At 38.8% G+C, this 67,243-nt stretch overlaps 1 protein-coding gene across 2 annotated transcripts; it reads left to right on the top strand.

Moving 5' to 3' along the window:
- Positions 1–7,755: 7,755 nt before the first annotated feature.
- On the top strand, positions 7,756–59,068 carry mthfd1b (methylenetetrahydrofolate dehydrogenase (NADP+ dependent) 1b). Of its 2 annotated transcripts, none has more exons than XM_061968625.2 (28): positions 7,756–7,903; positions 12,719–12,803; positions 13,042–13,101; positions 13,185–13,238; positions 13,850–13,986; positions 20,798–20,898; positions 20,983–21,119; positions 21,350–21,461; positions 21,561–21,688; positions 26,371–26,468; positions 26,549–26,722; positions 30,566–30,702; positions 30,787–30,833; positions 32,682–32,789; positions 36,507–36,581; positions 36,654–36,756; positions 36,831–36,907; positions 46,417–46,557; positions 46,667–46,735; positions 46,891–47,002; positions 47,134–47,273; positions 47,396–47,437; positions 55,177–55,277; positions 56,507–56,684; positions 56,756–56,863; positions 57,043–57,195; positions 57,273–57,381; positions 57,465–59,068. In XM_061968625.2, exons 1-27 carry the CDS (start codon positions 7,866–7,868, stop codon positions 57,360–57,362), a joined length of 2,805 nt encoding a protein of 934 aa, XP_061824609.2. In that variant the 5' UTR covers positions 7,756–7,865; the 3' UTR covers positions 57,363–57,381; positions 57,465–59,068. The 2 variants fall into 2 exon arrangements, with proteins under 2 accessions (XP_061824609.2, XP_061824610.2); XM_061968626.2 differs by having other exon boundaries at positions 57,273–57,386.
- Positions 59,069–67,243: the final 8,175 nt, after the last annotated feature.

Below are 67,243 nucleotides of genomic sequence, written 5' to 3'. Positions count from 1 at the left end.
ACCCATGGCCCAGCCAGTTAGCACTTAATGAGACACCTTATTAGACACAAAGACTCTTTCCCCACCCGTTGGATCCTCTTCCTGTCTTACATTCATCCTCCTGGTGCAGAGGATTGCCAAACACCAGCACGATTGGCGTTGGACCTGCTGGATGGATGCATGGATGGATGGATATGATAGGCTAGTTAGCTAGCCATGGGGAATATAGGCCAGGGGGACGTGGCTACAGAGATGAAGAGTTGCACTCTTGTGCCGACAAAAAAGACCTGATGATCATTTGCCGGCCACAAAAGAGACTTCTACTCTGGCTGCTGGAACACAATGAGGACTTGGAGCCATTTCCCAGAAAATTGGGGAAGAAAACTGTCACTTTTATTTAAATATTTATGTTACTCTGAGCAGTTTTTTTTTCTTCCATGTCTTGTAATACTGTTTTCTAATGTTCCTTGCTGCAACAAGGACCACGTGTTCAACTTCTGGAGAACACCATAGTTTGCTTGTGACAATGTGTTTGTAGGCTGTGTAGATGTGTGTATGTCTGTGTGTATGCTCAAAGGGGTATGTGCATGTCGGGTAGAATTGTTTTTTGTTTGGTGTCTGCATGCAGAACGGATGCTCGGTTCTGCAACACAATATGTGCGTCACAAAATGAGGACTTAAAATATTTTCTCGCAAAAAGGGCTGCCTTTTCTCTCTTGTGTACATAGTCTAAATTCAATATATAGATATAAATATATACTTTGTGCATCACCTGTAAATGTTTTACCACACTGGGTCTTATGTACTGTAAATGTGGATGAGGAGGTGACTAATTCTGAAGTTGACCTCTTGTCTGCTTCATTCTCTGTATTTGCCTCTGTTGCATTTTTAAGAGCATGTCTCCTTTTGTTGTACCTGACCCCTTTTGCATTTGGTCTTTCTGCAACGCCAACTGTTGCTATTTTTACAATTCAACTGTGGATCCGTGTTGCCACACACTGGGTCAACCGCTGTCTGCTTCATGACTATCTTAGGTATTAATTTTTTAAAGCACATGCATTCCAATGCTGTCCGCTGTTCACCATATTTGATGTAGGATTTTTTTGTTGTTGTCTTTGCTCGAAACGCCATTCACACAGAATCAATGGCTCGGTTGTAGGTTAATTGCATTATTTGCTTTGTCACAAATCAGTGCCATCTTATTTTTGGTGCAACCCCTGAACCCCTTGCCAAAGAACTGCGAGCATTTTCATGTGTGCCACAAAGTCTGAACATTTTTTTTTAAGTTCTATATTGTGGTATTAAATCTAGCCATGCTGTCTAAGAGCATGCTAACAACATTGCAGCATCGTGCAAGTCTTCAATGTTTTTTATTGGCACTTATCAAATCAATGATACAGATTGCAAGTTGTATGTATTATGTTTTTGTGTAGGCTAACACCATTTAGATCATGCAATAAGGCTTCCTGTTAATGGGTTTATCTTTAAAAAGCCAAGGTGATTTATCCATTTATCCATCCATCCATCCATGGATGGATGGATGGATTTATTGCTGTAGAGTGTGTGTTTAACACTTGTGGTCACTCATGTTGATGTAAGACAACTTTTTGCTTCATCGAGATGTGCACATTTTATTTTGTAAATATGCTGAATTTAGGTTATCTTTAGCTACAGATAGGACTATTGAGCAATTCCAAATAACCACCAGGAAATGGTCACATCCACTTTAACCATCACTTCTCGTGCACTATTAACAACAGTAACATAAAATGTTTCCACAATTCTGACATGTAATATCTAAAAACATGTGAATGAATGATGTATTTATGATTTCATGTCTTTGTTTAATGTTCTGTAAATTTTTCGGATCATGTTTTGTGTTTCTGGCTCCCTCTCTAAATGTGCAGCACAAATCACGCAGGTGTAATTAATTACGTTCTGCTGCCATGATAGATCTGTAAAAAAAAAAAATTCCTTTTTGTGTATGGTAATTGCTTTTGATGAAAATCTGCAAATGTGAATCTGCAAAAAGAAAAAGAATGATAAACCTGATTTTGTACACTTGTTCTCTTGTGGCCCGTCATTGCCACTACTCACCAAAGTGCTTGTTCAAAGAAATCCAGTGGACGACCAGTCGTACGCAGTTTGTCTGGACGGAAAGGAAACCGTTTTTGAAACTTATGTCAATGTTGGGAAAACGACTACAATGCTTCTTCACCCCAATGTACCATTTATGCACCTGGTGTGAAGTGATGATCTTGAACTAAAGTACCTGGTGGATAAGTACTGGATGTGTGATCTAACCCTAAAAACTGTAGCCTTCCACTTTTGATTGAAATCCATTATACATACGCAATATTCAGTCTGTGAGGTGCCGTTGTACCCAGTTTTAAAAATAAATGCCTGCCTTAAACAGGCCCGTCTGATTTTCTTATGTAAACAAAAAAACTATGGAAGACTAAGATATTTTTTGTATGGAATTCAAACGTCCAAACTGTATATGACAAGGATATATTTAGGAAAAAAGTCTATCCAAGACATAAGCTATTTACCAACATTACTTTTTATAACATTTTTATAGCATTAGCATTCCACCAAATGACTATATAAACAAAACAACCCTTTTTTGGCAGGTTTAATCTTTCATGTTGTTTACTATATGCTTATTCATATCCGTCTGGAACTATTGTAGCCAGGGACGTGCACATGATTATAGAGGGGCAGGGGCTCAAAGTCAGAAAAGGGCAGGACATTTTTTTTTGGTCCTTTACACAATATGGAAATTAATGTAAAATTCCCATCCATCCCATCCATTTTCTACCGCTTATTCCCTTTGGGGTCGCGGGGGGCGCTGGAGCCTATCTCAGCTACAATCGGGCGGAAGGCGGGGTACACCCTGGACAAGTCGCTACCTCATCGCAGATTAAATTTGCTAATAGGAAGCTAACTACTTAGCTGTGTGTCCTTTGTAGGTAAAAGTGATTGCCATTTCTTTTGTGTCAACAAATTATTGTCATAATGAGTTAATTCACATTATCATAGGCTTGGAAGACATGAAAATCAACAAAAAACTGGTTTATTATTAGGCTATTTATTGTTAAAGATAAGCACTTTAATATTGAACATTGAACAGTGCAACATGAACTTTGAAAAAAAATACAAAAATAAATACCCAAATGGAAAAAACTTCAATGTGAAAATCTGTCCTTCTTCCCTTAACTTGATGAAAACACCATCAAGTTGTAACTTATGGTCTTTCTCACATAATGCTCAGACTAAACAACTGAAACGCAATACAGGCCCAAAAATATGGACCAGGGGCCAGTAGAGGGCTGTAGAATGGAGGCCACCCATACCCAAATATGCTCCTCAATGTAAATTCAGGGCTTCCATGGTGCTAGACTTGGTTTTAGCCATGCATTAAGAGGTCTGCTACCCTTAGCTGCTTCTCCTTCCTTTTCTCTATTCTTTCTTTTGTTGGCATTGTGCTGCAGGCATAATCAACATGAATCAAGTTTAAATACAGATGGTAATATTCCTAACAGATAACCTACATCTTATATCCCCAGAATTCTGAAATTATTATTATTAATTATAATAATAATAATAATTATTATTATTATAATCATTATTCTTCTTATTATTATTGTTATTATTATTTTGTTAACCCACACAGTAATAGCAAAGTCACAATAAACTTTATATCTAAACCTCTACTGTGAGAGAAATGTAAAAACACAGTGCATTTTATTTTGAAAATTAACCCGGTGTTTTATTTTGTATTTTGTACACTACTTCCTGTCCCGCACGATCCGCTCTGCTCTGTGCTCAATTGATGTGCCGTGCTCCGACGTCCGGCAAAAACAGAAGCTGACACATTGAATAATCGAATAATACAGCGTTTTTCTGAAATATTACCCATATTAAATGCTGAATAAGTGGACGGCGACTAGACCATAACTCACAGGTTCAAGTTGCCCCACTGTCACGTGACGTCTCCTCAGGGGCGCAGTAACTGTCTCTCTCTCCTCTCACTTACTCACTCACTCGCCCTCTCTCTCTCTCTCTCTGGCGGAAGCGGCAGGCTCAAACAACCCGGTATTACAAGAAAACGTGGAGTTTTTGTACCGCTGTTTTTTTTTCATCCCTGACAGGAATTTATTAATGTTACTTAAAGAAAAAGAAAAAAACAAACAAAACAAAAAAACACACACACAGGCAGAGGGCACTTTTTAAGACGAGGCAAAAAAGGCAGGGGCTCAAGCACCCATAGGGTCCTATGTGTGCACGTGCCTGATTGTAGCCCATAGCTGTATGTCATTGAACTGCAAGCGTGCCAAAAAATAATTTTGCTGATGCATCCGAGTAATGTAAAAGTGAAAATCATAATTTTATATGATAGCCAGATAATTCAAAAACGGCTAAGATGCGCTCAATAAAGCATGTTAACAGTTACTCATCTGCATATTCAGGAGCGATAACTATAGTATGTGTGTGTGTGTGTGTGTGTGTATATATATATATATATATATATATATATATATATATATATATATATATATATATATATATATATATATATACAGAGCCGGCCCAAGGCATAAGCGTACTAAGCGCTTGCTTTGGGCCCCGCGGCCACCAGGGGGCCCCCAAAAGCAATTAACAAAAAAATCTTATTTTTAATTTTTTGCATGTACGAGTCTGACTGATGATTTCTAAATGATCAAAGATATATTATTGTACAAAAACACAATTTTAGGTCAACAGAGTGCTGCTGCTGATCTAGGCTTAGTGATTCTTCCTGCCTCTCTTTAAATGTAAAGCTGCCTCTGCTGCACCTATGACGTTTGCCGCCTGCTATGGCGTCACATTAGTGCCAAAAATCCGAGCGCATAAAAACTGTTATCGCGCGCTGATTCTCCACTTCGTGCGCGCGCGCGACACCCTTTTGCGCGCGTGTGGTGCCTTTTTGCGCGCGCGCCGTCTCGGTCTGTGCGCTGGCATGTTTCGTTTTGGCACTTTGGGGGCGGGTATGCTCAGACGGCCCCTTCTTTCTGATTGGTCAGGCGAAATGCTCAGAGCCAATCAGAAGTATAGCAGGGCGGGTCATCGTCAATATGTATCAAGATTGTTATAGGCGCAAAGAATTCACTTCTTCTTGAACATTTGTTTTCTAATTTATGGAATTGCTTTTGATTCAGCCATAAAATTAATGAAATAATCTTTGAATTTTGTTTTTAAAATGTTAAAAATAGCCTTTTAATAATGTATTCTGAAACAGTTTAAAATAATCAGAGAACTGACTATCACTGACCCTACACAACTATGTTGCACAATTAAGTCATATTTTTTTTATAGCGAAAGAGGTAATTTCAACAGGTGCAGCATCCTATGTCATATCTACATGTAATAAGATTTGTAACAAGGCAAACCGTTTGTAAATTGGTCGAAAATCGAGCAAGTTATGGTAATTTAATTGGTACATGTACTAATTAAATTACCATAACTTGCTTTGACATCAATGTAATGATTGAGGCTAGCTGTCCGAGGTAAGATGGCTACAACGTTGCTACGCTGGAGAATGATTGGTCATATGAAAAATGCTCAGAGCCAATCAGAAAGGAGGGGCTGTCTAAGCATACCTGCCCCCAAAGTGCCAAAAAAAAAAATGACAGCGCGAGGAGAGATGCCAGGAGTACACAGAGAGCGCACAGACCGAGACGGCGCGCGCGCAGAAAGGCACCGCGCGCGCGCAAAAAGACACCACGCGCGCGCAAAAAGACACCACGCTCGTGCAAAAGGGTGTCGCGCGCGCACAAAGTGGAGAATCAGCGCGCGATAACAGTTTTTATGCGCTTGGATTTTTGGCACTAATGTGACGCCATATCTTTCCTCTCAGATTCAGACAGGACTGAGCAGGTGATCAGAGGACCACTGTCTATTAAGGAGAACTTTTCATTCCCCAAACGGCATGATGGCCGAAGTTTTCATTATCATTATACCTACAGACAGCTAGTCAATGGGGAAAAAGTCAAGCGTAGCTGGCTGACTTATTCAAGAAGTAAAGATGCAGTCTATTGCTTTTGCTGCAAATTATTTTCCAAAAAGTCCTTAAAACTGGCAGCCGAGGGACAGCGGGATTGGGTCAACATAGGTGCACTGCTGAAACAGCATGAAAACAGTGAAGATCATTGTGGCAACATGGTGAAATGGAAGGAATTTGCCTTGTGTCTTTCAAAGGGGAAAACTATTGATGAATTTAACTTCAGTAGACTGCGCTCTCTTTGTACAAAGTAAACATTAAATATGAACAATTAACTACAAATGTAAACTAGTAATTAAAGACTAATATGTACAAGACTGATGAGACAAGATGACACTTTTACTGTAAATACAAAGCTTTATCACTTGGACTGTTCAACCCCAGGCCACTCTTGTAGCTGAATGTTTTCTACATTTTAAGATTAGGAACCATATGTGGCACTCTGGACATCATTCGTTCATTCATTGGTATTATTTATGTTCTTAACTGGGCCACCCCCATATCTTTATAAATGACATGTCATTTGTAAAGACATGCCAGGCTGACAATAGGATAATGTAAACAACACTGCCAGAGCCGCAATGAGTTTATAGTAGGTGTGTGAATGATCAACAATCAATATTATTGGCAGAAATAGAAGGCCCCAAAATCAAATTTTGCTTAGGGCCCCATGGAGGCTTGGGCCGGCACTGTATATATATATATGTGTGTGTGTATATGCATATATATAATTTATTTTGTAATCAGATTAATCACCCTTTTGAATTTGGATTCATCATGAATAATCGCAGGTTAATACTTGCTTTCATAATTGAAATTATTTTTTTTTTAAATACCCCAATTAATGTTTGGACGCAAATGCAATTTTATTGTCAGGATGTCAGTCAGGGATGTTTTACTTAACTGCACGTCATACGTTTGCACACAATATGGTAACAGTTTTATATAAAGTCCAATCAGGGTGTATTTTACAACAAAATTTGACAGCGAGCGCGTTACATTTTTAATAACACATTATAAACAGAGAGGGCACCTTTGATTGATTGATTGAAACTTTTATTAGTAAATTGCAAATGAAGAAAATACATCATATGTAACAGTACAGTACATATTCCGTATAATTGACCACTCAATGCTAACACCCGAATACGTTTTTCAACTTGTTTAAGTCGGGGTCCACGTTAATCAATTCATGGTACACATATATACTATCAGCATAATACCTGTATATATTTATATGATATCTGAAGTGCACCCAGGTTTACTAGTACTGTATTCGAGAACCAAGCACAATATCCATCCATCCATTTTCTACCGCTTATTCCCTTTGGGGTCGCGGGGGGCGCTGGAGCCTATCTCAGCTACAATCGGGCGGAAGGCGGGGTACACCCTGGACAAATCGCCACCTCATCGCAGGGCCAACACAGATAGACAGACAACATTCACACTCACATCCACACACTAGGGCCAATTTAGTGTTGACAATCAACTTGCATCTAAATTCAAGCTGCATATATGCCATCCACTGACACACTAGCCTGTCATTGAAAGTCCCGCCCACTCAGTGGGCGTTACATTAAACGGAGATTTTATTGGTTTAGAGTATCTGTCGTTTCAAAGCAAACACGTAATTGGTTGGTCAAAGTACGTACAGTACATCCAAATTCTTTAAACCAGTTACGCCTTTTTTTTTTTTTGCTTTACGGCATGATTGGCAAAGTACGCCTTACGTCATTTCCGTCGCTTGTCGCCAAAGTAAAGTTTTAAGAAGAGCTGAAAAGGCGGCGAGTGAGGACGATATCAACTACTGTGCTACACTCAAACGAACTGTCAACCCGCCAAGATGCCAGCTCAAGTCATAAGTGGGAAGGAAGTGTCGGCGTAAGTGTGTTTTTTATTTTTTATTTTTTTTAGGTCTGGTGTTTTCGTTTAGCATGTCAATGTCTGTTTTTTTAGGTCTCGTGCTTTCGTTTAGCATGCCAGTGTGAGTTCAGGCTTTACGAGCCCAGCGAAGCATGGTGCTGGCTAACTTGCCAGCTAGCAACTCAATTAGTTAGAGGCTACTGAGTCAAAATACTGCTTATTCACTATCAGAGTATATTGTATTTATTTTCGTTTTTAAAACCTTTGCACGTGTTACTGTAAGTATTGTGCAATTTGTTCCAATACGTTAGCACTGTCATGTAGCAAGTGATGACCACGTGAATTGATATCTATTTTTAGGCGTTCCTAACCTGCTTGGCATTATTTATCAAACCCTTAGTATGTGTTTTAATGCTAAACACCATAAACTGCATCTAAAATGTCTTATGCAAACCCAGTTACTGCAACACATGCTGCAGTATTGTGTAAGAACTTAGAATCTGACCTTTTGTCCTCTTGGTCTAGTAAAATCAGATGGTTTGTTTGAGGAACCTTTGCCAGTGTTGCTATTGTTAATACATAATATTTGAGATTGTTATTCATTATTTGAGTTGATAAAAGTTTCATGAATTGTATGTGCTGGTCACGAGCCCTTCCACTCACAGTCCTTCACTGCACTAATTATCTGATAATTTAATACAGCACAAAGAAACTATAGACGGAGACTTTACGTTCATCTCCTGTGAAGCATGACAAAACCTGGAATGTTACTACTTTCTGTACTGAATTTGGCCTTTATGCAAGTTTTAGATGGTCATTTACATTTAACAGTGGGATTTGTTACACTGGAGAATTTGAGCACAACCACTATACGACATCTCTGGGTACTCAACTGCCTGGTAAATAATATTAAAGCGTGAACCAAATGCATCTTTCCACAAACATTTAGTTTTGGCATGGATAAGGGCTGCAAAAACATTTAGTTTTTTCTTGCTTATAATTCTGTTATAGACACACATGCACACAAACCATGTTTTTGGACCAGCAAAACATAAGACTTTATTATCATCTTCACTAGCATTCATTTCGACTCTTTCTTTCTAGAAATTAATAAATTACCGAACAATACAGAAAATAATCAAGTCAAAAAGTTGGATATATGTTGCATACAGTCATGCACGTAATAAAGACACGCTAAAAGAAAAGTTGATTAATCTCTCAGCCAGGCCAGCGGGGCCAACTCGCCCTGGCCAACAGGACTCCCTGGAGTGAAGGGGAGTGCTGAAAAGTGTCTGCCGTCATACCAAACATACCGTGCAGGATGATTCCTTAAGTAACATGGCAGTGTTTATTTATGATGCAGGTTGTTAAATAAATTAAACAAACAAAAAAAAAAAATCAGCATAGTTTAGATACAGTATTGTTTAAATCAAAGTTAAATCTCCCCTTGTTTTTGTTAGCCCTAGTATGCACAGAAAGATAAGTTGATGGTGTGTGTTTTGAAATTCCTGACTTTTGTAGTTAATAAATATTGTTTAAACAATTGCATATTTATAAGAGTCTATTAATGATTATCTCATTTAAACTAAACTGGCTCCGACTATCTTTCATCTGGGTATAATCCAGATTGCATAACAATTTAATCATTAAATTATTATTTGCTGTAGAAAATGACAAGATGGACTTTGTTACTTTGGATCCAAAAGTGAGTAACTACTTAAGTAGTATAATTATGTAGGTCGTAGTATTTTACATTGTTGTAAACATGGATGCAAAACAAAAATAATTCAAATCAAAGTTGTCTTCATACCCTATTAAAAAATAAGCAAGTGAAATATATTTTATATTATCTCAGTTCAGTAAAATTATCAGATGAAAAATGTCTTGGAAGTCCCCATTAGTCTGTATCAGCCCTTTTAGAAACTTCTCTTTTGTGAATAAATCGTGTCATGCATGTATAATATGCGTAGATTAATTAACTGCTGTGTGCAACTCGTGCAACCTGACAGTCACTCCAGCCAAGTTAAATTAGGTCATCCTCCAAGAGTCACGCTTTGTCTCTCCTTCTCATCACATGGGGATAAGCTCCACATGTGTAACTTTCGTTTGTGACGAGAACCCAAACAAGTGCAACAAAATAAGCCATTAACTTAGTTCACATATATAGACACATTGATAACGCTTACTATGGCCTTTAGGTTCTCAAAGGTAAAGTCCAGCAAACTTTGCGTCACTCGCTTGAGTGTTTTGTCTTTGATTGGCTCAGTTGACTGATCTGTTCCCTCGATGTCAACATTGGCATTGTTTCTCCTTCTCTACAACATACATTTTTTTAAGATAAAGGGTAACAATTGGAACACTGTTCTGGAGGCCTGATGTTGCATGTGCATACAAAACTTTATTTTTGTTAGAGAACAAGTCAGATACTGTACTCTAAAAGAATAAAAAATATTAATATTTTTTATACATTAACTGCAGTAGTGTTGTACAATTTAGTTGATAAATACATTTTAATTGAAAATAATAAAACATGATGATAAATTATTTATAAATACATGTACAATATATATATAATATATATATAATCACAAAATGATAAAAAAGACAAACTATTAGATACTTCCAAAAATATACAGTAGATTAGTTAGATTTAAATATATTAAAGTATTAAAATATATCTCTGATACTGTACATTAATAGAATACAATAAATAATGTATTAATTACATCATATGCAGTAATTATATTTTTTATAATATTTGTGATGTATGAATTTAATTTATAGTATTTAGGTAGTAATACCCTGTCCCACCGTGGCAGCACGGTGAAACAGGTGTTAGTGCATGTGCCTCACAATACAACTACCTGAGTAGTCCTGTGTTCAATCCCGGGCTAGGGATCTTTCTGTGTGGAGTTTGCATGTTCTCCCCGTGACTGCGTGGGTTCCCTCCGGGTACTCCGGCTTCCTCCCACCGCCAAAAACATGCACCTGGGGACAGGTTGATTGGTAACACTAAAATTGGCCCTAGTGTGTGAATGTGAGTGTGAATGTTGTCTGTCTATTTGTGTTGGCCCTGTGATGAGGTAGCGACTTGTCCAGGGTGTACCCCGCCTTCCACCCGAATGCAGCTGAGATAGGCTCCAGCACCCGCCACGACCCCAAAGAAGGGACAAGCGGTAGAAAATGGATGGATGGATGGATGGATGGATGGATATTTAGGTAGTGTTATACAATTCAGTTAAGAAATAATTAAACTTGAATAGAATAATAAAAAAATATATACATATCAATTTGATATATAAGTATATATAAATATATAATGCATCGTGATGATAAAATAATAAAACTATGACAAAACGATACATTTAAATACTTCCAGAAATATAGATTAATTAGGTGTAAAATTAATCGAGCATTTACAGCAGGGATGGGCCAACTATGGCCCGCGGGCCACATCTTTTTGTCTTTTTGAGTCGGCCTGCCAAAAAAATAAAACAGAATTGAACAAATTGTGTAATAATTAGGACCACATGAATTGTCCTGTAATACAAACTAATTCCACAGAGTGGCGCAATAGGACTGCAGTATGATTGATTGATTGCACAGCCCAGGTACACTTTTTTTTGCTGCTCCTGCTCTGACATCACTTTTTAGGTTTTAGGCACTTTTTTAAACTGCAGAATCCACTAGGAGGCACTGTGCACATCTGTATTGCAGCTTGACCATGTAGTGAAGCCAGTTATAAAGCTCTAACTTTACTCGTGAGAGGGCACTTCACCATCGTCAGTTTATTACATTTCTTGACGAGACCACCAGGACTTGCTTTACCATTCCAATGTCCGCTGGTTAAGTTTGGGTAAAGTATGTCAACGTGTGTGAGAGCTAAAACAGGAGATGATCTCATTTTTGGAGCAACTTGAAAATGCTGACACTTTCCCTGAGCTGAATGACACCGATTGGCTTTGTGATTTAGCGTTTGCTGTGGACATACTGGCACACATGAATGAGCTGAATGTGAAGTTACAAGGCAAAGACCAGTTTGTACATGAAATGTACACAAATGTCAGAGCTTTCAAAACCAAGCTGACTTTATTTTCAAAACAAATGTCAAACGAGTCATTCACTCACATTATTTATTTTCATGTACATTTTTTTATTCAGCGAAAAGGCTGTAAAATTCTATTCTGTTTCTTTAGATCGTCTGTCATATTCATTTTTTAACTTTTTATAGTCTTTTTATAGTCATATTGTGAGTGTATTATGTGCTTAGCTTTTACACTTTTCTACTGCATTTTAGGAATTTATTCCACTAATGTTGAACAACCTACACATGTTTAAAGTGTTCCTTAAAAAAGGGAACCAGGCACACATATAGCAGAATGTGACATTCTTTACAGCAAAAATATTGTGTCCAAAAACACATAGACAAACTCAGTGTCAGGTTAAAAATCAGAAATAAAAGAATAAGACCGGGAAATATTTTCACACATTCATCAGTCAGTCACTCCTCTGTTACACGGAAATATCCTGCAGTTATCATGCCATATATAAAGTATGGTGTGTGTGTGTGTGTGTGTGTGTGTGTGTGTGTGTGTGTGTGTGTGTGTGTGTGTTTATATTTACATATATACAAACATAACACACCGGCCCCCCAGATATATTTTTACCGACCAATGTGGCCCCTGAGTCAAAACAATTGCCTAGGTCTTATTTACAGTATAAGTAACTGGATGGTCAACCATTTGGCTTTAGTACCCTGCAGCCCTAATGCTGTTTGGTATGCTATGCCAATTGTGATATTAACATATTTTTGTGCTATGATATTCTCCCCAGGCAGGTGAGGGATAGCCTAAAGAATGATGTAGAACAAATGAAGCTTCAGAACCCCAACTTTCAACCTGGTCTGGTCATTTTACAGGTTAGTAAGTAGGCCAGTCAAAGGGTAAAACAGATGTTTCCATGTCTTTCCACTCTACTGAAAAACTTAATTTGCAATGTTCTCCCTAATGCAATCTTTACGCCATCTGGAAGTGGCCAGCAAGTGAAAGGGACTGAACTTGGTTTATCTTTTTTGTTGTTGCTGTTTTGTTACTATCTCTCAATGTTCGAAAAGATAATCTCCGTAATTCATAAAGCAACATTGTTTGTCTCTACAGGTTGGGGATCGTGATGACTCCAATCTCTACATTGGCATGAAGCTGAAGGCTGCAGCTGAGGTAAATAATTTCATCTCAACCTCACTTCGGCTGTAAGATGGTTTATAAACATTGAAAATGACAGGTTTCTTAACTTTGAGTAGATTGGAATACATGCCACACACTTGAAACTTCCCAATACTGCAACTGAGGAAGAGGTGAGGATTTTTTTTTTTTAAACTCTGTAGATACCGTATTTTTTGGACTATGAGTCGCAGTTTTTTTCATAGTTTGGCCGGGGGTGCGACTTATACTCAGGAGCGACTTATGTGTGAAATTATTAACACATTACCGTAAAATATCAAATAATATTTTTTAGCTCATTCACGTAAGAGACTAGACTTATAAGATTTCATGGGATTTAGCGATTAGGAGTGACAGATTGTTTGGTAAACGTATAGCATGTTCTATATGTTATAGTTATTTGAATGACTCTTACCATAATATGTTACGTTAACATACCAGGCATGTTCTCAGTTGGTTATTTATGCGTCATATAACGTTCACTTATTCAGCCTGTCGTTCACTATTCTTTATTTATTTTAAATTGCCTTTCAAATGTCTATTCTTGGTGTTGGGTTTTATCAAATAAATTTCCCCCAAAAATGCGACTTATACTCCAGTGCGACTTATATTTATTTTTTTCCTTCTTTATTATGCATTTTCGGCCGGTGCGACTTATACTCCGGAGCGACTTATACTCCGGAAAATACGGTACTGCAATGTAGCATAGCACAATTGATGATGAGTTCAATGTTTTCTGTTTCAGATTCTTCACAGTATCTCAGAGGTGAATGAAAACTCTGCGGTCCACGGCCTCATTGTCCAGCTGCCCTTAGACTCGGTCCACAAGATCAACACAGAGAGGGTGACTAACGCTGTGGCACCCGAAAAGGATGTAGACGGGTAAGTACAGGCTAGCTTAAAATCCAACTTTGATTCACTTAAATGACAAACTCATAGGACAACAAGTCATTACACATTTTAACAGCACTTCATTTTATCTTCATCCTATGCAGTCTGGTTTCAGAGCTTAACACACGACACAGTCAGTTAATTTTATTTTCATAGAAAATATCAAACATTTGCTGGACGAAGGTGATGTGGGTGGTGCTGTGTTTCTCGACTTAAAAGTAAACCTTTCTTCAGATGCAATAAACGGTTAGAAATACACTATATTGCCAAAAGTATTTGGCCACCTGCCTTGACTCACATATGGGCTTGAAGTGCCAGCCCATTCCTAACCCATAGGGTTCAATATGATGTCGGTCCACCTTTTGCAGCTATTACAGCTTCAACTCTTCTGGGAAGGCTGTCCACAAGGTTGTGGAGTGTGTTTATAGGAATTTTCGACCATTCTTCCAAGAGCGCATTGGTGAGATCACACACTGATGTTGGTCGAGAAGGCCTGGCTCTCAGTCTCCGTTCTAATTCATCCCAAAGGTGTTCTATCGGGTTCAGGTCAGGACTCTGTGCAAGCCAGTCAAGTTCATCCACACCAAACTCTGTCAACCATGTCTTTATGGACCTTGCTTGGTGCACTGGTGCACAGTCATGTTGGAAGAGGAAGGGGCCCGCTCCAAACTGTTCCCACAAGGTCGGGAGCATGGAATTGTCCAAAATGTTTTGGTATCCTGGAGCATTCAAAGTTCCTTTCACTGGAACTAAGGGGCCAAGCCCCACTCCTGAAAAACAACCCCACATCATAATTCCATCCATCCATCCATCTTCTTCCGCTTATCCGAGGTCGGGTCGCGGGGGCAGCAGCCTAAGCAGGGAAGCCCAGACTTCCCTCTCCCCAGCCACTTCGTCCAGCTCCTCCCGGGGGATCCCGAGGCCTTCCCAGGCCAGCCGGGAGACATAGTCTTCCCAACGTGTCCTGGGTCTTCCCCGTGGCCTCCTACCGGTCGGGCGTGCCCTAAACACCTCCCGAGGGAGGCGATCGGGTGGCATCCTGACCAGATGCCCGAACCACCTCATCTGGCTCCTCTCGATGTGGAGGAGCAGCGGCTTTACTTTGAGCTCCCCCCGGATGACAGAGCTTCTCACCCTATCTCTAAGGGAGAGCCCTGCCACCCGGCGGAGGAAACTCATTTCGGCCGCTTGTACCCGTGATCTTGTCCTTTCGGTCACAACCCAAAGCTCATGACCATAGGTGAGGATGGGAACGTAGATCGACTGGTAAATTGAGAGCTTTGCCTCCGGCTCAGCTCCTTCTTCACCACAACGGATCGATACAGCGTCCGCATTACTGAAGATGCCGCACCGATCCGCCTGTCGATCTCACGATCCACTCTTCCCTCACTCGTGAACAAGACTCCGAGGTACTTGAACTCCTCCACTTGGGGCAGGGTCTCCTCCCCAACCCGGAGATGGCACTCCACCCTTTTCCGGGCGAGAACCATGGACTCGGACTTGGAGGTGCTGATTCTCATCCCAGTCGCTTCACACTCAGCTGCGAACCGATCCAGTGAGAGCTGAAGATCCTGGCCAGATGAAGCCATCAGGACCACATCATCTGCAAAAAGCAGAGACCTAATCCTGCAGCCACCAAACCAGATCCCCTCAACGCCTTGACTGCGCCTAGAAATTCTGTCCATAAAAGTTATGAACAGAGTCGGTGACAAAGGGCAGCCTTGGCGGAGTCCAACCCTCACTGGAAACGTGTCCGACTTACTGCCGGCAATGCGGACTAAGCTCTGACACTGATCATACAGGGAGCGGACCGCCAAAATCAGACAGTCCGATACCCCATACTCTCTGAGCACTACCCACAGGACTTCCCGAGGGACACGGTCGAATGCCTTCTCCAAGTCCACAAAACACATGTAGACTGGTTGGGCAAACTCCCATGCACCCTCAAGGACCCTGCCGAGAGTATAGAGCTGGTCCACAGTTCCACGACCAGGACGAAAACCACACTGTTCCTCCTGAATCCGAGGTTCGACTATCCGGTGTAGCCTCCTCTCCAGTACACCTGAATAGACCTTACCGGGAAGGCTGAGGAGTGTGATCCCACGATAGTTAGAACACACCCTCCGGTTCCCCTTCTTAAAGAGAGGAACCACCACCCCGGTCTGCCAATCCAGAGGTACCGCCCCCGGTATCCACGCGATGCTGCAGAGTCTTGTCAACCAAGACAGCCCCATAGCATCCAGAGCCTTAAGGAACTCCGGGCGGATCTCATCCACCCCCGGGGCCTTGCCACCGAGGAGCTTTTTAACTACCTCGGCAACCTCAGCCCCAGAAATAGAAGAGCCCACCACAGATTCCCCAGGCACTGCTTCCTCATAGGAAGACGTGTTGGTGGGATTGAGGAGGTCTTCGAAGTATTCCCTCCACCGATCCACAACATCCGCAGTCGAGGTCAGCAGAACACCATCCTCACTATACACGGTGTTGATAGTGCACTGCTTCCCCTTCCTGAGGCGGCGGATGGTGGTCCAGAATCGCTTCGAAGCCGTCCGGAAGTCGTTTTCCATGGCTTCCCAGAACTCCTCCCATGTCCGAGTTTTTGCCTCCGCAACCGCTGAAGCCGCACACCGCTTGGCCTGTCGGTACCTGTCCGCTGCCTCAGGAGTCCTATGAGCCAAAAGAACCCGATAGGACTCCTTCTTCAGCTTGACGGCATCCCATCATTGTTCAAATATTGTAACGTCTGTCGAGACGCTTATCTCCATTCGGTGTCACACGTCCACACCATCAAAATGCCGAGGCAAACATTTCCAGATCAACACCGTATGGAAAAAATTTGTGATTTTTTTAGTTGTGATTTCCTTCTCTGCATGAAAGTTTAAAAGTAGCATATATTAATTCAGTATGAAGAATAATGTTTTAATGTAGACATGCAATCCTTGAAAGAAAATTTTGAAAATCAAGACTACATTTCCTGCAAATGGGTGCATTTCTACCCTATATTTGAACTTTAGATTTATTCTCATATCAAACTCTTTTGGCTGTCTTTTTGACACTTACATTCGGCGCCCCCCTCCACACCCCGGATTATAAATTATGTAAATAATTCAATGTGATTATCTTGTGTGATGACTGTATTATGATGATAGTATATATATCTGATAGTATATATCTATATCATGAATCAATTTAAGTGGACCCCGACTTAAACAAGTTGAAAAACTTATTCGGGTGTTACCATTTAGTGGTCAATTGTACGGAATATGTACTTCACTGTGCAACCTACTAATAAAAGTCTCAATCAATCAATCAAAACACATAGAATCATCATACTGCTGTGATTATATGCATCAAGTGTTCATTAAAGGCTAAGGCAAAATATTGAGATATATATCGTGTATCGCAATATGGCCTTAAAATATCGCAATATTAAAAAAAGGCCATATTGCCCAGCCCTAGTTTCAATGATGCCATTTCTGTTTGTCATGTATAATTTTGTCTATTTTGTGTTTATCCTTGAATAAACAGGTCAGTTTCTTGTTACCAACCATTGTGTATTATTCAAACTCCCCTAATTCAGCTGGCTAGTTGTTATCAAGAGTACTAAAACCCTTTTCAACATGATTCTGACAACTAAGTAGGCTAAATAACTTTAAACTTTAATACATGCTCGGATAGGCCAGTATCGGTCGGTATCGGTATCGGTCAGTATCGGTATCGGATCGGAAATGCAAAAACAATATCGGTATCGGATCGGAAGTGCAAAAACCTGGATCGGGACATCCCTAGTCCACACTAAGAAGGATAAAAACAACTTAAATATACTTGATTGCTAAAACAAAGTAGATGCGGGAAATATCGCTCAAAGGAAGACATGAATCTGCTACAGGAAAATACCAAAAAAAGAGAAAAAGCCACCAAAACAGGAGCTCAAGACAAGAACTAAAACACTACACACAGGAAAACAGCAAAAAACTCAAAATAAGTCACGGCGTGATGTGACAGGTCGTGACAGTACACCTACTTTGAGACAAGAGCTATATTGATGCATGCTTGGTTATGGTTTAAAGTCATATCCAACAATTGCGACAACGACTTTTTACTGTCAACTGAGATACGTTTTTTTAATGATTTCTGCTGGTGGTGTACTTCCGGATTTTTTCAACGCAAAAAATGTGCCTTGGCTCAAAAAAGGTTGAAAATCACTGAACTACAGTCATACCAAAGACTATAAAAATGGGACCCATTACCTCCCTGCTTGGCACTCAGCATCAAGGGTTGGAATTGGGGGTTAAATCACCAAAAATGATTCCCAGGCGCGGCCACCGCTGCTGCTCACTGCTCCCCTCACCTCCCAGCGGGTGATCAAGGGTGATGGGTCAAATGCAGAGAATAAATTCGCCACACCTAGTGTATGTGACAATCATTGGTACTTTAACTTTAGAGAGATATTCATGTGAATGTGGAAAACATCAATTTGTGTACGAATTCATGTATCTTTGGTTTATGAGGGACTTAAAACTAACATATACCTCCCTGATTTAAAAAAAAAGGTCTGTAATTGTGTCAAATATTTCAAATTTCCTTTTCAAAAGATCACATTTCTCCCTACTGGTAGTGAAAATGTTCATGCATGCAAATGGTCCTGACGCAGGTCATCTACTGTCTTACTACCAGCTCAAAGGCAAACAAAACAACTCTAGTCTAAAACCTTTTGAGCAGGGGTGCCAAACTAATTTTAGCTCAGGAGCAACATGGAGGAAAATCTATTCCCAAGTGGGCCAGACTGGTAAAATCATGGCATGGTAACTTAAAAATAAAGACAAAGTGTTTTCTTTGTTTAACTTTGGCCAAAAATAGAACAAGCACTTTCTGAAACTGTACAAATCACAAATAGTCCTCTTGACAAAACATTTCGAGTTAGTTGAAAATTCTGAAAATTGCTGCAGTTTCAAACACTCAATGAAGAACACAATCAACTTAGACTTTGTCTCAGTGTGTCTATAAATCAATTAAACTTTGAGTCACAGCCTATCTAGGATTGAACAAAATACACAATAGATATAAATAATAACATTTATTCTAGGTATCAAATACATCGTGTCATTTTCTTGCTCATCTCGCGGGCCGGGTAAAGCCTGCTTGGCACCCCTACTTTAGAGTCACTAATATCCAAAAAGACAATTAAAAAAACATGAAAGCATGAGCTCTTTAATTAGAGTAAAATAGTTAAGTATTCAAACCATGGTCTGACATACAAACTCATCCATTGTCTGTCATCTCCTCCACTTCTTTAGTTTGTAATTCTAAGGAAATGTTCACAAAGTAAAGTTAAGTTAAAGTGCAAATGATTGTCACACACACTAGGTGTGGTGAAATTTGTCCTCTGCATTTGACCCATCCCCTTGATCACACCTGCCAGTTTGCGCTTACGGCTCCTCCGACCACCACCTATCATTCATCATTCATTCACCAGTGTGAGCGGCACTGGGGGCAAGGGTGAAGTGTCCTGCCCAAGAATACAACGTTAGCGATTTCAATGTCAAGAGGCGGGGAGCGAACCTGCAATCCTCAGGTTTCTCACACAGCCGCTCTACCCATACGCCCGCCGCTCCCTTCTAGCTGCGGGCATTAGACTGCAAGCGTTTATCACTCTTTCTTGTCTCTCCTTCTCACAGAGGGATAAAACAAACCCACCTTGTTACATACGTCACATACTGTCGCGCGTGCAACGTCATACGCCCTCGCTTAGCGGTGCGAGTGGTAATACGAGAGAGAAGGTGCCAATCCGGTAACAAATGAAGGAAGAATAATTAATTCCTAAGAAAAACAGCACGGGGTCCATCGTCTGGTGGTGGTTTGGCTTCAAGCGGGAAGATGTTGAACAGACAACCGTAATATGTCAAGTATGCGGCAAAAGCGTTGCTACAAAACGTAGCGGCACTACTAATTTGTAGCATTATTTGAAAAGTCACCCGCTAGAGAATGAAGGGTGCTTGAAACTCCGCATGTCAACATCTCAGGCCGGTGCCACACCAACAAAATGCACTGACCCAATTGAGCCTGGCGTCTTCCATTTCCACATCAACACCGTATGAAAAAATTAGTCAACAACAGAAGGAGATAACGTCCGCAGTAACCTACCACACAGCGAAGGACATACACTATTTGATTTCCTATTATGCAGCTAATTTTTTATTTGACAGTTATTGAAATATCTTGTGACATCATGCACAAAAGTGCACTTTATTTGTTTTAAAACATTGTAGTGGCGTTCTGTACAAAAAGTGCACTTTAATTTAGTGTTTATTTTAGTGTCATCTTAGTGACATGCACAAAAGTGCACTAATAGCTTGTTTTTAAATGTCTGACAATCTTACACCTTCTGTTTTGGAAATTACATGAATGTTTGTGCCACTGCTTAATAACTGTTTAATAAATACAGTTTTGGTAAATTTACTTACTTGTGAATTCCCTCTCTGCATGAAAGTTTAAAATTAGCATGTATTAATGCAGCATGAACAAGAATGTTTTAATGTAGACACAGAATCATCATACTGGTGTGATTTTATGCATCAAGTGTTAATTCAAGGCTAAGGCAAAATATCGAGATATATATCGTGTATCGTGACATGGCCTAAAAATTATCGAGATATTAATAAAAGGCCATATCGCCCAACCCTAGTTGCGAGCCAATAACAAATAAACAAGCCGGGGGCCACAAATGGCCCCCTGGCCGCACGTTGTACATCCCTGCTTTAAACTATCCTGATATTTGATTGTGCGTGTTGTTTGTTCAAAGGCTTACAAGTATAAACGCAGGAAAGCTTTCGCGTGGAGACCTGAGTGACTGCTTCATTCCCTGCACTCCAAATGGCTGCATGGAATTGATCAGACAGACTGGTAAACAGAGAAGCGTTAACAGAATACCGGCTCTTAACAAGAAACAAATAAAAAACCTTGTGTCTATGTTCTGCTTACTTGGAGGTGTCTCTGTGGTGGGGAAGCGGGCGGTCGTGATTGGTCGCAGCAAAATTGTGGGCGCTCCAATGCATGACCTACTGCTGTGGAACCATGCCACTGTCACCACTTGTCACTCCAAAACAATGGAACTGGCTGAGGAGGTAACAACTCTTATGTGTCGTCTCAAAAATTAAATAGATGCCTTTCTGACAATGTTAAGAGTGCAACATTTCTCTTTTTGGTTGTGTGTCTATGATACTGTTGTTTGTTTTTAATCTGTCTTGGCTGTGGCTAAAGTATGTAACAGTAACTACTTTCGGGGTTATGCATGCATCACTGTATATTATTATCAGTACTGAACATGAAGATATTTTTTTATGTTTCTATCCAGGTTGGCAAAGCAGATATCCTTGTTGTGGGCATCGGAAAAGCAGAGATGGTGAAAGGGGAATGGATCAAGAAAGGAGCAGTGGTCATAGACTGTGGCATTAACCTTATTTCAGGTTCCCTCCTTATATAAGACTCTTTGGTTAAGTTATATTTTTTTTTACTGGGAATAAACATGTTGTATTCATGTTAACGTTTCTATTTATGTGTGGCAGATGAGACCAAACCCAGCGGCAAGCGAGTTGTGGGAGACGTTCATTACAACTCGGCTAAGGAGCATGCAAGCTTCATCACACCGGTGCCTGGCGGGGTGGGGCCCATGACAGTTGCCATGCTGATGGGGGTAAGGTTGCTTCTTAAAGGACCCACAGCGTCCAGATGACCAACATTTGACTAAATACTTCTCTTAATGTATTTTTTGCTCCTGAAAATAAATCTGGCAGTCATTTCCCATAATATCTTTTAGTTTCTGAGTAATTGGTAGATAACTAACTGTACTTGGAATGTCTCCTTTTCCATCACCAGATTCAATATGCCGTCCCTTCTTGGTGTGACGTCTTCTACAGGACTTAAGTCCATTTCTCCGCATAGACAGTGTGGATAAAGGCATACAAAACTATTATGTTGATCACTTAATTGCATGTTTTTGTCGCCGTGGTCCATGATTACTTTTTAAACTGATATGGTTAACATAAGCAAAAAAGAACTACAGTGGCACCTCGATTTACAAACTTAATTTGTTCTTGAATGGAGTTTGTAAACCGATAAGTTTGTATAGTGAAGCAGAATTCCCCATAAGAATCAATGTAAACATGAATAATTGGTTTCAGGCACAACAAAACATCCTATTTCAGTAAAAAACTGCACTTTGAAGACACTATATTAACATAATGTATTGAGTGTCCAATAAGTAATATAGTAATAAGTAATTTCTACAACTCTTATTTTTTTTGTGATAGAGTGATTGGAGCACATACTTGTTTGTCACAAAAAACATTCATGAAGTTTGGTTCTTTTATGAATTTATTATGGGTCAACTGAAAATGTGACCAAATCTGCTGTGTTAAAAGTATACATACAGCAACATACATGATCAATTTTGGGGATGTAGAAAAGTTACAATCAAATCAAATTAACTTCATGGCATGGCCTCTTAACTTCATGGGAGTGATTATGATTGACGACACCTGTTGACTTCTTTGAGCCCATTTAAATAGGGCTCATGTGATGCAGTCATTAGACTCGGTTACAAACGCGACAATGGGAAAGTCAAAGGAACTCAGCACAGATCTGAAAAAAACAAATCATTGACTTGAACAAGTCAGGAAAGTCATTTGGAGCCATTTCAAAGCAGCTTAAGGTCCCAAGAGCAACTGTGCAGACAATTGTTCGTAAGTATAAAGTGCATGGCCCAGTTTTGTCACTGCCACGATCAGGAAGAAAACGCAAGCTATCACCTGCTGATGAGAGAAAATTGGTCAGGATGATCAAGAGTCAACCGAGAACCACCAAAAAGCTGCTGGAACACAGGTGTCAGTGTCCACAGTCAAGCGTGTTTTGCATCGCCATGGACTGAGAGGCTACCATGCCAGAAGCGACACCTCAAGGCTCGTCTAAAGTTTGCTGCTGATCACAAGGAAAAAGATAAGACCTTGTGGAGGAAAGTTATGTGGTCAGATGAAACAAAAATTTAGTTGTTTGACCACAATACCCAGCAATACGTTTGGAGGAGAAAAGGTGAGACCTTCAATCCCAGGAACACCAAACCTACCGTCAAGCATGGTGTTGGTAGTATCATGCTCTGGGCCTGTTTTACTGCTAATGGAACTGGTGCTTTACACAGAGTAAATGGGACAATGGAAAAAGGATAATTACCTACAATTTTTTCAGGACAACCTAAAATCATCAGCCCGGAGGTTGGGTCTTGGGCGCAGTTAGGTGTTCCAACAGGACAATGACCCCAAGCACATGTCAAAAGTGGTAAAGGAATGGCTAAATCAAGCTAGAACTAAGGCTTTAGAATGGCTTTCCCAAAGTCCTGACTTAAACCCCATTGAGAACATGTGGACAATGCTGAAGAATCACGTCCATGTCAGAAAACCAACAAATTGAGCTGAACTGCACCAATTTTGTCAAGAGGAGTGGTCAAAAATTCAACCAGAAGCTTGTGGATGGCTACCAAAAACGCCTTATTGCAGTGAAACTTGCCAAGGGACATGTAACCAAATATTAACATTGCTGTATGTATACTTTTGACCCAGCAGGTTTGGTCACATTTTCAGTAGTCCTATAATAAATTCATAAAAGAACCAAACTTCATGAATGTTTTTTGTGACCAACACGTATGTGCTCCAATCACTCTATCACAAAAAAAATAAGAGTTGTAGAAATTATTGGAAACTCAAGACAGCCATGACATTATGTTCTTTACAAGTGTATGTAAACTTTTGATCGCGACTGTATGTATATCTTAAACCAACATAACAAAGGGGTAATGGCTTAACAGTCTCTTTTGTTATCCAAACAACACAACATGATACAGTGAGCTAAATGTCAACATGCGCACACACACACTAAAGTCTTGTTGGTGCGCCCCAAAATGTTAACAACCATGCTACTACAATAAAAAAACATAAAAAGGAAAATAATTTTATCTTGTGTTTGCGAATGTTTGTGGCATTGTTGAACACTCTGGGACTTTTGTAGCGGTGGCTTTACCTTACAGTCACTGCTAGCATTGGCACAAACTTGCAGTGTGAGGCTATCCTTCATCGGCTTGTGTCCCGGTAGTGGCTTATCCTTCGCTGTTATAAAAGTCTGCATCTTTTTCAGTCTCTACAACTAAAGACTTGGTGCGGAACGAAGACCCCTTTGCCGATAAAATCAATGAAGTCAGTGCTTGATAACGTGCTCCGTGGTAGCTTTGTTGGAGCGAGCAGCTTTGCACGTGCACTTTCTATCCGTCCATGCGAAGATATTTAACCCCTTTGGTAGAGTCGGCAACAAAATAAACTTTCTTTTTTATGGCTGTTGCAAATGTGGACTTGCTTCTTGAAGTGAAGTGAACGGGATGGGATCCAAAGCTTACTGGCCAAGACGCTAAGTCAAAGCAGTTGCCTAGCAACCCGAAGCTATATTGTCAGACCGTTATAGTTTGGACACAATTAAAGCGTTTTTGATCACTAAGACAGGCTGACACAGCTCTGACCAGCACAAGGTACGACAATTGTGGAAATAAACACGTCAGAAGTGCCGCTTGCCATTGAAGCTCTTCGAAATTACTGCGCCTGTGTGTACAGAATGCAAAGAGGATGTGAGGAAGGGGGCCCTGCCTCTTTAAAATGGCTGTACAGGAAGTGTTGTCATCAAAATGGCTGCTTCCGATGGCTTTAAGTGGCATGCAAAATGAATGAATAAATGAAGGGTTTGTATGCAGAGACATGGGTCGCACACGGAGACATATTTAGTGCGATGTAAAGGTTCGTAAACTAAAAAGGTCGCACGTTGACTTAAATTGAGATTAGACTGTAAAAAACATTACCCATTTCTGGACTTCCCTGCTTATCCATCTTTTTTTCCGGTGGTTCTGATTCAGTTTTTCGCCCCTCGATGATGTTCCTGATTTTCGAAATGGCATTTGACAAGTATCTTTAATTAAATTAATTAATTTTGATCCAAACCCTTTTTCTTTAAAGTCAGAATAAATAAAATGTTTGCTGCAAATTACAATCCCCTCGCTTGATCCGTTCCATTTTGCGTGAGTTAATTTGAGTGAATAGGTCCATACTTTCCTCACGTTCCCATTACTTAGAAATGTATGCTGGCTGACCCCTTCTTTACTTGTAGTGCTACAACTTCCAAACATGCATCTGACAGGCAGATTTCCTTCATATTCTGCATTAAAATATCATGTTTTGGGATGAAGATGATACCAAAACACAAACTTTGCAATATGAAATTGTCTCCAATCTTCTGTAGGATATGTTAGCAGGCTAAAAGTGGGCCTTCCAAAGTGTTCTTAAAACTTGTTAGGAAACAAGCCTAATATCATTACAAGTGTCTATTTTGGGGGGAATTTTACCTCCAGACAACATTTTTAAGTCCTGAACTATGACATGTCAGCATTAGAGGGGCTTTTTAATGTGATTTTGGTAAATGTATTCAGTCTGAAATGGAAGAAATAAACTTTTTGCATAAAGTACAAGAAACAAAATATCTTAAGTTTCAATCCCTCAGCCAAAGACACTAGACCAGGGGTCACCAACGCGGTAGCCCGTAAGGACCAGATGAGTAGCCCGCTGGCCTGTTCTAAAAATAGCTCAAATAGCAGCACTTACCAGTGAGTTGCCTCTATTTTTTAAATTTTATTTATTTACTAGCAAGCTGGTCTCGCTTTGCTCGACATTTTTAATTCTAAGAGAGACAAAACTCAAATAGAATGTGAAAATCCAAGAAAATATTTTAAAGAGTTGTTTTTCACTAACTGACAAAGAAACAGATAACGGATTTGGTGTCCAGTTCAAAGTGTGACATGATTTATTTAAAAATTTGAGAGTTGACTTTTGTATTTTACATGAGTTATTATTTGTACAAACATGGTGCAAAGTAATTCATGATTTGTTAAAAAATGTTAGTGGCGAGCTAGTTAATATTTCACAAGACTGTCTTAAAAGTGATCATTTGAAAATGTTCAATTTGAAAAATGTGCACTTAGAGAAAATATAAAAATAAAGTGTTGCATATTGATATTTATCTGTTTCTATATATATTTATTATGAGAAATCATTAAGATGATCAGTGTTTCCACAAAGATAAATATCATTAATTATTAATAATAACATAGAGTTAAAGGTAAATTGAGCAAATTGGCTATTTCTGGCAATTTATTTAAGTGTGTATCAAACTGGTAGCACTTCGCATTAATCAGTACCCAAGAAGTAGCTCTTGGTTTCAAAAAGGTTGGTGACCCCTGCACTAGACTGACTCCTGTTTTTTTTTTTTGTGTTTGTGTGTGTGTGTGTGTAGAATACAGTACTGAGTGCAAAGCGTTTCTTGGAGAGCCATCAACCTGGTCAATGGAGTATTTCCTACACCAAACTCAACCTCCAAAAGCCTGTGCCAAGGTATTTCACCACATCTACTGTTCAATTGTTCACAAGCAGGATGATGGACTAATTGTGTTTTTGTGTCATCTTTGGAACAGCGACATTTTGATTTCTCGCTCCTGTGTACCTAAGCCCATTGACCGCCTGGCAAAGGAAGTAGGCCTGCTTTCAGATGAGCTGGAGCTTTATGGCAAAACCAAGGCCAAAGTTCAACTGAGTATAATCAAGCGGCTGCAGGCACAGCCAGACGGCAAATATGTCGTGGTCACTGGGTATGCATCACTTTTACATCCCCTACGGTGCTCTTTGACTTTACATATTTACCTTTAAAGCCTGTTGGCAAATACTTCCTTGTGGTCTAGATCAGTGGTTCTTAACCTTGTTGGAGGTACGAACCCCACCAGTTTCATATGCGCATTCACCGAACCCTTCTTTTGTGAAAAACAAAATGTTTTTTTTTCAAATTCAAGACAAAGTCATGTTTTTGGTAACACTTTAGTATGGGGAACATATTCTAAGTAACAAAGACTTACCGTAATATAGAGTTATTTGGACACTAGGGGAACATATTCTAAGTAATAAAGACTTAATTTAGTTATTTGGTTAGGGTCAGGGTTAGAGGGTTAGGGTTATAATAAGGCCATGCCAAATAAGGCATTAATAAGTAGTTAATAATGACTAGTTAAGAGCCAATATGTTACTAATTTGCATGTTAATAAGCAACTAATTAATGGTGAATATGTTCCCCATACTAAAGTGTTACCATGTTTTTTTTACTGGTGCATAAAATGAACCGTGCATGAACATCATCTTGTTCAAAGAACAAAACCAACACAGTGCATGAACTCACAACAAATTACACACTTGCAAATCAGTGTGACTTCTGCTGTTGCCGTATCCGTAATACACCGATAAGGAGAAGTTTTTATTTACACGATGAGTCAGGTGTGTTTTGACCTGCGCCGAACCCCTGAGGCCGACTCACCGAACCCCTAGGCTTCGATCGAACCCAGGTTAAGAACCACTGGTCTAGATAATACGTATTGGATATGCTTTGGTATACATTTTTCACTTTTATAACCTGCTTTTTAAGTCTATCTACATCTTCTTAAATTCTATATATATATGTGTGTGTATATATTATAGATGTCCGATAATATCGGTAAATGCTTTAAAATGTAATATCGGAAATTATCGGTATCGTTTTTTTTTGTTTTTTTTTAATTAAATCAACATAAAAAACACAAGATACACTTACAATTAGTGCACCAACCCAAAAAACCTCCCTCCCCCATTTTCACTCATTCACACAAAAGGGTTGTTTCTTTCTGTTATTAATATTCTGGTTCCTACATTATATATCAATATATATCAATACAGTCTGCAAGGGATACAGTCCGTAAGCACACATGGTTGTGCGTGCTGCTGGTCCACTAATAGTACTAACCTTTAACTGTTAATTTTACTCATTTTCATTAATTACTAGTTTCTATGTAACTGTTTTTATATTGTTTTACTTTCTTTTTTATTCAAGAAAATGTTTTTAATTTATTTATCTTATTTTATTTTATTAATATTTAAAAAAATGACCTTATCTTCACCATACCTGGTTGTCCAAATTAGGCATAATAATGTGTTAATTCCACGACTGTATATATCAGTATCGGTTGATATCGGTATCGCTTGATATCGGTATTGGTAATTAAAGAGTTGGACAATATCGGGATATCGGCAAAAAGCCATTATCGGACATCCCTAGTATATATATATATATATATATGTGTATGTATATATGTATATGTATATATATGTGTGTATTAGGGCTGCAACTAACAATTAGTTTGATAATCGATTAATCTGTCGATTATTACTCCGATTAATAATCGGATAAAAGAGACAAACTACATTTCTATCATTTCCAGTATTTTATTGAAAAAAAATAGCATACTGGCGCCATGTTCTTTCAACTTGCCAAATAAAAGAAGGAAAATGTTACAAAAATGCACACTTTTGACACCACTGCTATAGATAATAAAAAATTAAATCTGATAAATCTATCGATAAAAAGCAGAGCCTGACGACGCATGCGCGTTTATCACAACTCTCTCGCTCTCTCTGTCTCTCCCCGTCCCTTACGAATGCTGCTGCTCACACCTCACAATTTGTTTTGTTTGTAACCTTGTTAACCCTGAACGTACATTGAAAATACACGCAACCCTAACTCAAAATGCCGGACATTTGAGGCGTTTGGGGGGCACCGCGCGGGCGGCCCCGCGGGGGAGGACGTATCCGGTGAAAAGAGTACGTATGGTCAGGACCTAGTTTCACCGGACATGTCCTCTTTTGCTAGCATGCTAGCAGCTAACGGGCTAGGATAGACTGACCATACGTCCTCTTTTCGCCGGACGTGTCCTCTTTTGCGGAGCTGTCAGGGCGGAGTTTCTTGGGTGCCTCAAATGTCCGGCATTTTGAGTATTGTTTACACAACGTGCAGTACGCTACTTAATATGTCCGTGTGGAAACTCGTTCGGTACACATCCGCACCGAACCAAAACGGTTCGATACAAATACACGTACCGCTACACCCCTATTATTTTGATTATTGTTTCTAAGCTGTTTGTAAATGTTGCAGTTTATAAATAAAGGTAAACAAACAAAAAACAAAAACGTAGCCTCAGCGCATGCGCATAGCAAAGATCCAACGAATCGATGACTAAATTAATCGCCAACTATTTTTATAATCGATTTAATTGATTAGTTGTTGCAGCCCTAGTGTGTATGTGTATATATATATATATATATATATATATATATATATATATATATATATGTATGTGTATGTGTATATATATATATATATATATATATATATATATACATACATATATAGTCACAAAATTAGGTACACCTGTACACGCCGATTTTGATTAACCAGAATTCTGCTTTACCAGAATTGATGTCACTGCATGTCAGTGTTATTATGCACATGCCAACATAAGATGAAAGTAAGACTTTATCCTACCTTTTTTGTAATAATAATAATAATGGATTAGATTTATATAGCGCTTTTCTAGACACTCAAAGTGCTTCACAGAGAAGTGAGAACCCATCATTCATCCACACCTGGTGGTGGTAAGCTACTTTCATAGCCACAGCTGCCCTGGGGTAGACTGACGGAAGCGCTTACGGCCCCTCCGACCACCACCTATCATTCGTTCACCAGTGTGAGCGGCACTGGGGGCAAGGGTGAAGTGTCCTGCCCAAGAACACAACGGCAGCGATTAGGATGTCAAGAGGCGGGGAGCGAACCTACAACCCTCAGGTTTCTCGCACGGCCGCTCTACCCACTACGCCATGTGTTTCCTCAAAGCCTGAAGCCGAAGGGGTGGAGCTCCTTACTCTCTGAGAGCTACTGGAAACTTCATGTCTAATTTAGTGCTTCCAACTTGCATTGACGTCATGATGTACAGTAGATGCAGAGGCACCCCAAACTGTGCAAGCTCACGTTAAAATGCATTAACCTTTTGTATGATTGGCATTGTTTAAACGAGTATCCAACATTTTAAGAGCAAAGACAAAATTCATCATAGGTCCTCTTTAAGATTTTAATATTTTATTTTGATGCCCAGTCATAACACACTGGTTAAACTGAGCAATTAAATTCTTACTTTTCTTGTTTCTTTGACACAGACTAACTTAGAATGGTTGAAAAATACACGTACAAAAAGAAGAAAAGCGACAATTGTATATGGTTTAAGACACCACCAGGTGTACCACCAATCACAACCACAGTAATAAACGTATTGGTTGATGTCAATATCAATTACTTTGTGACCGACAATCATTACTGACCACAGGCAATCAATTCCGATCATGTATGGGTTTGCAATCGATGACGCCGGTAAACATTTGCACTGTAAATTATTTAAACCCATTTTAATTTAGAATGACAAAGCATTCAATATATGGCAATCATTTATAACATTATGGTTGCTGCACTATTAAAATACAAGTTTATATAAACTTTGGAGAAAAATATAATTTACAATGGTGGTTGAATCGTTTTAAGTGAAACTGCACCTTATGTTGTAGCTGATATAATATTCTGTGAGCAGTATTACACCAACTCCACTGGGGGAGGGAAAGAGCACCACAACCATCGGCCTGGTCCAAGCAATGGGGGCCCACATGAAGCTCAATGTTTTCGCTAACGTCCGCCAGCCTTCACAGGGACCCACGTTTGGCATTAAAGGTGATCTTTTAGCAATAATTTGAAGCTACTGAAATGTGAACCTTAAGTGCTACAAGTACCAAAAGGTTTGCTTTACGTTCACAGGTGGTGCTGCAGGAGGTGGATATTCTCAAGTCATACCGATGGAAGAGGTACCTACTGGCTTCTTCAAGATAGAAGCTTGCTGCTAGTCCAAACATAAACTGTATTAATATATATATACTGTAGATCAGAGGTGTGGACTCGAGTCACATGACTTGGACTCGAGTCAGACTCGAGTCATGAATTTGATGACTTTAGACTCGACTTGACAAAATGTAAAAAGACTTGCAACTCGACTTAGACTTTAACATCAATGACTTGTGACTTCACTTGGACTTGAGCCTTTTGAATTGACATGACTTGACATGACTTGCTACTTTCCCCAAAACCCAAAGATGAAAAAGTTATTCGGGAGCGCTCCGTATTTTTCATTGTGTACCGGTACTTGTCTATCAGCGTTGCGTGTGTCAGCTGGTGTGGTCTCAGTACAACAGCCAATCAAATTAGATCTACTTTGTTTTCATCACACAGCATTCATCCAATCAAATTGCAGGACAACCAACGAAGAAGACATGTCCAAACCACACGCCAGTGAACAAAAAATGATACCTAAAATAATTTTGTTTGGGTATAAAAATTACAAGGTGGTCAACACAAAACGGTTTGCAGTATGCAACACATGCGGTTCGAAAATTACTAATGGAGAGGCAACAACTTCCAACTTCGTCCGACATTTGAAGTTGCACAAAGAACGGTAAGTTTTGAATGTAAGATAACGTTTATTGGCTAAGTAACGTGACTTTTATTTGCTGTGTAGTTAAATCAGTGAGGCTGTAAACTCACTGCTAACGTTATAACGTTATTGCAAACACGGGAATCTGTTGCAGTTCACTACCTTATTCGTACTTTTTGTTCAGTGATTTTTTTTAAGCAGGGTTACGTTAGTCAATATATCACACGAAACGTTAGACGGCGGTCAGCAGCACCGCGTATTTTAGCCACCTAAAAAAAGACAAAAATAGTAAAATAAAGGTCAGTTAAAATGTATACTATATTAGCTAGCTTTCTGACATACTGTTGGTTGTTTACCTCAGTGGTCCCCAACCACCGGGCCGCGGCCCGGTACTGGTCCGTGGATCGATTGGTATCGGGCCGCACAAGAATTTGTTTTTATTTTTTTAATTTTTTTTATTAAATCAACATAAAAAACACAAGATACACTTACAAGTAGTGCACCAACCCAAAACAACTCTCTCCCCCCTTTTGTTCTGGGCATTGAACATGAAGACTCTTCCTTCACTGTTCCGAGTGGCCATGAGAGTCTTGGCAGTGCCTGCCTCCAGTGGAGCGAGTTTTCAGCCATGGTGGCATCATACTATGCCCCCATCGTGCACAAATGACTGACAGACCCTTGGCTAATTTGGTCTTTTGCAAATGCAATGCAGCATAGGGCCCTGACATATAAAAAGTACAACTTTTTTGTTATGTTCACGTATATGTCATGTTTTTTCAATGTTAACACTATTGTACAAATAAGTACATTTGCACTTTATTTTTCAATGTGTTTGTTCTGTAAAGGAATGAGTTAATGTTTAAAATGACTGGTTAATAGTGCTATTATAAAGTGCAATGTCAGCACAATTTTCTTTCCTGCAATTTAAAATGCACTTGTTTTAATAAATAAATACAGCGTTTGAAAAGCATACACAATCTGTGTTAATATATTAGTCTGTGGTTAAAAGGACTTGAAAGGACTCGAAACTCAAAATGCAGGACTTAGGACTTGACTTGAGACTTTCCAGTCTTGACTTTGGACTTGACTCGGGGCTTGCCTGTCTTGACTCGGGACTTGACTCGGACTTGAGGGCAAAGACTTGAGACTTACTTGTGACTTGCAAAACAATGACTTGGTCCCACCTCTGCTGTAGATATATTTATCTTATATATTTTCGTTTAAGTTCAACCTCCATCTCACGGGAGACATCCACGCCATCACAGCGGCCAACAACTTGGTGGCTGCTGCTATCGATGCCCGCATGTTCCATGAGTCAACACAAACTGACAAGGTGATTTTTTTTTTGCCTGAGATTGACAAAACATAATCAGCACATAATTGTTTACATATTATCTAACACTGGTGTTACATGAGTACTTTTGAAACAGTGCCGGTGCCTAAAGGGGTCATATTATGATTTTTCTTTTACATTTACAGTACTTCCTTGTGGTCTACATATCATGTAATGGTGGTTCTTTGATCCAAATTTAGAATAGATTTTGTTTTGCAGAACATCTTTAAGCACTTTCTGACTGTCTCTTCAAAATGCACCGTTTTGTGAGCAGTCTTATTCACGTGGCAAAGTCCTCCTCCAGGGCAATGCCCCTTTGACTGCTTCTCCAGCCAGTCAGCCATGTTGTAGTTTTTAGCGTTTCCATATTGAGTCACAGATATAAGTTCTAACTATACGCACATGGACTTTTGTGCTCGTCACAGATTGTCCATAACAAACACCATGTTCAAACATAAGGGTGTCCATATGTGCACTTGGCACCAGGACACCCTAGGCCGCAGTTCCATGATCGACTTTATAGTTGTGTCATCGGATTTGCGGTCTCATGTTTTGGACACTCGGGTGAAGAGAGGGGCGGAGCTTTCTACCGATCACCACCTGGTGGTGAGTTGACTGCGATGGTGGGGGAGGATGCCGGACAGACCTGGCAGGCCCAAACGCATTGTGAGGGTCTGCTGGGAACGTCTGGCACAGTCTCCTGTCAGAGAGAGTTTCAATTCCCACCTCCGGAAGAACTTTGAACATGTCACGAGGGAGGTGCTGGACATTGAGTCCGAGTGGACCATGTTCCGCGCCTCTATTGTCGAGGCGGCTGATTGGAGCTGTGGCCGCAAGGTAGTTGGTGCCTGTCGTGGCGGTAATCCTAGAACCCGTTGGTGGACACCGGCGGTGAGGGATGCCGTCAAGCTGAAGAAGGATTCCTATCGGGTTCTTTTGGCTCATAGGACTCCGGAGGCAGCGGACAGGTACCGACAGGCCAAACGGTGTGCGGCTTCAGCGGTCGCAAAGGCAAAAACTCGGACATGGGAGTAGTTCAGGGAAGCCATGGAAAACGACTTCCGGACGGCTTCGAAGCGATTCTGGACCACCATCCGCCGCCTCAGGAAGGGAAAGCAGTGCACTGTCAACACCGTGTATGGTGCGGATGGTGTTCTGCTGACCTCGACTGCGGATGTTGTGGATCGGTGGAGGGAATACTTCGAAGACCTCCTCAATCCCACCAACACGTCTTCCTATGTGGAAGCAGTGCCTGGGGAATCTGTGGTGGGCTCTCCTATTTCTAGGACTGAGGTTGTTGAGGTAGTTAAAAAGCTCCTCGGTGGCAAGGCCCCGGGGGTGGATGAGATCCGCCCGGAGTTCCTTAAGGCTCTGAATGCTGTGGGGCTGTCTTGGTTGACAAGACTCTGCAGTATCGCGTGGACATCGGGGGCGGTACCTCTGGATTGGCAGACCGGGGTGGTGGTTCCTCTCTTTAAGAAGGGGAACCAGAGGGTGTGTTCCAACTATCGTGGGATCACACTCCTCAGCCTTCCCGGTAAGGTTTATTCAGGTGTACTGGAGAGGAGGCTACGCCGGATAGTCGAACCTCGGATTCAAGAGGAACAGTGTGGTTTTCGTCCTGGTCGTGGAACTGTGGACCAGCTCTATACTCTCGGCAGGGTCCTTGAGGGTGCATGGGAGTTTGCCCAACCAGTCTACATGTGCTTTGTGGACTTGGAGAAGGCATTCGACCGTGTCCCTCGTGAGGTCCTGTGGAGAGTGCTCAGAGAGTATGGGGTATCGGACTGTCTGATTGTGGCTGTCCGCTCCCTGTACGATCAGTGTCAGAGCTTGGTCCGCATTGCCGGCAGTAGGTCGGACACGTTTCCAGTGAGGGTTGGACTCCGCCAAGGCTGCCCTTTGTCACCGATTCTGTTCATAACTTTTATGGGCAGAATTTCTAGGCGCAGTCAAGGTGTTGAGGGGATCCGGTTTGGTGGCTGCAGGATTAGGTCTCTGCTTTTTGCGGATGATGTGGTCCTGATGGCTTCATCTGGCCAGGATCTTCAGCTCTCGCTGGATCGGTTCGCAGCCAAGTGTGAAGCGACTGGGATGATAATCAGCACCTCCAAGTCCGAGTCCATGGTTCTCGCCCGGAAAAGGGTGGAGTGCCATCTCCGGGTTGGGGAGGAGACCCTGCCCCAAGTGGAGGAGTTCAAGTACCTAGGAGTCTTGTTCACGAGTGGGGGAAGAGTGGATCGTGAAATCGACAGGCGGATCGGTGCGGCGTCTTCAGTAATGCGGACGCTGTATCGATCCGTTGTGGTGAAGAAGGAGCTGAGCCGGAAGGCAAAGCTCTCAATTTACCGGTCGATCTACGTTCCCATCCTCACCTATGGTCATGAGCTTTTGGTTATGACCGAAAGGACAAGATCACGGGTACAAGCGGCCGAAATGAGTTTCCTCCGCCGGGTGGCGGGGCTCTCCCTTAGAGATAGGGTGAGAAGCTCTGCCATCCGGGGGGAGCTCAAAGTAAAGCCGCTGCTCCTCCACATCGAGAGGAGCCAGATGAGGTGGTTCGGGCATCTGGTCAGGATGCCACCCGAACGCCTCCCTAGGGAGGTGTTTAGGGCACGTCCAATCGGTAGGAGGCCACAGGGAAGACCCAGGACACGTTGGGAAGACTATGTCTCCCGGCTGGCCTGGGAACGCCTCGGGATCCCCCGGGAGGAGCTGGACAAAGTGGCTGGGGAGAGGAAAGTCTGGGCTTCCCTGCTTAGGCTGCTGCCCCCGCGACCCGACCTCGGATAAGCGGAAGAAGATGGATGGATGGATATACGCACATTTTTATTAGAAATAGCAACAGCAGAAGATTTTTACGTGCATGTTTGAGCCACCCGGCCTACAACAAGAGGATAGAGAAAAATAAGGAACTTATTGACTACAACTTTGGACGACAACTTGATGAAAATGGTGGACTCGCACAAAGCTCTTCGGCGAAACCTCTACCATAATTCTACATGCAAAAGTCGTGTATTGGATGAGCAAAATTAAGTTAGTCTAACGGGGTGGTTGTGTTTTAATGTTGACATCCAGAGTTCCAGTGTTCATAAATGCTTATAATTTCTGTAGTTGGTGGATAATGAGGAAGTGTTGTTGTTTCCCTTTTTGATCGCTGGTGGGATAGGAATGGGTCTTTGTCCTGAATAACGCGCTTCACATAAATTCATTTTAAGCGTATTTAATGTGTACAAAATAAGATGGCAAGAATCTAATGAGAAATGTTACAAACAAGATAAATGTAGCAGCAAAAGAAAGCAGTAAACAAAGAGTATGGCACCCAAAACCTCTTTCCTCCTCTACCCTCACTCACACACCGTGTGCACACAGCCACCTACAGTATACCCGTGTGACCTACACCGCCTCAACCCAACAACACACCCACACACACTGCTCCTCAAACCCCTCAAAGTCTGTCTCCCACAGACTTTGGTGTGTTGCAATCGGCAATAAAGTTAAAAAATAATGTCATTCTCTGTGTGACTGTCCGGATGCTACATTACTTACCTAATTTTTGCCTCATTTCAGTGTGCTAAGCAACAAATTGAAGCACCGATACCTACCTCCTTTTTCAGGCTGCTTACTACCCTTTACATTGGCACCAATGGTGCCCAGTTACTGTACATGCACTTACACGAGTAATCACTGTTGTCTTTGTTCCTATGTATGTTTAAGGCTCTATACAATCGCTTGGTCCCACTTAGTGGAGGACAGAGGAAGTTCTCCCCTGTTCAGATCAACAGACTAAAAGTAAGTGATCTTTTCACTTCTGTGTCTTGTCAGCACAATGCTGTCACACTCACTTTTTGTGCTTTTATTCAGAAACTGGGAATTGACAAAACCGATCCCACCACCCTGACCGAGGAGGAGATCACCCGCTTTGCCCGTTTAGATATTGAGCCGAGCTCAGTGACGTGGCAGAGAGGTGAGAACTTACATTTTAAATACAGTGTATTTTGTCTTTTATTGAAATATCATGTGGTTTTTGTGTACATTTAGTTCTGGATACTAACGATCGATTCCTCCGGAAGATCACAATTGGACAGTCGCCTACTGAAAAGGGCTACACAAGAGAGGTAAAAATAAAATAATCCTCTTATTCAGCATTTTTGTGCACCAAGTGGTAAAAACTGGGTACTTTACACTATTACAATACATTTGTGTTGTTAGCTTCTGCTATGGTATACTATTAATAATATATTATTCTTATATTTGTAATGCTTGAGGGTGAGAGGTATGGTTTTAAACATTTTGATTCAACCAAAAGTCCTGTTGTCTTACATGTATCTATCATGCATTCTTTGCTTGAATAGTACACACAGTTGTAGCAATACATTGGGTGAACATTTGTTCAATTTGGCTAAGACTAAGCATCAAATGTCCTTCAAATTATAAGGCATAGTCTTAACTTTTTGTAATGAAAAAAAGCTTTTTCAAATTAACCATTATGGAGGTCTGCTACAAATGCTTCAAATAATTAAATGTTGGTGCAAATCTGGTTAAAATGTAGCAAGACATACAGTATGTACTGTACTTTTTTGTTGCCGCAATAGAATGGTGTGCAATAGATAAGACACAAAAGAGCCTTTGCTCCCACAATGCGAATCATGGAGTCATGTCTGTATAATTTTAACAAGATCAATCAAAGTACTCCGTTAACTTACAGAAAAAACAAACACACTGTACTGTATTTATTTTTAATCCCCTGGCTGGAACATGGCTAGCAGCTAATTACGTGTTTCCAAAGGGACGTTTTTTAGTATCTTTAGTATCATTATCAAGTAACATTATCACTGGAGGACAAGGCTAAACGTGTTACACACCGAGAGCAAGCCAGGAGCAGGCATGCTAATAGCTAAGTTAACTGCTAAAGTAGCTTCAAACAACTTATTACATTTTTAAAAGTCTAGAATGGAATAACGTTGCAGCAGAAAGTAGGCAGCTATTAACTGAAAATAAACACATACATTAATAAGAGTCTAGAGCAGTGGTTCTTAATCTGTGTTCAATCGAACCCTAGGGGTTCGGTGAGTCGGCTTCAGGGGTTCGGCGGAGCCTCCGCCGCGGAGGTCAAGACACACCCGACTCATTGTGTAAATAAAAACTTCTCCCTATCGGTGTATTATGGATACCCTCAAACAATGTTCCCTCTAAATTTCCATATGCGTGAGCAAACGCAAAAACTCCTTGAGCATTAAGTGGAGCACATGTGAGCACATCTGTCCCAAACCTGACTAAATAACAAATTAAATGTTTTATTGTTATAATCAAATGACAGCTGTCATTTCCATGAGATTATTTTCTAATATAAGTGTTTTGGCCCAATTACAATGACAACAAAAAATATTGTTTTTCATGAGCTGTGTACTAGTATTGTATGTCTGGGTGGAAAATGAAGAAAAGGAACAGACTTTGCTGTGAAAATAAACAAATAATTTTATTTTATCATTTATCATTTAAAATGACATGAGAGTGGCACTTGCCAAGGTGAAGCCACGCATATCTGAACTGGTCTCTCAAAGGCAACAGCAGAAGTCACACTGATTTGTAGGTGTGTAATTTGTTGTGAGTTCATGCACTGTGTTGGTTTTGTTCTTTGAACAAGGTGATGTTCATGCACGGTTCATTTTGTGCACCAGTAAAAAAACATATAACTTTGCCTTGAATTTGAAAAAAAAAACATTTTATTTTTCTCTAAAGAAGGGTTCGTTGAATGCACATATGAAACTGGTGGGGTTCGGTATCTCCAACAAGGTTAAGAACCACTGGTCTAGAGAGAGGATAATATAACTGTTGGTGTGTCAGTATTTTCACAGTCAGTACATGACACGTAAGAGGAGGGCGGATCGATCCATAAACTAGTGGTGTCGATACCCAGGGTAATATTAGTATATGATCAATACTAGAATACTAGAGTGACACTTTTATTTTCTCAAAAAAAAAAAACAAAAAAAAAAATTATATATATATATATATTTTTTTTAAAATGTTTACAAACTTGTGAAGTATTTGGACACAGGATGACTTTTAAGGCAAAAACCAAAATATTTAAATCAGAATCAGCTTCATTGGCCAAGTATGTTAAACACACAAGACATGATGAGTAGTCAGTAGTAGATATTGTTTTTGTTTAGTTAATATGTACTATTGACTTTGTTTTGATCAAACATTTGTATGTAATACAAAGAGAATAAGGAACTAGTTTAAATAATGTGCTCAAAAATGTACTTATACTGAAATCTTCTAACCAAGTTTTATGTAAAAAATAACACAACACATTCAAAATAATTTCCTTTATAGAAGAAAACATTGTAGAAGAAAACTTTGTAAATGAGAACATTGTGTTTCAGGTACCTCAAGTAGAAATTGAATGTGCATATGAAAGCAACACTAGCATTATAAACAAAGTAATATGGCAGAAACAAAATAAAAACATGAATAATAAAAAATGTGAAAATTGTGCAAGTTAGCACCTTACTGACATAAGAGATCCACAAATAAAAACAAATATAAGAATTTTGCAAGATGGCACCTGATGGCCATAAGACGTAACTGCACTTTTTGTCCATACAGATAAAAATAGTGTTCAAATATGAGATATATCTAGTCTTACACGTAGGGCTGCTTGATTATGGCTAAGATAATAATCAAGATTATTTTGATAAATATTGAAATCATGATTGTGAATCAGGATTATTGATTGTTAGGTAAAACATTGTTGGGGTGGGGTGTGAATGTAATTTGTAATGTCTAATAAAAAAGCAATAGATACATCTTATCCATATATTTAAAGACAAGTATTTGTGTTTTTGTTCATTGACAGTATCAACGTGTCGGCTTGTGCCTTTATATGTATTTTGAACTTCTGATAGAAGTATTTTTTTTTTTTAAAGTTATGTACATTTTGTGTCCATTTACATGTAATAATGTGTGTACATGTACATGCTGTATCGGGACAGATCCATTAAGAATTTAAGCAGACATATGTTGTATAGGAATTAACTATACACTATAAAACAAACTGCTGCATGGTAACTTTCAGTCACAGCAGCTGAGTGAAGGACTCTGTGTTGCACCTTTTAAAATGAAACCGCAAAATATTTATACTGCTGTATACTTTTTGTGTGGGACAAATGCATCTGTCTCCGATATTGTCCACACATTTCGCCATCTAATAAAAGCAGTGCGCTCTTAAACGCACGCCGACACGCTACGGAAGTGGAAGCGAGTAAAATGAAATTAATTGAAGCGATCGGCTCCATTTACTCGGAGGGAAAATCTCCGGAGCTCTTTTGTGTAATTGCGGCTGGAGACTGCGACTCCGTTTCCAGGAAGTGAGCGGTGTTGCCTAAAATGCATTAATAAATGTTTTCGGTAATTACAAATTTAAACGGTATTACTAAGTGTCTGGAAATTAACTGCGGTTCATCATTATACCGTTTACAGTTACATTTCTAATGTGTACATACATATACAGTACACATAATATATTAATATACTATTATATACATATATATATATATATATATATATATATATATATATATATATATATATATATATATATATATATATATATTTTTTTTTTTTTAAATAAAAATATACACTCTATATAATTATATATGGTGTAGTGATCCAGATGTTACATATATACGTAATGTAAAGTAAATAAAGCATCTTAATGAATTTGATATCGAAGTCACTACACTAATTTCATTTTTTTTTAAATTATTATTTATTCCAACACTGTGCTCTCATTCAGAGTGCCAGTGTGATCATGTTTACGCAGCTGTTTTTACATGTCAATCAATCAAAGTTTATTTATATAGCCCTTAAACACAAGTGTCTCAAAGGACTGCACAAGCCACAACGACATCCTACATCAGGGCAAGAATAAACTCAACCCATTGGGTGAGAAACCTAAAAGGGGACCGCAGATGTGGGGACACAGGACATTTTTCATTTTCATTTTTTTATTTATCTCCTTTATTGATGTGCATTTTTGATCAATAGACAATTAACTTTAGCAACTAAACACATATTTACACACCTATGCTTGAGAAGGAACAGGATGAAGAGAATCTTATATTTCCTGCCCCCTTCAACATAATAAGTAGTCTTACTTAATGGATAGCCCAGATTCACAAGCATACAAACCAAAGAAATACATCCAAATATAATGAAAACCAACAAAAAAAAACCAACAATGCAAAACTTCATGAAGTACAAACCGAACAAAAAAAGTAATATCCACCTCACGGGATGATACAAAACCAGACAAAAAATAAGTGAAATAATAAATATCAAGCAAAATGTAGACACTTACGGCTGTCCGTATGTTCTTATTGTTCTGTCTTTATATATTTTTTTCAATTGGAATATATTTCTACAAATTTTTATCTCGTCGTAAAGAGAATTCCATAGTTTAACCCCTACAACTGATATACACGTTGGTTTTAAAGTTGACTTTTAATACTGATGTTTGAAACGAGACGTGATGCTAAAAAAATTGTCCATGACATAGAAAGAGTAAGAATAGAACACAAAACAGACCTGGAAAGAGTAAGATTAGAACACAAAGAAGACCTGGAAAGAGCAATAAAAGATCCTAAAGTAGATCAGAGAAAAGCAACAACAGAATACAAAAAAGATCTGAGAAGTCTGCAGGAAAATATAGAAAGTCTGCAAAGTCAGAATAATAAGAAAGGACTTTCATTAAATGGGTCAAGAAATGAGGATTCTTCAAGGAATTTCATAGATTAATGGATCAGGATAAACGAATGAATGATATCATCGAGACAGGGCACCGAATTAAACCAAGATCCTACGCGAAAGCTGTGAAAAATAGGAGAAAGAGATGACATTGGTATTGTCTCAGCAGAACAGCAAGTGGTCAACTTTCTGCAATCAAAATAAATTGAAATAGACATTAATACCATCGAAACTTGCATCCCACTGAATGGAAGAAAAAGCACCACCACTCCAGTCATCCTCATGAAACTCTAACAGAAAATCTAAAATGGCACTGCTGAAACAGGCAAACAAGCTGAAGGGAACAAATGTGTACATGAATGAGCATCTCACAAAACATAATACTGAAATTGCCAAGAAAGCACGCGACTTGAGAAAGCAGGGAACATTTCAGGGAACTTGGAGTGCCAACTGTAAAATCTACATCAAGGTGAATGGAGGTCCAGAAGAAAGAGTACTTGTTGTCCATGACATCAAGGACCTGGACAAATATTAAAGTTGACACTGGTTCCACAACAACGATGATAATGGAGTCTGACAGAAAACAAACACCTAAATTCAACACCAACACTACTATGCTCCAAGGGACCACTAAACAAGAAGACCTAGATTTATGAGTGCATCCACCTACAATTATAGAGATTATTGAAACAACATCAAAGAACAAGAAAATATGGAATTGAAAAACTTGTGCAACAAAAACCAGGATTTGGAAAATTATATAGATCCAGATACAATAGTTTTTCTCCCACATCAGTAATAATTGTTTTTATTATACAGATGAACACTATAACAGCAATGTTAAATGTGATAACACATTTAAGCAAACAATTATTAATTTTAATAGCAGAAGCTTTCACGCAAATTACAACAACATGAAGTATCTTTTTAGAACAATTCAACAAACCCCTCAAAGTTTTTGCTGTCACAGAAACATGGATTGATGACAAAAAATTAATATATTTTTATCTGGAAACATATGAACTAAATCACATCAGAACAGAACCAACAAAAATGGAGGGGGAGTAGCTGTGTACGTGATGAAAAACCTGAACTACAAAGTGTTAAAAAACATGTAATTTTTTATAGATAATATATTAAAATGTATAACCATTGTCAGGAAAAAACCAAAAACATATTCAGCAGTTGTGTGTATATATAGATCACCTAAGTCAAGTGTTGAAGCATTTGAAGATTAGATCAAGGCAAATTATATGGACACTAGTCAGAAAATAATTTTCTTATGTGGTGACTTTAATATTGATTTATTAAACCCTAGCAAGCAAAAGTCCATTGATGACTTCATTGATACAATGTACAGCATCGGTTTATATCCTAAAATCCCAAAGCCAAGCAGAATTACAGGACACTGTGCCACGCTTATTGATAATATTTTTACCAATGATTTTGATAATAACATTACAAGTGATCTACTTATAACCGAGGTTAGTGATCGGCTACCAATTTTCGCAAAATATGATGGAACTACAAGAAGAAGAACATGGAAGACAAAAATACATTTCGAAGACTATGCACAGAGAACAGTATGAATGCTTTCAAAAATGAGCTAGAAAAGCAAAATTGGGACAATGTGCAATGAAAATGATGTTGATGAAGCATATGAAAATGTTTTGAACAGGTTCATAATACTTTTTAACAAACATTGTTAATGGAAACAACTCAGTAGAAAGCAGAGAAAGAACAATCAACCATGGATGACAAAATGATTAAAAAAATGCTTGTAATAAGAACAATACATTAAATAGAAAATGTATAACACAAAGAACAACAGACGCAGAAAATATGTATAAAAAGTATAAAAACAAGCTAACTAACATATTATGACCATGTAGAAAAGATTATTACAGTCAATTATTAGACAGGAACAAAAACAATATGAGAGCAACATGGGGCATTCTTAATAGCATTATTAAAAAATGGCGCTAAGAGGGATTATCCCTTATAATGACAACATGAAGGAAGTAATTGAAAGCTTTAATAATTACTTTGTAAATATTGGACCAAAATTGAAGGAAAAGATTCCAGACCCAGTTTCAACTGAGGACTATGACACCATAGGTAGAAATCCCAACTCAATGTTTCTCACAAAATTGACACAGGAGGAAAATAATTAAAATCGTGAAAAAATGCAAATCTAAGTCTTCAAACAATTGTAATTTAATTGATATGGAAACAATAAAATAGGTTATTAAAGAGATCTCAGGACCATTAATGTATATCAGTAACCTATCATTTCAAACATGCAAATTCCCAAACAAAATTAAAATAGCTAAAGTTGCGGCAATTTTGCAAACACCAATTTGCAAATTATTGACCTGTTTCTTTACTTTCACAATTTTCTAAAATCATTGAAAAACAGTTCAATAACAGATTAGAGAGTTTCATAAACAAAAACAGAATACTCGCTGAGAATCAATATGGATACAGAGCTAATATTTCAACTTCCATGGCTTTAATCGAAATTACAGAGGAAATTACCAATGCAATAGATAGTAAAAAAAAAATGCAATAGATAGTAAAAAAATGTGCAGCAGTGTTTCTGTATCTAACTAAAGCATTTGACACAATTAATCACAATGTTTTAATCAAAAAATTAGAACAGTATGGCATTACAGGGTTGGTTTTAAACTGGATTAGAAGTTACTTAACCAACAGGAAACAATACTTGAAGTTAGGCGAACACACATCTACAATACAAAATATATCCTGTCCCCAAGGATCAGTACTAGGACCAAAATTGTTCAATCTTTATATAAATGACATTTGTAAAGTTACAAAAGATTCAAAGTTACCGGTAGTATTATTCGCGGACGATACAACAGCGTTTTGTTCAGGAGAGAACACACAGAAATAAGCTAATACAAATAATAACAGAAGAAATGAACAAATTAAAAAGATCGTTTGACACTATCCTTAAACCTCAGTAAAACTAAAATAATGGTATTCAGTAACAGTAGAAGAGAAAGTCAAACACAAATACAAATAGACGGAATAGAAATTGAAAAAGTAAATTAAACCAAATTTCTGGGTATAATGATTGACGATAAAATTAACTGAAAATCTCATATAAAAAATATACAACATAAGGTAGCAAGAAACACGTCAATAATGAATAAAGCAAAAATATGTACTGGACAAAAAATGACTTCATATTCTCTACTGCTCGCTCGTGTTACCATATCTGAGTTATTGTGCAGAAATGTGGGGAAACAACTACTAAAGTACACTGCATTCATTAACCGTGTTACAAAAAAATCAGTTAGAATAATACATAATGTTGGACATAGAGAACATTCAAACCCTTTATTCATTGAATCGAAAATATTAAAATTCCACGACATAGTACATTTTCAAACAGCTAAAATGATGCACATAGCAAACTATAACCTGCTACCCAAGAATGTACAACAATTCTTCTCAACAAAAGAGGAGAAATATAATCTTAGAGAAAAATGTAACTTAAAACATTTGTATGCACGTAGAACACTTAAGGCCTTTAGTATGTGGAATTAAATTATGGAATGGATTAAGCAAAGAAATCAAACAATGTACTAATATGATCCAATTCAAGAAACTCTTCAAACCTAAAGTGTTTACAAAGTATAAAGAAGCAGAACCATGATAAACATTCTCAATGTATTCCATCAATCCATTCATTTTCTAGATAATCTTATTTATCTCACCATATGAAATATAATTTACTTCACTAATTATTATTTATTTATTTTTAAGGTTTTCACTTATGGAGTGTATTGTGAATACATTGAGAACAGGAAGTGAACAGAAGCGTTAGCAACTGCTATATAAAGGAAAAGGGGTAGAATTAAATAAGCTCTGCTTCTTCCTTCTCGTTTTAGAACATGTTGAAAAGACAAACTTTAAATTGTGATGTATCATGTTGTATGCATGCATGTTCGAAATAAACTCAATCTCAAACTTTAGTTTGCATTGATTGAAGCAAGGTTTAGCTAAAAGACTGAACAATAACACACACACACACACACACACACACACACACACACACACACACACACACACACACACACACACACACACACACACACTAGACGACACTGCAATATGAAGTATAAACGATTTAACATTAAATCTTAAAAGTATGTGAAAGCTCGACTCCTACCTTGTTTACTTCAGTGGCGATGACAACCTCAAAAGTTTTTTTTTAATTAATCAGAAATATCAAGCAGCTAAAATGTGCCAAACATGGCTAAGTGTGGAGAGAGTGTTTTGCATATTACCCATCATGCATTTTAGTGCATTTACATGGGTGTAAATTAAAATGATGTATTGTGGTTGGACATGTTTTATAATGTTCATAAAGTTCAATAAGCAGGTTGTGTGTTATGTAGACCATGTGTGTTGAATCTCTGCGTCGGTTATGGTTTATATGCACAATGAGTAGGAATACTGTGCTCAGGAGACTTGAAATTAAAACTCATGGTCATTGATCAAGTTTACTAACATGGTCCATGAAATGTCGACAGATATGCAGCAATTAGGCTTACCTGGTATTAAAATTTTATTTCAGGTAGAACGCAAGCCAGCATGTTTATTTAGCCTGTGTTGTCTCGTGGTCCAGACTAAAGACGCGGACGGGCCGCACCTGGCCCGTGGACCGTAGTTTGGACACCATTGTATTAGAGACAAACTACACTGCGATGCACTTCTACACCACTGCAATCTACATTAACAAAAATAAATAATTTAATTCCTCTGTGACAGTGACAATCAAAAGTCAGATTAGTAGTGTGTTGTTCATTAAGGGGAATTCATTTCTTAATACATTTTCTTTCAGGCTCAGTTTGACATCACAGTGGCCAGTGAAATCATGGCTGTGCTTGCCCTCACAAGCAGCTTGGAGGACATGCGCCACCGACTGGCCAAAATGGTGGTGGCAACCAGCCGCGGCGGACAACCTATCACCACAGAAGATCTGGTCAGTAGCAACAACTTACTAAAAACTATTTGTTTTACTTGTTGATATCACAATAAGACAAATACATAAGAATGGCATCATGTAGTTAAGCTGTTGTGCCTTTATATAGGGTGTGTGTGGTGCACTGACTGTGCTAATGAAAGATGCCATCAAGCCAAATCTGATGCAGACTTTGGAGGTAGGTGCAACATAAACTCATTCTAATCCGAAGGTAATACATTTTAAACGCTAAAGTAGATAATCCATCACAAATATGGGAAAACCAGAAGAGCGTGCATGCAATCTGATTTAATTGTGAGTTTTACGTCTTATCTGGCTTGTACAAAACCGCAGGGAAACCCTGTGTTTGTACATGCTGGCCCCTTTGCCAACATCGCCCACGGCAATTCCTCCATCCTGGCTGATAAAATTGCTTTGAAGCTGGTTGGACAACAGGGCTTTGTGGGTATGTGGAGAAAAACAGTTGATGTTTGTGTTGTGTGTTTTCTTAATACTTCCTACATCATAACCTTGGTTATCGTTCTAGTTATGAATGTGATTGACTTTGTCTTCACATCTGTGCATTTTGCCAAATAGTGACAGAGGCTGGCTTTGGCGCCGACATCGGGATGGAAAAGTTCTTTAACATCAAGTGCCGATACTCTGGCCTGAGGCCCCATGTCGTGGTCTTGGTGGCCACTGTCCGAGCCCTCAAGATGCACGGCGGAGGACCCACGGTGTGTTTTCTAAACCTGACATGAACAAGATCATTCTTGTATTTTGAAAAAACTACCAACATTAGAAGCATGACCAGTAGGGTGTCATATCTATTAGATTAATTAATAGACTTATGTTTTAGGTCACTGCTGGCATGCCGCTACCAAAGGAATACATTGAGGAGGTAATGTATACTTGCTGCCTGACAGCCTTTAATCTTACGCTCTTGTGTACACATTATCAGGAAAAACTATTTAATCCGCTTTAAACAAACTCTACAGTGGAATTGTTATTTTACAAACTTAAAGGGGCTGTTTGCAACATTTACACAGTTGCCTAGAGGGCGCCAACTTTCCAATGTATTTTACACAGTATCCATCCATCCATTTTCTACTGCTTGTTCCTATCCCGCCTTATTATGACTTCGTACGTAACACATGCACACACATTAGCTTTAGGTGCTGATAGGTAATAATAGCAATTTGGATAGTTGGCGTCAACTGCCATTGAATGTATATTCTGTCATAACAGAACTGCATATTGTTATAGCTTCTTTTGGACTGCTTTTGTATGTGTGCACGCGATCCCTGCGCATATGTGTTGACGAGACAGGGTGAGTGACCGCCGTAAACACCAATCATTTTATACGGACCGGTAAAAAATGTTATTACATAAACTTTGTAATTGTTAAAATTATACACAACTGTCAAACAAATGTGTTCTGTTAAACCACTAATGGTAACATAAGCAAGCCTGTGGTGTTATATTTTTTGCTTTGAAAAATGTAACAAACAAGGAAGTTGCAAACAGCACCTTTTATGTGGTTCGTGACCAAGGTTTGTAACTAGAAAAGTTAGTATATTGAAGCAAATCTACATATAGGAAACTATGCAAATATGGACGAAAGTCCTTATTTAAGGAAAGGTTTGTACACTTTGACACAAAGTGCTAAACAGTACTGTATATCAAACAAACACAGCAAGTGGGTGATGGATCACCTTTCTGTTAAATAACAAAGTCAAAACAACAACCACTAGCTTAAAGGGGAACATTATCACAATTTCAGAAGGGTTAAAACCATTAAAAATCAGTTCTCAGTGGTTTATTTTATTTTTCGAAGTTTTTTTCAAAATTTTACCCATCACGCAATATCCCTAAAAAAAAGCTTCAAAGTGCCTGATTTTAACCATACACCCGTCCGTTTTCCTGTGACGTCACATAGTGATGCCGATACAAACAAACATGGCGGATAGAACAGCAAGGAATAGTGACATTAGCTCGGATTCAGACTCGTTTTTCAGATTACGCATGTATTGAAACGGATGGTTGTAGTGTGGAGGCAGGTAGCGAAAACGAAATTGAAGAAGAAACTGAAGCTATTGAGCCATATCGGTTTGAACCGTATGCAAGCGAAACCGACAAACGACACGACAGCCAGCGACACGGGAGAAAGCGAGGACAAATTCGGCGATCGCCTTCTAACCAACGATTGGTATGTGTTTGTTTGGCATTAAAGGAAACTAACAACTATGAACTAGGTTTACAGCATATGAAATACATTTGGCAACAACATGCACTTTGAGAGTGCAGACAGCCCAGTTTTCATCAATTAATATATTCTGTAGACATACCCTCATCCGCTCGCAGATTTCTTTGACTTTCAATCAATCAATCAATCTTTATTTATATAGCCCTAAATCACAAGTGTCTCAAAGGGCTGCACAAGCCACAACGACATCCTCGGTACAAAGCCCACATACGGGCAAGGAAAAACGCACCCCAGTGGGACGTCGATGTGAATGACTATGAGAAACCTTGGAGAGGACCGCATATGTGGGTAACCCCCCCCCCCTCTAGGGGAGACCGAAAGCAATGGATGTCGAGTGGGTCTGACATAATATTGTGAGAGTCCAGTCCATAGTGGATCCAACATAATAGTAAGAGTCCAGTCCATAGTGGGGCCAGCAGGACACCATCCCGAGCGGAGACGGGTCAGCAGCGTAGAGATGTTCCCAGCCGATGCACAGGCGAGCGGTCCACCCCGGGTCCCGACTCTGGACAGCCAGCACTTCATCCATGGCCACCGGACCTGTGCCCCCCCCCCCCCCCCCCCCCCCCCCCCTCCTCAAGGAAAAGGGGAGCAGAGGAGAAAAGAAAAGAAACGGCAGATCAACTGGTCTAACAGGGGGGCTATTTAAAGGCTAGAGTATACAAATGAGTTTTAAGATGGGACTTAAATGCTTCTACTGAGGTAGCATCTCTAATTGTTACCGGGAGGGCATTCCATAGTACTGGAGCCCGAATAGAAAATAGAAATGCATCTGCTTTGAGTGTCGCAGGATATCCACACATTCTTGCCATCTCTGTCGTAGCATAGCTTTCGTCGGTAAAGTGTGCGGAACAAACGTCCAATTTCTTGCCACTTTCGCATCTTTGGGCCACTTGTGCAACTTGAATCCGTCCCTGTTCGTGTTGTTACACCCTCCGACAACACACCGACGAGGCATGATGTCTCCAAGGTACGGAAAACAGTCGAAAAAACGGAAAATAACAGAGCTGATTTGACTCAGTGTTTGTAATGTGTTTGAGAAAATGGCGGATTGCTTCCCGATGTGACGTCATCGCTCCGAGAGCGAATAATAGAAAGGCGTTTAATTCGCCAAAATTCACCCATTTAGAGTTCGGGAATCGGTTAAAAAAATATATGGTCTTTTTTCTGCAACATCAAGGTATATATTGACGCTTACATAGGTCTGGTGATAATGTTCCCCTTTAACTGTCTGAACTCGCAATCGACCGGCCTGCCAACACGTACTCACACTGTCACTAGCCCTGTGGTGCACTCAGTTTGAAATGTATAATTTTATAATTTTTGGTACCCTTACGCCAAAGAAGGAAAAAACACAAGAATCACTGCAATAATTAAAGTCGGAAAGAAAAATACAGGAAAAAAAAATCAATGGAAACCAGATGTTTCGAACTGTGGTTCAAGAGAACTTAAAAGAAAAAAAAAAAAAAAAAAAAAAAAAAAAAATTAAACTGGCCTTGACGAAAATTTATGGCATCCTTATCTAGTTTGAAGTAATTACAGTCATCCCTGGCTGCATGGTGTTTTAAATCTTGCGACTTTACAACATTTGCGATTTCTTTGGGAAAAAAAAGAAAAAAGTTTTATGTTCTACATGTTTTTGGCCTCAATTAAGTGTTAAATATTTTTTGTTTATCATATTCATTACAGTGAAGTATTTCTGAAAATATTCACCAAGACAAGATCCGTTTCCGGGTCAAGGGTTACACTGCTAACAACCATAACTGGCGAACTTTGTCACTGCTTTATCTCCACTGCGACAATCTCAAATTAACTTTTGGCAGAATAACTTTTTGATAGACTTCATCTTAAACTCCTGCCTAAACATCACCACATTGCGAGCGATGTCAATGTCGAATGACAACAGCTGGAAGTAGCATCGGACATTTGGCACGTCATTTGAGAAGGCTACATGATACACTATTAGCAACTGTCTGGTTAAAGTGGAGATGAACTCCTCAGATGCACTTTATCTTTGACATCAGTAGCACAGTTTTGGAGATCTGTGTTCGATGTGGAGCAACAATGCAGACACAAAAAGCTAACACTGAATGCTAATATCACATCTAATCGTTGTAGCTATAGCTGTCAAGTTGATCAACTTTGTGTAGAACAATTCATCCATGGTTTCAGTACTCAAAGCCCAGTTCTAACTTAGAGGAATTATCCAGGATGGGAATAAGTATTTCTACGTTGTGGCCATGTTTTAGTGGCCCGGCGATGACCATAGCAATGACGCGTTTACCGTTAGGTACAACAAAAACTCAAAACTACTATATTGGGTGAAAGGAGTGTAAAGGTGACTAATTGGTGTTATTTCACGTTTAGAGGGCTCTAATAATGTAAAAAAGGTTTAGACGGTTATAAACAGTTTTTTTATGCTCTAACTAGGAAAATATTTGATTTATTAATAATTAGTCTACTTTGCGGTAATCATTATGTCGCTGTCAAGTTTGATAGGTGCTTTTAGATTACTCATGTTTCAGCTCTTTTCACAAATGCTCAATTGAATTAAAATGAATTAAATAATCGATTTCAGATGAGTTGAGTTGTCTGATAATATCGGCCTGCTGATATTATCGGCCGATAAATGCGTTAAAATGTAATATCGGAAATTATCGGTATCGGGTTTTTTTTAATTATCGGTATCGTTTTTATTTTAATTTTTTATTAAATCAACATAAAAAACACAAGATACACTTACAATTAGTGCACCAACCCAAAACACCTTCCTCCCCCATTTATACTCATTCACACTCATTCACACAAAAGGGTTGTTTCTTTCTGTTATTAATATTCTGGTTCCTACATTATATGTCAATATATATCAATACAGTCTGCAAGGGATACAGTCCGTAGTAGAGATGCGCGGATAGGCAATTATTTCATCCGCAACCGCATCACAAAAGTCGTCAACCATCCGCCATACACACGAACCAACATTTTATCAAAACCACACCCGCCCGCACCCGCCCGTTGTTATAGATCTAATATAGACGATGCAAGGCATTAGTGAGGTTATAAAGCTTTTGCCTGTTAAAGAAATGAGACTGATCCAATGTAGCAGAGACATTCAATGCGTGCCACGCATCTCTTGGCCACGCATTCGTGGCTAAGAGATATTAATGCGTGATAATATTATTTATCATTATTATAATATTATTGTCATTTCCATTAAGAAAGTGTTGACTATTGTTGCCAATGCCCTCAGATCAGGAGTGCGTTCCTCACACTTTGTGTGCGCAGTTGCAGCAAGCCGAACGAGGCTTTTAAGAAGTTAAAAAAATGTTTTAGAAAGACTAGGCCTATATTTTCGTTAGGTAAAAAAAAATGTTCTGAATTTATTTCAATGAATATTAACTTGTTAACGTTATAATGCTCAAATAGGGACGAGGGCGGGGTGCACAGTGAAGCAGTGAACAATTTCGCGACAAAGATGAACCTTTATTGATTGATCTGCAGCCATGACAAAATATCAGACAATCTCCATTGTCAATGACAGGCAGGAAAATAAAGATAAACACATAGCCTATGTTGTAGGCATAAGCTCATACGTTTTTAAGTTGAAATAAAAAAAAATAAAAAAAAATGTGCCTCATAAGCCTTAGGCTGTCAATCACGCGCACAAACTTAAATTATACAATAACATATGTATGTCATCTCTATTTAAACAAAAATAAATAAAATAAATAATAATAATAAATTACCTGCAACTTATTGGCCAAGGCAAATAGCTGAAGGGGGGAAATCAAACCCATCAGACTGCACTTTATCATCAAACTTGAATTATAATGAAAATAGACGGTCGCGACAAACAAAGCAGGCTAAATAGCCTTACATTGTCGCCAATCGGAGATGCGCTTCACTTGAAAGCGAGGCCAAATAATTATTCACACATACCGGGTAGTAGTATATCTCGAATAGAAAAAAACCACAATAAACAACGCAATTGCCTTAATTCCTTTGCATTGTAGTGCGCCCAAACAACACGTAACCATCAAAATTATTTAGCTGACCGAACTCAATATAGGTTAGACATGGGCTTATTTGGTATAGCCTATAGGTAACGTAGACTAATTCGTTTAACATATCCAACCGTATGTCTACTTACTTTTTTTTTTGTTAGCACTATGCAGGAATAAAATGGCATCTACAGTGCCAGGATTCATGCGAGAGCGCCTGGCCTCTAAAATGCGCCCTGCTGCGCTGAAGGAGCGCTCACTTGCGCCACTTGTTGCTGGGACGCGGTGCCTGATGAATAATTGACTGTTTCAAAGAGTGCTGCTCGTTTTTCGTATGTGGGTAACAACATTTAACTATGTATATATATTTCCGAATTGGTATCACCGCAACCCACCCGCATCTATTTAAAATCTATTTTTACCCGCCCGACCCGCGGTTTATCCGCGGACTCCGCGGTTGTGTCCGCAAACCGCGCATCTCTAGTCCGTAGGCACACATGATTGTGCGTGCTGCTGGTCCACTAATAGTACTAACCTTTAACAGTTAATTTGACTAATTTTAATTAATTACTAGTTTCAATGTAACTGTTTTTATATTGTTTTACTTTCTTTTTTTTTATTCAAGAAAATGTTTTTAATTTATTTATCTTATTTTATTTTATAATTTTTTTTTAAAGTACCTTATCTTCACCATACCCGGTTGTCCAAATTAGGCATAATAATGTGTTAAATCCACGACTGTATATATCGGCTGATATCGGTATCGGTAATTAAAGAGTTGGACAATATCGGAATATCGGATATCGGCAAAAAGCCATTATCGGACATCCCTACAGATGAGTATAATGTTTCAATGCCCTTCCTCATTCCTAAGAGTTTTTAGTTGTTTTCTGGTTCATTGTTCTGTTGGAGGACCCATGACATCACTGCAGCTTGTTGAAATGGATTTTGAAAAAATCTAGTATTTAAAAGTATGGATGGATGGAAAAAAATGTCGGTGACTATCGTGGGTTTTTCGTTTTCTTACTGAAAGGTACCAACAATTTTCAACCGTTACAATACCTTGCTTAGTATCTGTTTTGGGGCAAATAGGAGTTTCTCATTCATTTTTAAGGCCTAATCTGCAAAGCAAGCCCCGCAGGGGCGCTGCAGAGCGCCGCAGAGCGCCGCAAGGGTTGTATTGAAATTGCTGTTTTTTCTTCTATACGTTTGGATGCCTTTTCGAGGCCCCTAGCATTCACCAAAAGTCCCCATATTTTGCAGAGGTGTCAGACAGGGCGAAAAATTTTATATTTTGGGGGTCCTGAAAATGACATTTCAAAATTGGATCTCTAGCACCACCTTTTAAAATGAGAAAAATTGGCCCCCACCGACCAGCACAACACAACACAAAAATCGCAGGAGACGTCTGTTATGACGAACATAAAAGTCTCACGATGAAAATGAAAAGGAAGTCGGCCATATTGGTCTTTGCTGGTTTAGAAGGGGTCGTACTTTAGTTAACTCCTCCTAGGGACTCCGACAAAATGAGTCACGGTTAAAATTACTGATACTACACATATAGGCGATGATAAATTGCGAACAATTTTTTCCTACGTCATAAGATGTGGGCGTGGTATGGCGCCTAACTTTGCTCCGATGGTTTTGGCCATTTTTCTGCGAGGAAAAAGGGGTCCTACTTTAACGAAGTCTTCCAAGGGACTATGGCCAAATGAGTCACGGTTAACATTACAGATACTACACATATAGGGGACGATAAATTGCGAACACATTTTGCCGACGCCATTAGATGTGGGCGGCATGGTGCCAAACATTGCTCCGATGATTCGCCACAAACCACGAAAAGTTAACGCTGCTCAACAAATTCAAATGATGATGACAGTTTGAAGTGGCTTTTTTAAATTTAATTTAATTTTGATTTATTTTATTTTACTTTATTATGGCCCGAGCAGCAGCGCAAGCCCTGCAATTATTGAAATCGCTGTGTTTTTTCTTTTGAAGGCCTTTTTTGAGGCCCTTAACATGCACGAAAAGTCCCCATTTTTTTGCAGGCTTGTCGGAATGGCGTAAAATGTTATATTTTGGGGGTTTTCGAAATTTTTGGTGGTGGGTGTCTCTTTTTAAGTCTGCTAAACAAGATGTTATCTTGTGTGGTTTCCTTATAAAGTATGCAAACCCTCTTAAGAACTAGTGTCCTGTGCAGTGGACAATTACTTTTGGTCAATTTCTTACATATTTTTGAGAAGGAAAAAAAAAGAGCTCCAAAAATATGTTGCTAGTAGAAACACAAATCTACAGTTAGTCTTCACCAGCCTGCAAACATAGGCCAAGACCACCAATCTAACCTTATTTTATGTGTTTATTTGTGTGTAGAACCTTGAACTGTTGAAGCAAGGTTGTAGCAACATGAGAAAGCAGATAGAGAATGCAAAACACTTTGGAGTCCCTGTGGTGGTGGCTGTAAATGCCTTCAAGTAAGTATGCATTCCTTTTATCGAGTAAACCACAGTAAACATCAGAGCTGACCAACACAGTCTAATCTAACATGAAACTCAACCAAGATTAATAACAACAACAACAACAATGGCAATTCTTCTTTGTTCTCAGCATGTGGCTGTTTATTACAAGAAAAACAAATTTTGTTTGGGCAAGTGGTATATGCAATTTATTTCCATTCATGAGCATGACGATTGGCTGTTTGGACTTGTACCCTTTGTGATTGGTGGCAAAAGTAATATTGTTTTACTGCCCTTCAAAACCTTTTCGTTGAGCATCATATTTGAATAATAGATTGTTAATAAATCTGTCAGTTGTGTGGAATTGGTTGTTTATTGAAGCATTTGATGCAGTATTGAGCACACTGCTCAATTGCTTAATTAGTATTTAACAAACTACAGTAGTTTGTTAAATATACTACTGTAGAAAAACATCACATCAACATTTGATTACTTTTTTTAATGATTCATTTAAAAGGGGATGAGAAAATCTGTCTAAATGTTTTTAACTTCTGATCCAGCGTTGCTCTAAACAGAATAATGTTCCTGGGGGTTTCATGATAGTTGTTCCTTTCCCTTAAAATGAATCAGACATGTAGTCAAATGCCTAGTAGAAACACAAAGAAAATATGTACCCTGGTGGGCTGAACCAGACTATGCACTAAACATACAAGTAGTTATGTTATGTAGCCAAATTACGGCCAAAAGTTTTGTACTTGGGGACATTTTTTTTTTTTCCAAAATCAAGTTTTGATGTTTAACTTTGAATAATACATCAGTGTATTCAAAATAAAAGTGAGCACAGACATTTTTTTCATTATCATATATATATATTTTTTAAGATTCACACTTTTGGCACAAATTTCACTTGGAGCAGTTGCCATCAACTGAGAAGAGGGTGTGGAATCATGACAGACAGCTTAGAAAAAAAGATGGAGGCATCACCTATCCAGTGCCTTCAGGGAACGTAGGAACTGAAACTTTATGTAGGCTACACCAGAGGTCAATTATTTTTTTAGAAAAATAATATACTGTTAGAAAGATCATCTTTTTTGCATGTTTATGTGACTTTCCCACTTTATTTAGCCATCCTTGAATGCAACATAGTGCCATAGACTGTTCACCGACTGAATTTGACTTAAAACTCCCTTGAAGCCATGTGATTGTTACTTGTGTGTATTCCTCACACTGCTGCTGTTGCTGCACAGGACAGACACTGATGCTGAGCTGGACCTTGTATGCAACATGGCCAAAAGTGCCGGAGCATTTGACGCTGTGCATTGCAGCCACTGGGCTGAGGGTGGAGCAGGCGCTCTTGCTCTTGGACAGGCTGTCCAGAAAGCCTCTGAAGTTCCAAGCAAGTTCAAGTTCCTCTATGACTTGGAGGTAATTGTCCAAGGCCGCTCAAAAACTATCTACACTAAGCCATTTTTACATGTTTCTTATTTTATTACTAGCTCCCTATCTCGGAAAAGATCCGAATAATCGCCCAGAAGATCTATGGAGCAGATGATATTGAACTTCTTCCAGAGGCACAACGCAAAGTGGAGCTCTACACCAAACAGGTCTGCATTTGTGGACTTCAGATGGTGCCGTTTTTAAGGCTGTATATTCAGTTGTTATCTGATACAGTTTGTTGTTTTTGCAATTGTAAATTTGCTCTGTACTTTTTATCCATACAGTATAATGTTATAATTCAACATAGAAAGAGCAATCAACACAATCAAAACCCTTTTGCCTTCAGGGTTTTGGCAACCTCCCAATCTGCATGGCCAAGACCCACCTGTCGCTGTCCCATGAGGCAGACAAGAAGGGTGTGCCCACCGGCTTCGTTGTGCCAATCAGGGACATCCGAGCCAGCGTTGGCGCTGGCTTTCTCTTTCCGCTGGTCGGCACTGTAAGTTTCTATATGTAGATCCTTCTTAATCTTACATGTTGTTTCTGGTAATAAATCAATACATATTTGGCTCCTAGATGCCCACAATCCCTGGATTGCCCACCAGACCTTGCTTCTATGACATTGACTTGGATCCTGAGACTGAACAAGTCAATGGGCTCTTCTAAACTTCTGCACTGGATGTTGGTAAGGTAATATCAATTTATGATTTTTGTGTAATATTTTCTGGTTAATCTTGTATTATCTCTTTTCCTCTTCATTTTACCAAGGTGGTCCAATGCTGTCTGCCAAATGAGTCTTAATGGAAACAACTGAAGGCGCACCTTCAGCTACATGTCTGTAAATAACAATGTTGCATTGCTACTAATTACTTAAAGAACCCAATCACTTAACTGAAGTTGGTAATTCATAATTTACTTTTAAATGCTGAAACTTCTACTCTTTATACAACAAACAATATAATTTGTCTTTATAGCATTGAGTCTGTATAAAAAAATATTCCATATCATTTCAAAGAAACACAACTATATGTTGATTGAGTTTGAATGATCATCAACAGGAATGAAGTATTTCTTACATTGTATAACAGTTCCTAAAACTGATGAATGAGACAATTCTGCACTAATGAAACATTTTATTAAAATGGTGGTAGATAACCCAAAATAAATATATATTTTACACCATATACCACCAATAAGAATTAAAAAACAAATGTATTATTTTTTTACTGTGTAGGCATGACACAAAAAATTCAATTACATTTTTAAAAAAAGTAGTTGGTGAAATGTCCGCTACAATACACAACGTGTATTGATGTGTTAAGGTTATGGTGTCGGTTTATCTTGAACATGCATACAATTACAATATGTCACATCACATATTTCCAGTTTCTCAATAAAGTGTAGACAATAAACACTTTTTAAGGTATTAATTAATACAATAAGATTTTGTATGCACTATAAAGTATATTCCAATGCTGTTAAATGTATTACAAAAAACTTGTTTTCAAAATCATGATAGGACTAATACTCACAAAATATTGCTGGATTGTAAGAAAAACTGAACTTTCATTATAAATATATTTGCATTTAAATTGGAGCGAAAAAGTTACTGCTGATTGAAGTATTTTATTATAAATTGCAGTCAAAATGTAGCCATGATGTCCAATTTAGTGGTCACATGACTAAACAATTTCCTAAAGTCACAAAATCCATACTCAGAAATGTTAACAATTGTATCACTCTTTAATGGTTTTTTGGTGCCCTATTATTTTTTATGCCGGCAAGGGTTCCTTAGAGAAAAAAAAAACCTTGACCAATAATCCTATCCTGTCCCCCACTTTTGTCAGGGGTCTTTTTGCACTTACAAAAGCTGGCCAAAAGATGGCGGTGTATAGCAAGACACAATAAAGTCCACTGTAGTGTGCAAACTTAACATGAGAGAAAATCGCTTTTGAATATCTTTCCACTACAGCGACCACTGTGCTTGGGAGGGTTAAGATGTAAAAAAAAAAAAAAAAAAAGCAGGTGTAGCAGTGTAAATAGTATTGAATGTCAGTCCTGTTCAAATGACATCCTATAGAACTTCAGTTTATAGAGCAGCAGATTTGATGGTGGTCACATTATTCACATGTTTATCAAATCATACCAAGGTTTAATGCTTGAACAAATATTTTAAAATTACACAGCATATAGGTGTTGGTTGTGTAGACAAAACAGTGCATATTTTCCACACATATTTGGGAATTTTATGAAGAAATGGGACTTTGATGTCACTGCACCTTGTATCAGAACAAATGGAAAATACTGTAGGATTGCAACAGGGGGTGAAATAATGTGTCTTGAGATAGACTCAAATAAACCCAACTGATAAATGTTGCGTTAATCCCTCTTGGCTGTTAAACACATTTTATAGAGGAAATGTCAAAGTAGACATTGACTGTAAGGGTGTAATGTTTGAGTGACAGAAAAATTGCTTCTTTTTTTTTTTGTAATAATTTTTTTTTTTTTTTAATATGGATAACACTGTAGTAAATCCATCCATCCATCCATTTTCTACCGCTTATTCCCTTTTGGGGTCGCGGGGGGCGCTGGAGCCTATCTCAGCTACAATCGGGCGGATATTTAATCTAATAATTCAATAATGTATAATACAGATACTAATAATATATTTTTAGTATCTTTATTACCGTCATCATTAGTTACATTTATTTAATAAAATCACCAGAATATAACTAGTTAAACTCCAAACATGTTTCCCTCCCAGCTATCAGATGTGCATCACAATATCCGCTGAAATTTGACGATCTGATCTTTGTATTTAATCATATTTATATGGCTGTTGAAGTCATTGTTTTGCTTTTCGCTACAACAAAACAAGCCACAGGGAGCATTTTATTTTATCCATGTTTGTGACGTAAATGCCAAGTAGTCACTTCTGTCCCACTTGCACAGCCTCACTGAAAAGAAAAATATGCAGTTTTATTTCTTATGGACCTGCAATGGCAGCAGCCCGCTATACAACTTATCTTATTATTGCTCATACTTATTGGATCTCAGTACTGTATAACTATTATTATTATTCATTTATCCATTGTCACCAGTCAGTGATAAGGCCTAAAATGTGTGTTTTTGGCAAGTGGGAGGAAGCCGCAGTACTCAGGGAAAACACACAAATACACACGGTGAACATGCAAACTCCACACAGAGATTCCCAGAGGGAACTTTGAACCCCAATCTGTTGACTGTGTGACCAACATGCTCACCACTCTATCAACCTGCGTCCTCAAAGGTGGATTTGTGTGACCATCTATCACATCAGGTCTCACATGTAGTCATGTTTCCTTTATTTTTTTTGCATTTGTTTCCCGTTTGGCGCTCCTAGTTTAGCTCTACTTCTTGTCTGTCTCCCTGAGCACTTGTTTCCCCTTACCTGTCAGTAATTCGCACTCTGAGCACACCTGGTTGTACGTAGTTGCCAATTAGGCTGCTATAAACGCCTGCCTCGACCTCGAGTCAGGGTTTGAGGATTAATTTGTGTTACCTGACCTGATAGGTCAAAAAGAGTAAGAGATGATACACATATCACATATGGTACCTGGTGGTTGTTTAAGCACCCTGCAGCTAGCCCTGGATAGTCCAACTCCTTAATGTTTCAGTCAAACGCAGGATTCTCACAGGAATGAGGCAAAATACATTGCTACCTACTGCAGAGATCGACAAAACTTTGTTTTTCAAGCATGGCTACCGAGAGAAAGTGGATGCTATTTCTTTGAATTAAAGAAATAAATCATCAATTCAAGCTTATCACTGCTAGTCTGCGCTATACTGAAGCAGAATGAGTCTAACACCAGCCGAGAAGGTTAAAATAACATCTAAATGGCGGACATGTATTCCATGTAAACATGTTGAAGCAGCTGATGGTGTGTTTGACAAAGAAGCATATACTGTAGAAGTCCACTCTCCAAGGTAAACACGAGTGTTGCGCGATATAAACCATATATGACATAAATGATATAAATTTGGCCGCCAATAGAGCTTTTAATGCTAAAATTTTGGCAGCGACAAGCAAATAAACGTTTCCTCAAGACAATGTAGCGTCCTTGCTAGCGAGTTAGCAGTTAACGTCCCTCCACAGTGCAATTCTCAGAGCATTCAATCGGTCGCAACTGGACTGTTTGGTTTGTCTTAGAAGACGTTCGCCTCTCATCCAAGTCGGCTTCATCAGTTCATGCAGGGTCTTTGCAGATTTCAATAAATCAAATTCAAGACTTTTTAAGACCATAATGAATATAATTTAAGACCATTTCACATCCATACGGACAAAAAAGTATGAAGACATGAAGGAAAATCAGAGGCCCAGAATGAATTTTAAGTATATGAATTAATTCACCGCTCTTTCACATTGGAAAACAAAATGTTTGAACTAACTATAGATACACTAGTAACCTCTTTATTGTAAAATAATTCAAAAACATTTTAGCAAACATAACAGCCATTTTTCAGATTTTCCTTTGAAGTGTTTTCTTGCAAAAGTTGCAGTGTGCTTGATATCAAGTGTTTTCATGTAAGTTAAAGTTAAGTTAAAGTACCAATTATTGTCACACACACACACACTAGGTGTGGTGAATTTTGTCCTCCACATTTGACCCATCCCCTTGTTCACCCCCTGGGAGGTGAGGGGAGCAGTGAGCAGCAGCGGTGGCTGCGCCCGGGAATCATTTTTGGTGATTTAACCCCCAATTGCAACCCTTGATGCTGAGTGCCAAGCAGGGAGGTAATGGGTCCCATTTTTATAGTCTTTGGTATGACTCGGCCAGGGTTTGACCTCACGACTCAGGGCGGACACTAACTACAAGGCCACTTGAACAGGTCTAAAGATTAGATTAAAATGTCTATTTTCAAATGTGAAATGTACGAAATTGGGTACTTTTACTGATATTGACCAAATTCCATCAGTCCTGCCAAGTATCAATTCACATAAAATCAACCGTCGCCATATTTTTATACTTTTGATGCTGGTCTGCTGGCTCTAACACTTGGCAGGGAAACAAGCACTATACCAGCACTTATAACATACTCGACCAGGCTGTAATTTTACAATTTTCAGGCTGTAATTTTACAATTTTCAATGCCAACTAAGCAATCACCAAGATCTATAATAAAACCGGGGTTTGAACTCACAACCTACCGATCTCAGGGCGGACACTAACCATTAGGCCACTGAGTAGGAGATTTAACAACAACCAGAATGTCAGCAATGGTAGAGGAAAACAGGACAATATATTGTCTGTGAAAGAGACTGTTAGCATCTCTTCTAAAACTAAATGGTTAACTTTTGCACTGTTTTTGCGGGTGCCAGAATTGAGCAAACCGATAAAAACATCTACAGTACTACTACTGTACCTGCACTAAGTTGTGAAAAACAGTGCAGACGAGCGATTGTCTAAAAGGAAAGAAGGCCATTATTATGGAGGTTAATTTTTGTCTTCATTACGAAAGCTTTTTTTGACACTGAATTTATGTAACCTAATTTTTTGTTTGAATTTTGTGAACTGAATTTTTTTTTTTTCTATCAAATTATGCTGACAATTTCATTTAAAAAAGTTGTAAATTTCAGTGTAAAAAAAATCACAAGACTCACTTCTGTTAAATTAAAATGAAATACGTGTAGTATGTGTCAAACTGACTGATATATATAAATATAACATATGTATATATTTGTGTGTGTGTGTATATTATTTGTATGTGTTTATATAATATATATCTATAGATGTATAATATCTCCCCGTGATTGCGTGGGTTCCCTACGGGTACTCCAGCTTCCTCCCACTTCCAAAGACATGCACCTGGGGATAGGTTGATTGGCAATACTAAATTGGCCCTAGTGTGTGAATGTGAGTGTGAATGTTGTCTGTCTATCTGTGTTGGCCCTGTGATGAGGTGGCGAGTTGTCCAGGGTGTACCCGCCTTCCGCCCGAATGCAGCTCGGATAGGCTCCACCCCCCCCATACAGGCCAAAGATTTGGACACACCTTCTCATTTTTAATGCATTTTCTTTGTTTTCATAACTATTTACATTGTAGATTGTCACTGAAGGCATCAAAACTATTAATGAACACATGTGGAGTTATGTACTTAACAAAAAAAGGTGAAATAACTGAAAACATCCATTCTAGTTTCTTCAAAATAGCCACCCTTTGCACTGATTACTTTTTTGCACACTCTTGGCATTCTCTCGATGAGCTTCAAGAGGTAGTCACCTGAAATGGTTTTCATTTCACAGGTGTGCTTGAAGCTAAAACATATGTTCAGTTATTTCACCAATGTGTTAAGTACATAACTCCACATGTGTTCATTCATAGTTTTGATGCCTTCAGTGACAATCTACAATGTAAATAGTCATGAGAATAAAGCAAACACATTGATTTATCAGTTCTTTTATGAATGTATTATGGGTCTACTGAAAATGTGACCAAACCTGCTGGGTCAAAAGTATACACACAGCAATGTTAATATTTGGTTACATGTCCCTTGGCAAGTTTCACTGCAATTAGGCACCTTTGGTAGCCATCCACAAGCTTCTGGTTGAATTTTTGACCACTCCTCTTGACAAAATTGGTGCAGTTCAGCTAAATGTTTTTTTTTTTTGACATGGACTTGTTTCTTCAGCATTGTCCACACGTTTAAGTCAGGACTTTGGGAAGGCCCTTCTAAAACCTTAATTCTAGCCTGATTTAGCCATTCCTTTACCACTTTTGACATGTGTTTGGGGTCATTGTTCTGTTGGAACACCCAACTGCGCCCAAGACCCAACCTTCGGGCTGATGATTTTAGGTTGTCCTGAAGAATTTGGAGGTAATCCTCCTTTTTCATTGTCCTGTTTACTCTCTGTAAAGCACCAGTTCTATTGGCAGCAAAACAGGCCCAGAGCATAATACTACCACCACCATGCTTGACAGTAGGAGTGGTGTTCCTGGGATTAAAGGCCTCACCTTTTCTCCTCCAAACTTATTATTATTTTTGAAATGTTAAATGTATTGTGGCCAAACAGCTAATTTTTTGTTTAATCTGACCACAGAACTTTCCTCCAGAAGGTCTTATCTTTGTCTATGTGATGTCAAATGTCAGATATATATATATGTGGTCACTGTAGTAACTCCTATGTCACCCAAAGTACAGATTTTAACCATTCGAGTAATTTCTATAGCTTGAAAATATCCAACGGGCTACGTTGAAATGTATTATGCTGAGATAGCCCAGTTAACTGCTTTTTAATGCTGTTTTGCAAGACCCGTGTCACGTGACTTCAATCTTGACACCTCGTTGGCTGGTTCTGAGACAGGATCGATTGCCTCTGTCTCAATTTACCGGAAGTGAATCTTGCTTTTTGAAGCAGCAAATTTTTCGACACTGAATTTTTTTTTACACTGAATTTTAAAAACAGTGAATTTTTTTCAATTCAATTGTCAGCATAATTTGACGTAAAACAATTCAGTTCACAAAATTCCGACGCAAAAAATTCAGTTACATAAATTGAAAAAAGCTTTCGTAATTGTAGAAGTCGCTGTCTTGAGGTTCCACAGATGCACGTCAAAGTAGCCAAGCGCATAGAGTTTACAACAGGTTTAATGTTTTTCAACACCACCATCAAATAATCTCCTTTCTTTTTGGACTTTCCAGTCTCTCTCCCAACTTCCTCTGCTTCCTGCACCCGGCCGCTCACTGTTAAAGACGACAGATGATTAGTTTAACACGTACCACCTGTGCAAACTAATCATCTGCCAGCTGTGTCTCGCCGTCAGCACATGCCACGCCCCTGTCTGATGGCGCTCTGTTTTCAGCACCATGGACAGAGGCGTTGACCTTTACTCCTGCAGCGCGCTGATCACAATCCCTTTCCACAGTAATAAAGACACAAATTAACCTCCATAAAAATTATTTTACCTTGTCTCTGCAAATGTTTGTGACATTGTAGAACAGTTCGAGAGTTTCAGAGTGATAAAAGAGCACAAATTAGCAGTGTAAGGCGATCCTTGATCAGTTTGTGTCCCGGTAGTGTCTTCTCCTTTGCTGTAATAAAGGTCCGTTGTGGCATCTTTTTCGGTCTAATCACAATTAAAGACTTGCTGCAGAAGAAATCCCCCTTCCGCTGATAAAATCTTCAAACTGAAGATGCCGCAAGCTGGAGGTTAACTAGTTCAAGGAGGTTGCCTAGCAACCGCAGCCATACAGCGAGACTGAGAGTTTGGAATTATGTAAAGCATTTCTGATTGCACAACGTGATCTCTAAGACATGCTGACACAGCTCTGACCGACGCAAGGTACGACAATTGTGGAAATAAACCACTCGCCATCAAAGCTCTTTGAAATGGCCGCACCCGTGTGTACAGGAAGTGATGTGGGTGGATCGATACAAATCTTGACTGTAACGATACCAAGTATAAGAGCGTTGATACTACAATGATTAGATCGATATTTTTACTACCACTAAATCTTATGTCAGTTTTGTTACTGTTTACAAACTCAGTAAATAAGTCCCTGGACACAGGAAGACTTTAAGGGCAGAAAACAGAGGATTTAAATCAGAGCTAGGAGTAGGAAATAATTTAGATATCTTTTTGATATTGTCAATCCGTCATCCTTTGTTTCGGTCAGCTTATAATTTTGATCAAATATTGTAATAATTCGATGATCTTGAGCATCAGCATTGATATGACCAATACTGCCCATGTAACTACCGTATTTTTCGGAGTATAAGTCGCACCTGCTGAAAATGCATAATAAAGAAGGGAAAAACATATAAGTCGCACTGGAGTATAAGTCACATTTTTTGGGGGCAAATGTATTTGATAAAAGCCAACACCAAGAATAGACATTTGAAAGGCAATTTAAAATAAATAAAGAATAGTGAACAACAGGCTGAATAAGTGTACGTTATATGAGGCATAAATAACCAACTGAGAACGTGCCTGGTATGTTAACGTAACATATTATGGTAAGAGTCATTCAAATAACTATAAAATATAGAACATGCTATACGTTTACCAAACAATCTGTCACTCCTAATCGCTAAATCCCATGAAATCTTATACGTCTAGTCTCTTACGTGAATGAGCTAAAAAATATTATTTGATATTTTACGGTAATGTGTTAATAATTTCACACATAAGTCGCTCCTGAGTATAAGTCGCACCCCCGGCCAAACTATGAAAAAAAACTGCGACTTATAGTCCGAAAAATACGGTACTTGGTGTTGGATCAATACCCAAATGTGTGGTTTGTCCCGAAACTAATGTAAAGTATTCAAATAACAGAAAAATAAGTGTTTATTACTTTTGGACAGGAGTGTAGGTAGGACCATGTTACAACAGAAAGTCACCAGATAACAGTAAATTAGTGAGTAGATTAATAATTTAGGGAAAAAAACATATTTTATTGCATACATCAGCAGCCAATCTATGAGCCTTTTCAACCTGTTTTGAAATGGTTCTATTATCATTTATATACCAAATAATAACCATATATCGAGATATAGATTTTAGGCCACATTGCCCATCCCTAGTCAATACTGTACATTATTATTACATTGTTTCATACATTTACTGTAGTTAGTAGCACATTCTATTGTTTTACATACAATATATCTCGTAAAATTAGTTTTTTTCTTTTTAAAAGTCATATTACTTGTTAGAATTGTGCTGTTTTGGTGGGGCCAAGCACAGATGAAATAGATTTCAATGGGAAATGTTGATTTTAGGCCATGAGTGTTTTGTGGTATGAGCTCGGTCATAGAAGCAATCGAGGTATTAACTGTACAAACCTTTTTAGGTTTTTTGTTTTGGTCTAACATCCAAATTACAAAATGCAATGCAAGTATCAAGGACAGACACACAAGGACGCACACAGAAAAATTGTTTCAAACTTTTTGTCCAAAAATTTAATTGCAAGACTTATTTACACATGTGAGATGATGTCAGTAGTGACCAAACTACTTGAGGAGATGAACTCTTTTAACACAATTTGTTGTTCCATAAATAAAACAAAAGCTAAACAAAAAAAAATGCACATAGAAAAATTTTACATCGGATAAACATTGAATAAATAAATAAAATAACATATGTAGGCTACATCAATAAAAAGGTGACTTCATAAATAAATAAATGAAATAAATATACATTCAGAATGAGTGTTTTGCATGCCTTCACATCTGTTCATTAAATCAGAAAGCAAAACAGAACTTGAGCAACAGCAAAACATACTTGATTCAGATGAGCATTTATTAGAATTATTTACTATATATATATCTATAAATATCTATATATATATATATATATATATACGTATATTTCTTTACAAATAGTGAATATTTGGCATTATTTTCATCCCCACTATAGATATGCTTTACAAGAGGTGAAAATAATTTTCGCTAAACTACTTTTCTCATTTTTTTCCCCTTGTGATCAGAATTGTTTCACATTCCAAGTGTGTTTCTATTATGGTCTTGAAATAGGAAAAATGCCCCCCGCCCCCCTTTATCTGGTTTTTGC

This window comes from Nerophis lumbriciformis, linkage group LG08 (assembly GCF_033978685.3).
Source record: "Nerophis lumbriciformis linkage group LG08, RoL_Nlum_v2.1, whole genome shotgun sequence".
Taxonomy (NCBI): domain Eukaryota; kingdom Metazoa; phylum Chordata; class Actinopteri; order Syngnathiformes; family Syngnathidae; genus Nerophis; species Nerophis lumbriciformis.
The sequence above is the reverse complement of the archived record's forward strand: the minus strand, read 5'-3'. Positions and strand labels throughout refer to the sequence as shown.

Bases quoted from the DNA above. Each gene is read 5' to 3' on its own strand.
- mthfd1b (XM_061968625.2), top strand. From the start codon at position 7,866: ATGCCAGCTCAAGTCATAAGTGGGAAGGAAGTGTCGGC. The intron at 7,904-12,718 runs GTAAGTGTGTTT...TATTCTCCCCAG, and splicing joins AGTGGGAAGGAAGTGTCGGC to GCAGGTGAGGGATAGCCTAA. The intron at 46,736-46,890 runs GTAGGTGCAACA...ACAAAACCGCAG, and splicing joins ATCTGATGCAGACTTTGGAG to GGAAACCCTGTGTTTGTACA.